A 72,089-nucleotide genomic window follows, 5' to 3' on the forward strand; every position below is an offset into this window, starting at 1 on the left:
GTTTGACACTGTGCTGTGGGTGATACTGTTACTATCTGTCATTGTTTTGCATTCTGGTAGTATACATAACTTCAACAGCCTGACCATAACCAATCGTTAGATGATGTCTTGACAACTGACACACAGATGTAGGACACACAGTACCATACCATGCCAGTAACCAGTGGTATTTACCTGTACCCATTACTGAGACCACTCCTGTTTGGCATATAGCTCTCTTAGGTACAAGCAATCACAGTAGGGATATGTCCTTCCACGTCTGGTAATGCATACTGTGGCCTATAATGCATTCTCCAGGTGACAAACACATCCTCCACAAGGATATCATACAGACAGATACATGTTGTCAAACCCATGCTGTAAAGCTATAAGCCAAACTAAGCATAGTCATCCACCTTTACAGAACATAGTATCCCCACAGTACCACAGAGGTAGTAGCCACCAACATGATGAACAGGTACCAATGCATACATGCAACCTAGTGTTACATCATCTCTCCTTTGATAATCACATTTCCTAAGGTATTTTGAAATCCCTCAGTGGATCACATAAGCAATAAGGGGTCTGCATGCATATCCACAAAGGTTGTTGTACACCTATAATGAATAGTCATCATTGACGGACTTTGCTGCGTTTGAACAGGTCTGACATATACCTCGGCCATAAACCCTCACTCACACAATTCAGTAGAAACCGTAATGAGTGTGTGTGACACGGATGACCTAGGCCAGGGACCACTGCAGTGGCTGGCCTTGTCACAAGCATACAGATGTGAACTAAGGTCTGGGAAGCAGCAGCACAGTCTGGCAAAGATGACAGCTGTGTTCTTGGAGAAAGCAGGGTTCCCACACATGCAACAATTGAGGTAACATGTACGTATCTGTATTTGCCACATAGCTACCTCACATTTGCAATGTATACTGATGTCATACAGTAGTAAAAGAAAAACCCACAACACATTGACCAACAGTGTTACACACATAGAGCACACACACACTCACCAAGTGCAGGATTCAATCCCCTACTTAACTACTTCATGATATTAGAGGAATACACATTAACACGACACACTATACGCATTATTGGGAGGTCTTTTTTCCCAATAAAAAGGATGGTGACATCATCAGACTTGACAAAGATAAGTATACCACTTGTAAGGTGTTCTACTACCCTACAAAAAGGGTGCTCCTCTCCAAGGTAATTACACACAAATGCATGCACACAGTTGTCAAGTGCAGGATTCAAACCTCTACCTCAGTACTTCATGACACTAGAGAAGTACACATTAACACAACATGCTATACACATTACTGGGAGTTCTCTTTTCCACAGGTATATTTGTAGGATGGTGACATCATCACACTTGACATAGATATGTATGCCACTTTTAAGGTGTTCTGCTCCTCTCCGAAATGGTTGCTCTTCTCCAAGGTGATCACACACGCACACACACACACACACACACACACACACACACACACCAAGTGCAGGATTCAAACCCCTACCTAGGATACTTCATGACACTACAGGAGTACGCATTAACACGTAGTGCTATACACATTATTGGGAAGTCTTTTTTTCCACAGGTATATTTGTAGGATGGTGACATCATCAGACTTGACAATGGTTAGTATACCACTTTTAAGGTGTTTTACTACTCTCCAAAAAGGTTGCTACTTCCCAAGGAGACCACACACAAGCACTTGTCAAGTGCAGGATTCAAACCCCTACCTAACTACTTTATGATACTATGCATTTACACAACATGCTATACACATTACTGTTAGCTTTTGTTTCCACAGGTATATTTGTAGGATGGTGACATCATCAGACTATACAAAGTGGGTTACATTAGGTGGGCTACATAGAAGGAATGTCTAAACACTTTGGCCATGTGACCATCAAAGGGGAGTTTACTATCTACCTGTGTCCCCAGGGCCATAATGACTTTTTCCGTACATACTGGATTACCACCTATGTGGTAATTTGTGTGCACAATGTTATACCCAAAGGGGATGACTATGCATTCATTGGCATTCAGCTTGAGGGCATTGTTTTGACACCAAGTATCAGTCTCTGTAAGACACTTCTGGAGGATGTCTGTGTCAGACATAGAGTCGATTATGGACCACAGTTAGCAGTCATCTGCAAACCTGTTCAGCCATACAACTCCCGTGCTTGCCTGTACCTCTGAGCAGTATCTACTTAACAGCTGGGCTCCCAGGACCAAGACCTGTGGGATGTCATTTGTGACTGGCTTAGAGTCAGACATAGCACCCACAACTTTGAACATGTGTGTTTGATCTGTGAGCCACTTGGCCACCCATCCTGTGACATAGCTGTTAATGTTCAAGCTGGTACACTTGTCCATGATGACAGAGTGGGGAATGGTGTAGAAAGTCCTTAGTGAGGTCCAGATGGGCTGTGTGGACTACTTTCACCTCCATCTATGTCCTTGGTAACTGTTTGAAATAAGTCAACTAGGTTTAGGAGCCAGGATCTGCCTTTAACAAGGCGAAGTTGTGTAGAGTCCAGTGTCTGGAGGTCTTCAATGTTTCTGTTTATGGGTTCCATGACAATTTGCTCAATAGCTTTGTAGACCAGGCTGAGTAGGCATATAGGGCAATGGTTTCCAGGTTCTGTTGTGGCACCCCCTTTGTGGAGCTGGATGACTGTTAGTGTATGCCATTCTTTGGGTACATAGCCTGTGGTATCCTTGAGTCTGGACAGTGGATGTAGGTAAGGGTGTAGTTCCTTTTGGGCCTAGTGTAAGATGCAGCCTGGGACACCATCCAGTCCCATTGATGCTGTGTTCATAGCTTTGGAGAGGGCTGTCTTTACCTGCATGTCCATGATGTCTGGGGCTCTGCATCTTTCTGTGATGGACTCAGGGCCATTTGGGGGTGATGGGGGGAGTTTACACTGAACTTGTCCCCCTGGATGTGGGCAATGAAAGTTGGTTCAGTGTATTTCTTTCCATTTTTCAGTAGCTGACAGCATATTTGGAAATTGACACCTACATGTCTGGTATAGCTACTGAAGGCTTTGTGGTTGTTATTCTTACATTCCTTGGCTATTTGTCTTTAGAAACTGTCCTTGGATTATTTTATGAGCGATCATTGTTTCTTCCTAATAATGATCAGTGATGCCTTTCCTTTAGTGAAGTTGGCTCTATCATGTGTTCGTTTCCTCCTTCTGTTGTCTAGTTTATTTATGGGCAACAACCACCTGATTGTTGTCTTATTTTTGGAGGAGTGCATCTTGGATTTATTTGTGATATCTCGTTCCATGCATCCCTGTAGATGCTCATAGGATGCACTTGTAAATGATTCGGCAGATTGTATACCATTATCCTATAGCAAGAGGTCTTTGGAGCGTTCCACTTTGGTCTTGGGAAGTGTGCAGTTTGCTTTTGAATATGTCTTCACAGTGGTTTCATTGACTGGGGGGGTGGTATGTGGATGTCCAGTGTGATTACTTTATGATCTGATAATATCAGCAAGGGGTTTATCTCTGTTGTGGAACACTGGTACCCCGTGTTGGTGATGATCATGTCCAGTATGTTGTCACCTCTAGTGGGCATGGTGACCAGCTGTTCCAGGGTGTTAGTTTTTAAACTCTAGGAAACATTAGGAAAAGGACGTTGTACACGAGCAATTCTCCCACTCAATGTCTGGGTAGTTGTAATCTCCTCATATACTGGTGTTTGATAGGACCTTTGTATTTCCCACTGTTCTCAGGAATACTGAGTGAGGTTCCTGAGACAAGGTACATGATCTGTAGCAGGCTACAATCTGATGAGCAGCTTTGGCCAATGTTAGTTGCACTTGCACGGTCTCCAAGGCCTCATGCAGTGCCACTAACCTGAAGGTGTGAGTATCCATAAGGTAAATGGGTACACCCCTTCCTTTTGTATTTCACTCGTGGTTTTGGGTCCGAAGGTCAGAGGGATTGTGAGTGTTTTACGTGGAGCATATCCAACAGCTCTGTGTCTGACATAGCTTTGTATGTTAGGCAGTGAATACCTCTGAGTATGCGATATGCAAGGGAGTATGGATGGAGCATTTTGTGATGGTCTGTGTATGGCATGTATTTCAGGCCGCTAATGCTCTTTGTGAGGTATTGCTGCAGGCTTTCCAGTTGTTGTGGTTGTCTTGTGAGGTACATAGCAAAAGTGGCGTTGTACACTATTATAGTTCTAGTGAGTGATGAGTAGAGGGGAACAATGTCCTCTTCTATTCTGCATGATACACATTTTGTGATGAGGTGTGCTGCATAGGAGGGTTTCCTGACTACTGTGGGAATGTGGTTATCACAGTTGTGTCCACTGTCCACCTGTGACCCAAGGTCTCTTGTCACACTTTCAGTGTGAAGTATACTACCACCTATGTTGTAGTTCTTGGCTACAGAGTTTTTAACAAAGGGGATGACAATGCACCTTTTGGCATTGAGCTAGAGCCCATGGCTTTGACAACAGCCATCTGTCTCAGTGAGGCCGTTTTGTAGGATGTCCACATCTTTAGTGTTTACAATTATGGCTCCTAGTTTGCAGTCCTCTGGAAACTTCAGTAGCCACAGACCTTCCATGTTAAAGTTTACTTCAGGGAAGTAGATACTACACAGCCTGGGAAGTTATCTGGTCCCATGGCTGCTGTGATACTGGCTTTGGATAGTGTTATTTACCTGTGCAGCCACGATGACAGCAACTTTGCAGTCTTCCATTATAGAGATGTGCTCTTTCATGGGTGAGAGGGGGGTAAAGTTAACACTGATCCTATCTGCCAGGATGTTGGCAATATCAGTTGGGTCTGTATATTTAGTGCCATTGAGCTGTAACTCAGAACAGATCTGAGTGTAGCCATGGCATGGACCTGCTGTTGGGCAGAGATCTCCTGAGTAGACAGTATGCAGCAGAGTACAGATTGGGTTACATTCAGTCTTGTTGCATGCAGCAACTATTTGAGGCCAGTAATCCTCTTGTTAAGGTACTTCAGTGGTCTTTCTGGCTGCTGAACGTGCCTAGTCAGATTCATCGCAAGTGTGTTGTGGTATTCTCTGATGGGTCTGATGACTGCTGAGTAGTGGGGACCTCCTTTGACCTACATGCTCAGACCTTGGCAGTTTGTGTGAACACATAGCATGATTTTCTGAACACTTTGTGAATGTGTTTCTGGAAGTAGAGATGACTATCCACATTTGTCCATAGATCCCTTATTATCACATCCGTATTTAGTCTAAGTGTGTGAGCATGCCCAGTATGACCTTTCAGTATGTTGTTGCCTGACATTTGCTTCATTTATTAGTGTGTGGGCATGCCCAGTATGACCTTTCAGTGTGATGCTGAATGAAATCCACTACATTTGTTGGAGTGTGTGAGCACACCCAGTATAGGCATTTATACTATATGTGTATGGCAAATCAAGTTGTATTTTTACAGCAGGGCTCACTATTGTGTCATAGATTAACAGGGATCATGCTGTGCCTGCAGGGCTTCCATGAGACACTTTGCATAGACTTATCTACATATCTACATATGGGGGGACAGCTATTCTTTGTACATTTCTACCCTGGGGCACACCTGATTGTTACTGTGGGTGTACATAGGATGAGGGTTTCACCTGACACTTATACACATTTGCTTTGCCTGCACTGCTATGTACGGTACACCATTTCAGTCTGTACTGTTGCTTATCATACTGGCTTGAGGCATACTACTGTGCTACAGATCCTAGCATCCAATGTCACGTATATTAGATTGCGACTTCATAGCCTACACAACCCACATCACACTGCCTGGCCTGATGTTCTCTGTCTGCATAGGCCTGTGGGGGAGGTTACCCATATGCCTCTTTAGGGGCATGATACAACATTTCTTTGTGTTTACATTAGTGTAGAATTGTCCTGCTGTGTCTGTGCCACTGAAATGCTATCATGGCTTAGTGGTTCAGTACTGTGACTATAGTGCTCAGTATCCTGGGTTTGAGCCCTGTCACTGCTTTTTATTTTCATGCTGGGCAGACCAGACTGCTTAAGGAACAGTAAAGCAAATATGAGCATGTTTACCTGACTTTGCTCAACTTTGCCCAACCTTGCCCAACATTGCTCAACGTTGCACAACATTGCGCTAGTTAGCACAGGCAATTTTGTTTACATATACTAAATATTGGTAAATGCTGCTTAGCACTGCTTTATATTGCTTAAAACATGGAAATCATGCCTCAGGTGGTGCTGCAGGGCTGCCTATGTTGGATGCACATACTACACTCCCTGTACATGTTTGGAAACAGGTAGTGTCAAGTTAGGCATCCGTTTTATTTTATGTCCGAGTTAGAGAGAGATATAATTTCCAGGGTTCCTACTGAGCCAGTGTATGTGCTATGCATTGCCTCTTTGCCAAGGCCAAGGCATACTGGGCACGCCTCCTTCTGCCTACTGGGGCAGGCTCAGGTTGTTCTTCCTCCGAGTCATGCTGTGCTTCTGCAGGCCTTGGCAATGGTGGGGGGCTATTTGGCCCTGGCCCATGCTATTCCTGCTGCAGCTGTTTTTGCAGGATCATAGTGTGTAGCATGGCACATACCATGACAATTTGGGTACATGTAGTTGGTGAGTACTGCAAGGTTCCACCAGATGTGTCCAGGCACTAGAACCGTGACTTGAGCATTCCAAACACATCTCGATTGCATTTTGTGTTTGTGCATGTGCCTCATTATGGAGTTCTTGTTCAGGTGTGTGCGCATTTCTGATGGATGTCATCAGCCACGGCTCCAGTGCATATATAGCATCCCCCACTAGGTGACCGTCAGGGATGTCCCCATTGTCAAATGTCTGGTACAGCTGCATCAGATGCCAGATATGGGAATCATGGTAGCTTCCAGGGCAACCAGCACACACATTCAGTATTATGCCCTGGGCATCGCACATGACCTAGCAGTTGATGGAGTGGAAGCCCTTGCGGTTGATGTAGACCCTACCCCCGCTCACCGGCTGGTGCTTTGATGTGTATGTGCGTGCAGTCAATTGCACCCACTACCTCAGGGTATTCTGATATTTGCTGGAAAAGATGCATATTGCTGGCCAATACCTCACGGGAATTGGGGAAATATACATGATCACCAACATGTGCTGACATGGCATTCAGGAACTGGTGCAGTACCCTGTATGCTGATGCCTGTGAAATCCCCATCATATCACCAGTTGGTCTCTGGAAGGTACCTGTTGCTAGTATTCTTAGGCCAACACATACCTTGGTTTCCACTGGGATGGGTTCCCCTCTATTGGTTCTGTGTGTGAGACATGGCCTGCACAGCTCAACCATTTGCTGCAGGAGCTCTCTGTACACTCTATAGCACTCCACTATCTCCAGCTCATGTAGCCCCTGGTAGGTTACCCTGGGTCTGTACACTCTTCTCCGTCTCCTCACTGTGGGTTGCTCAGCAGCATTTGCAATGGCACCACCCTCAGCATCTTGCACATGTTGCCTTATAATAGCAATGGCAGCCCCTAACATTTATTTGTCTCAGCTAAGCTTTTTAAGTTTTCACTTCTCTTTGTATACTGCAGTGTTGCAGTGTTTCTGAGTAAAACATGGGGGAATGTTGTTTGCAGAGTTTTAAGGGCTGGGCTGGGCTAGTGTACTGCCTGTGTAATTGGCTTATTCTGATTGATTTCACCTGGCAGCTCTGCTAGTTCTCTTTGGTTAACTTCATAATACTACTTTTTCTTCCTTTTCCCTTTCTGTTTCCACAGGGGGCAGCGCAGCGCAAACCAGAGCAAACATGTGCACAAGAGCGCACACGCACGCACACAGCCTTACACAGGCTTACACAGGCTCAGGTGGGTGCACATGCGTGCACACAGGCTTAGACAGCCTTGCACAGGCTTACACGGGCGCACACACACGCACACAGGCTTAGGCAGGTTTACAGGCGCGCACACTCGCTGACACAGTGTAAGCATCTTTGCAAGAAACTTTAGTGATAGCCACGGCGTACACCTTTGGTTTCTGGGTTTCAGTTCAGACAACTGTAGACACGCCTCTCCCAGTCCTGAGTAACTCACAGCAAACATATGCCACTCTGCTCCAATAAGCTTACAGTCTTTGATACATACCCCCTCATGATGTCAACTATCTTCTACTCTGTTACTCCCCTAATCCTACTCTTACACTCTAGGGACATGGTTCACATGGCAGGGAAAATTGGGATTCACAATCCTTATACTCATTTGCATAGGATTGCCTACTAATGCTTCGTTTACATCTGTCAGACTGAGCTTCCCCCCTTAGCAAACACTACTCAGTAGCCATGTTGTCCTCAACCTGCATTCACCTGCATGGCAGATGAATATATTTAATAAAATGCCTATTTTTGGATTTTATTTTTTTTTTCTGATTTTTAGAGCGCTGCACGTTTGCGCGGTGCTGCGCTATGCTTAAACATTGGCGATCGGGGGAAAAATATTTTTTTATTATTTTGCAACACATAAAAATGCCGATGGCCTTATATTTGGCCATTAGCATGCTTCCTCAACTGGATGCATCCTTTATTTGGAGCTGCCATAGCTCCGTTTTGCTATTTGCAGAACGGTACTCAGTTACCAACGGAGTACATTTCTACAAATAACACTACTCTTACTCGGACAGGTTAGTGTTTCCTGGATCGCAAATTTACCTCATTTGCATAGCTTTCAGCAGCAAATGAGGTAATTTGCATAACCTAACACTGTCCGTGCAAGAGTCGTTTTAGGAACTCTCATGCACGCCCCTGCCGGTTGTTCCTGGAATGTTCGGCAGACATATTGGCTGTCTGGAGTCTTACTCTACTCTTAGACTCCGTGCAAGCCTTCGTGGATCTGGCCCATTGACTGAACACATTTTTACAGTTTTAGGTTGAGGCATTACATAATGGTAAACATTGTTAGTAGGGGTTGCATTTTTTGCTTTATACAGTTGACTTGTGAGCAAGTTAGCCACAGTAGGCAGTATAGCAACAAACAGAGCAAAGATTAGACATAGTATGGAGTATAGTAGCAGGAGAAGAGACAAAGATGGGAAACTGGATAACAGGTTAAAAAAGAAAAGCAGGAGTAAGAAGTAGCTTAAGTATAGAGTAAGAGTAGAGGTGTAAAGAGAAAAGTAAAGTTTAGTGGATAGATAACAGTGTCCTAGCAGTGACATGTGGGCATTGAATAAGGGGTATGAATTAGAGGTGGAACTGGAAGGAATCTAGAGAAGTTGCATTCTTTTGATGATGAAGCTGAATTTAGAGTGCAAGAGTAAGGGAGGTCAGCCAGGTGGGGAACATGTGCATATCCATGTGTTCTTTAGGTGCTCTTTCAGGAGTATTTTAATTGCAATCTTTGAGCCTGCTGAGGTAATAGCAGTAAGTAGGTTGTTCCAAATGTTGCCTGTGTAGTTAGGGAAGAAGGAGTCCCCTGCTGTGTTGTTGGTCTTTGTGACCTTGATTAATCTTTTGTCAATATAGCAAAGTTGTCCAGTTTTAGCTTGTAGTTCTAGTAGATTGGCCAGAACTGGAGTTTTGTCTGGGAGTAGTAGGAGATTATGAGCAAAGGAAAGTTGATGATTTAGGAGCTTAGGGAATTCAAGCCAGCCAAGTTATTTTAGGGAATGGCAGTGGTGGGCTCAGTAGGGGGCACCGGTAGCAAATTTTGCAGTTTGATTGTAACAGGTATTGAGTTTGACAATTTTGGTTTTGGGTACATTGGTAAGAATGGATGAGGTATAAAATAGTGTGGAAAGGAGGTGAGTTTGAGCAATTGTTATCCTAGCAGTAGTATTAGAAGTGTTTTTTTATATAGATTGCCCAATTTTTGGTGGATGTTTTTAATGATTTGATCTATATGCTGATCAAATCTGAAGTTATTATCAATGGTCACTCCTAACAATTTAGTATGAGTGTCAGGGGAGATGACAGTCCTATCCCTGGATGCAATATTAAATGGGCTGAGTATTGTGGTAGATTTGTTAGGTGTAAATAGCAACAGTTTGGTTTTTGGGGGCTTTAGTATTAGGTTTTTAATAAGAAACCAGTTTTCAGTGGTATGGAAGGCTTTTTGGGTTATAGAGATGAGTTTCCAAGGATCATTGGCTGAACAGACATGTGTTGAGTCGTCAGCATATTGTATAAATGTTGCATCTTGACAGATGCTGTGGAGGTTATTGGTGAAAATGGAGAATAGGAGGGGACCTAAAATGGAACCTTGTGGGAATCCTGTGGTGATGAGTAGCAGTGTGGATACGTTGTTGTCCACCAAACTGCTTATTGTCTTCCTTGTAAATAGTTCTGAAACCAAGCTAATGCTTGGTTACTAAGGCCAAGGTCAGTAAGGGCTTGTACTAGTTTAAGATGGTTGACCATATCAAAGGCCTTTGATAGGTCCAAGAATATGGCAGAAGTTAGATTGCCTGTGTATTTGCTTTGGTTGATGAGGTTTGTAAATGAGAGTAAGGCACTGGTTGTGTTATGAGAAGGCTGAAATCCACGTTGAGTAGGAGAGAGAAGTTTGTTGTTGAGCAGGTATGACATAAGCTGGTGGTGTATATGTTTCTCAAGTATTTTAGCTAGTGGAGGCAAGATGGCTATGGGGTGATAGTTTGTGAGGTTGGTGGAGGTACCACCTTTATGGAGGGGGATAATATAGGAGGTCTTCCAGATGGGTAGTATTGAGGTTTCTGAGATAGATATGTTTAGAAGGATAGATATAGGGAAGGCAAGTTCATTGGCAGCCAACTGAAGGTATTCAGCAGGTATCGCATCAGCTGTTTGTATAGTAGGGTAAAATTTGGATAGCAACCTTTTGACATAGTTGGTAGAGATGGGTTGAAATTTGAAGGTTGTTTTGGGTCTATCTACAGGTTATGGGTAATTAGTGGTGGTGGATGTGGGCTGTGTTTGAACAAGATTAGAAATAGTTTCTATGAAGTATTTGTTAAATGTGTCTGGTATATTTGTGATTTCACTAGTGGAGGTTGGAGATGGGGTGGATGGTCTGCCAGGGTGGAATAGCTTATTTATTCCTGACCATAATTTCTTGGGGTTGTTGTGATGCTTGTTTTGTAGCTGTAGGAAATCATTGTTTTTATCTAGAGCTGCTTTTTTATCTGGGGTTTTTCTGGCTCTCCAGTGATACCAGGCTTTGTTCCTTTCTGATATTCTATTTTTAGTCTCTCTGGTAAGCCAGGGGACTATTTTCATTTTGAGTTTAGTGGTCCGGGCTGGACCGTGGGCATTTATGATTTCTAGGAAAGTGTTATTGAAGTGAATTATGGCTTCTTCTGGAGGTAGTGCTTTTAGTATGTTCCAGTTATGGTGCTTTAGTTCGAGTTTGAATTTGTTGGGGGTCAAATTATTTTGTGTTATGGGTTGTGTGTAATATGGGGGTAGGGTCAGCCTGGGATTTGAATTTTAATAGGAAGGTGGGTGGATGGTTGCTAAGGGAGTCTAGGAGGACACCTGCTTGGTAAGAGGTGTTGGTCTTATTTATTAAGATCCAGTCTAGGAGGCTCTTTGATTTTTGCATTTCCTAGTCTAGTGCTTGATTGGATGACTTGTGAGAAACTGTAGAGGTTGATATGGTTTGTGGAGTTAATAGCTGAACATGTGTTCCAATCTATATTAAAGTCACCAAAGATGATAGTTTCCTGGGGAAAGTTTTGACTTGTCCATTGTAGGAAGGCTTCTAGGGTAGGGGTGTTATTACCTGGTGGTATATAGTATGTGATAATGTTGACTGACTTTTTGTCGCTAAGTTTGAGTTTAGCTAGGAGGAGTTCAGAGTTAATGAAGGAAGTGATTTGTGGGTTAATAGTGGTAATATCTAGGGTGTTTTTATAAAGTAATGGTACCCTCCCCCTTTTTTAGACAGTCTATCCTGGCATAGTACATTGTATCCAGTAGGAAGGAACTCACTATCTGCTGTGGTGGGCTTTAGCCAGGATTCAGTCAGACATAATTTATCAGGGGAATAGGTGGATAGTAGTGCATGCAATGAGGGAACCTTATTGTTAATATGTCAAATATTTAAGCTCAGAATTAGTAGGCTGGTTTTTGGTCTAATAGTGGGTAGATGGCTAGAGGAAAAGGTTGAATTAGCTATATTAGTTTGCATAAGGTTAGGCCCTGAATTTCGGTGTATGTCTCCTGCTAGGATCAGTTGGTAGTTTATATGGTGTAAGAGTTTGGAAAGTTTAGTTAGGATGGCTATATACTTGTTTGTTGGTGAGCTAGGAGTGATTGGTAGTAAAATGAATGAGTTAGGTGCTATCATAGTGTGATGGTATAGGCTTGGGGATATATGTTGGCTGTAGTGAGGATTATGAGGAATAAAAGTGGAGATATCTTTTGTTGGGGTAGCATAGGTAGCATTTAGTGTGGTTTGGTAAGAGGTGAGGTAGAGGGTTAATGTTAGGATAAATAGGATAGTAAGATTGCCTGAAAGGATAGTGGTTATTCTATGATTATGTGATGGTTTCATTATTGTAGGTGGGGATATGGAAGGGGATGTCATTTGGTATAGGATAATGGAGGGTAGTGAGAGGGAGTGTCTAATCTGTGATTGGTTGGAGTTTTGGTGGGTGGCGATGGCTATCTATAAGACTAGGGGTAGTGGAGGTGTGTGGGAAATGGGGGCAGGGTAGGGGAGCTGATTGATCCCGAGTGTTAGCGAGGCAAATGGAGCGAGGCAGCACTGAGGTCTGCAGGTAAGGATCTTCAAATAAGACTATCAGTAAGATTAATGAGAGTATGGTACACCAATACAATCTTTATTTATTGAAATCTGACTACTGAGAAGCCAGTTGTAAGATATAAAGTTAGTTAAATGTGGGGACCAGCAAGGAGCAGAGGTAAGCTTTCAAATAAGGGATGGGCTAAGACACAGTTGGGTACTAAACTTAATGTTAAAGCAGTACCAGGACACTGGCTCCTGTAGCTTAAGAAAGCTAGGTTAGGCTGTAATAGGTCTTGTGGGAAAGGACACAATAGACCAGATAAAGTGGTGGATAGCCAATAGTATGATGAAAAGGACTGGCCCTAATTAGGTCGTAATTGTTCTTGTGGGGGAGGAGGAAGATCTGAATAGACCAGAATAGTGGTGGATAGCCAATAGTATGATGAAAAGTGCTGCCCCAGATTTCACAGATAGCAAGTCTACAGAAGCAATAAGAAAAGGCAGTAGGTACTCTAACTTGCTTGTTTTGCATACCATTCTTACTGAAATAAAATAAACCAATTTTACCAAGGAGTTATGTGGAAATTAGAAAGACAAGAATTTTAGTAGAAGTAGGAAAACAGCAGGGCATACAAATAGTTAAAACAGAATATAAAGACAGACTGCAGTTAGAAGTACAGAATTGGGGGGCAGCTAATGTCCTGAAACAATCAGGAAAAACAGTAAGTACTTTGGGCTTACTTGTTTTGCATACCTTTCTTTTGAAATAAAATAAAAAACAATTGTACCAGGAGGATGTGGGATTTCGAAAGACCACAATTTATAGGAGAAAGAGTTTAGTAATGCTAGAAGAACAGCAGAGTTTTCAAATAGTTAAAACAGCAGGCAAAGGGGAGACTGTGGTTAGGAGGTACATGACTGGGGGGGGGGGACAAGCTAATGTCCGTGGTGGAGTGCTTTAGTTAAAAATAGAAATTAAACAAGGACTGGCAATGAATTGTGCCCAAAGGATAAAACTTACTTTCTGTATATTCTGAAAACAACACTGATCCTGAGGTTGCCCGGTTCTGTTAAAGAGCACTGCAGGTCAGTAGATTGAACTTAGCTTGGCTGGAATCCAGGGAAAAGTAGATTAAAAGGAGAAGCTTAGGTATGAACACTCCATCTGACAAGACAAGCAACTACACCAAGGGGATTTAAAAAATGGCTCCTGTAGCTTAAGAAAAAGTAATAATTCATTATTATTATTATTATTATTATTATTATTATTATTACTAATAATAATAATAATAATAATAATAATACTAAGTAATAATTCCAGCAACCACAGAATGGAGTATTACAAAGATACTTTGATTCCCAGTTAGCCATAACAAGATTAATGAAGCTGGGGGCACAGCCTGCCCACATCACTACCCCACTAACTTGCTTTGATAACTGTCCTTCAAAAAACAAAAGGTTGTTGGAAAGAACCATGTCCATAACACTAACCGCCAAGTTGATGCCATCTTCATCAAGTATGCTGATTTCAAATAGGATTTGTTCCAAGCAACTCAGCCCTTCAGAGTGTGGTCTGACAAGAGTATAAGTTGCACACACCAACTGTAACCAACACTGCTCACTAAACTCAATATCAGAAACTCTGGTTAAAAAAATCCCACGAGTCATGACATATCTGTGGAAGCTTGGCAACAGACTCCTTCAATAAGCTATCCAAAAAGTTAGAAATATAGTGAGTTTTACTTCTATTAGCATTTACAATAAACTTAAGGGGTGGGTCAGTCAAGCATTTGTGTAGTTTAGGTATTCAAACAATGCCTGCCACTGCTGACCATTGATTTTCCATAAAATCAAATTTGTCTTTACTAATCTGACCTTGCATTAACATATCATACATCCCCATGTCAATATTTGTACAGACTATATGAAGTAATTCCTGGATATTTACACACAAGTTTCTCCAAATAAAAGACTGTTCACCTCATTACTATAATCACTACCATCCATAATGATCAGTCCACCCAATTTATCAGGCTTCATCAATCTAATACTCTTATTTTGGGATACCTCCCAAAGCAGTTAACGCTCCTGAGGGGTCAGGTTGTAGGCTTTATTACATGGATGTTTATTCAACAGTTTCCTTATGTCACTTTCACATAGTTTTTCAATTAAAATAACAGTATGGTATTGGGTGGATTAAAAGTACTAGTTTTTCAACAAACACTTATCCCTTCCTGGTACTGACCAACATTGGGGGAGAATGAATTAAACCATAAGGACAAATTCAAATTTCTAGTGAATAATTTCAAGTCCAAAATTGCCCCCACTACATCCACCCTATTCATAGGGACAAAATTCATTCCCTTTAAAAACAAGTCAGCATAGGCCTGTGTAAAATGTTTAGTAGAATAATTATACAATGTAAAGTCATTACTGGTATTAATAACTGTCAGGAAGTTCTGCTTTTTCAAGCAGTTCAGTTCTTTCAGGCATACCTCTCAACCTTTAAGAGCACGAAATTTGGACAAAGCCAGAAATAATGGTGGGACAAAGGTCCAAAAATAGGGCACTTTTTAAATATTGCTCTTACAAGCTTAGAAAGTAGACAGAACAACAGGTTTTGTATTAGTGTGAATTTTCTGAAGTGTATGGAGTCTGAAACTCAAATGGCTGTCATTATTTTCTGACTTCAACCCTTTATGCTTAGCTAATGATTTACCAGAAAACCACATTTTTATGAGAAACAGACCAAAAATACTAGGCAAAAATCTGGACATTCTGTGAAAATTTATGCAGTTGAGAGGTATCCTCTCAGGTTCAATAGTACCCACATCATAGTTGGAAACACTTACCATTTTTTGGAATGGTTCTTCTTCATTCCCATAAAAGTTTTTGGCTTGGCCCCTTGCTGTAAATAAAAATCCTGTTTTGCATGCTGATTAGCTCCATCCTGACTATTTTTCACTAAGATCCTTTCCGATCTCCTTAACTCGGACTGCTCACCTGATCGTGGTTCATTAGGGGGTTGATTCTCTGCTTCCTCATTCCTCACTTCATCTTACCAATGGATTGGTTCCTGCCTTCCCTGATCTGCTGTGATTGATCAGGATATGTTTTAATCTCCAAAAACTGGTCACAACGTTTATCTACTTTATGAAGAATGTTGGCATAATTCATTTCAAAATTATCAAATATCACATCTTTAGTAATGTTCGAATTCAATACATCTAATTTACCAGACAATTTTTCTAATTACATGTTGTTCTCTTTTATAAGGTATATCATTTCACACCCAGTCCATTTAAAGATATCAATCAATGCATTATAAAATTCAGTGTCCTTCTGGACTCCATTAGGAAACTTCTAAAAACAGAGCCCTTTCAGCAATTGCTTAGCAATTAAGGAATGTGTGCATGCTTTGTTAATGAATATCTGACTCAAGCAGGAGACAGAGAGTAGAATAATCATAATTTTGGTGTTGCAAAACATTGATTTGTAATCATGTAGCTTATTTAATTAAAAAGGGCTGGTATTAGTTCTGCACAGATTTTGAACAGGGCAGATTGGGTTGAGGTCTGAAGGCTGAACTTTAGATCATAGAGTGGGATAAAACAAAAAAGCTGTTAGGCTCAAGAGGTGTGGAAGGCCTGAGGCCTGCAGTAGCATATTATATTACTTGTTTAACCTTTATCTGGAGTGCTTTGAAATGTGCATCTGAACTCCTAATGCAACAAGATTGTGCCTGATTTTACTGGATTTCACTATTTTTTCAGTCCTCTTAAATACCAGGGAAGTATGTTTTAATTGTCATTTAACATCTGAGGCACTCCCTTGTCTCTGTTACTGATTTCAATGCATGTTGCTAACTGGGCACAGCTTAGTTTGGCAGTGTTTGGGGGCCACAGTGTAACACTGCTAGTGATTATTTTATGAAACAGGGTAATTTACTGCTGGAATTCAAATTATTGGTGCCTAATAGAATGTTGGATGCTTATGATCATACTTTCACATAGCTCTGAAAACTGCAAAAAAAAAATCAAAGGCATTCTTATGTTCTTAGCAACCAGTTTCTAATTTGGTTTTGTCTATAAAAAAATCCTAAATACTATTGCTACTGTTTAGTCATATTCTGGAATTTTGACAAATACAAACCTTTATATAGGGGTTTGCTTTGGAGAGTTCTGTCTCAGCAAGCACATGGAGTGGGTTCAAGATATACCTAAAGACAGAGCAAAAATAAAGCTTCATAATATTTCTTCTTATATGAAAAATTATTGGATATAACTTCAAACAAGATGCTCTGAGACTTTGATCAAATGGATTTACAAATAACCTATACTAAACTATCGGCTATCTTAACAATAGAAAAGGAATCATCCAGGGTGAGATCCAGATTGGCAAATAAGAAAACCACATCGGTTATAAAAAGCTCTGCTAGTCATTTGTGCCTGAATAGCTCAAAGTGTCTCTGCAACTAGTGCAACAAACTGTGCAACAAACATCTGAACAACTAATTAATATTGATGCATTCCTGATTGATGATCTGAAAAAATGGATACATCAGAAAATTGTATTTCTGCTTGTAAGTTATATTTTTTATGGATGAAATTTTATCAAAAAAAAGCACATTAAGGAGATCACAGATATAAATGAAAAACCTTTGGACCTAGGAGCTCATAGCAGATGCAACAGTATTTTTGTCTGTGAGATGTGAATATTATGCATTGATACAAACAGTAAATCCATTTTCTTTGCCTACATTGACAATGGCAAGTAGCAAAACATATACCCATAGAAAGATCACATAAAGTTCTAAGTTCCTCACAATTAAAAGATAAACCCAGGCTGATTTACATAAAAGTCCCAAACTACACAGATATAACCAAAATACTGGCAGCAGTAAAGGTCAAAAAGGAACTGGCTTAGCATGACAAGAAGCTGAAATTTATTCAAGACCTTCCCATGCGTATTAAAGCAGTGTGACAAAAACTTTCACATTTTTGTTCTTAACAGAGAAGAGGCGAAGAGGTAGGCATATCAAACGAAGCAACTTGTTAAACTCATAATTAGCCATAATCAATATAAGATAAGCTCACTGATAGAGGCTATGAATGCATACAAGAATCTCTTTGACTTTAAACCAGATTATTTTCAAATTCTTTCAGAATGAATTCAACGCTTACAAGATCAGACATGAAGGTGGAAAGGTTAGATATTTCCTATTGGTAGGTGAGAGAAACTTTTTTTCTTTGAAATTAATTCCTCATTTATATAGGAGAGGAGCTAAGACAAATTTGACTCCAAGAAGTAATATTTAACAAACTTGCTCCCCATAGATGATCATTTTATCATTTGATGGAAGGTTGTGTTGCTGCATTGGACTTTATGAACCTTGCATGACTTCTGGAATGCTACAAAAATGTGTATTGACACAATGTGAATCAAACACATCTGTAATTTTGTGAAACCTATTTTCTTAATTATTTTGGAATTGGCATTCCTTGTCTTTCTACTCTTTGTACTATTAAGAATAGCCTCTTAAAAAGAAAAAATAGAATATACAATGATAAACTGGACATACCACGATGACAAATGAAGCATGCAAAACTATCATAAGGTGAAATAAAGGTATGTTTAACCAAAATCACTAATAACCCAGGATTCATGAAGCTTGCGCCAGGCGCAGGCGTAGCGTAGGTGGAATAACACCAAATATGACCATCGAGCGATTCAGGTACGATCCAATACCACATGCACTACCGGCGCACGCCAGAACTGCGCAGCCCTCAGCATAGGTATGCTAATCACCCCATGCGCAGTATCGCACCATGCAAATGAAGGCAGATAGTGATTCATGAAGTGGTGCAGGTGTAGCGTAAGCCCATGGAAATGTAAACCAAAAAACACGGTTTACATTTTCCCAAACAGAACAACGGAGCTATGGAAGCGGACCAGACTCATGTATTACAAAGTTAACATATGCCAATGGCTAAATACACAGCCAATGGCATAAGAAAAGATGCACAACACCTAAAAAACAACATTTAATGTCATGTCCACAGTAACGCACAGTACAACTGCAGGGCATGTGTGCGCAAACTGGAACATAAAGAAAATATATAAAAATGTCATAAAATCGCAATGTCATACAAAGCAGGTTTACACCATAATATACAATGGTAGGCATGGAACACCACAACCAAGGTGCAAGGGTTGCTAAGGGCCTGCAACAGTGTTCGGCATGGTAACTATGAATTAGTAGTCAATGCCATGCAAATGAGGCAGATAATACTGAATCGCAAATGTCCCACCGGATGAAGAATGAACCATACAGCGCAGCACTATAATACCGAGGAGTGGCTCAGGGGAGATACATGACATCAGCAGAGGGGTGTGCCACCATAGCAGCAAGCACATTGGAGCAATGCAAACTGGCCTGGCCGTTGCTAAGCAAAGCTGCAGGACAGGGGTGGGGAGGAAGGTATAGAATCGTTTAGTTGAGAGCACACATGTGTACGGGGATGAAAACGTGCCCGAAACCCAGTAAGAGGATGCACGTGGCACGAACAATAGCACAAACAGGAAGGTCGGGGGAAGAAAAGAAGGAAATGCCGAAGTAGGGTAATTGGTGCACTAATGAGCAATCAACACCAATCAACTCACGGTGGCCAATCGACGGCAGCTGTCAAGTCTGCTCGCAGAAACCTGCAAAACAGGATAGGGGAGGCATCGGAATGCAAAGAAAGGAGGGGAGGCATTGGATTGCAAAGATAGGAGATCTGTCATAGCAGAGCAAAGCAAACCAACAGTAGACCGGCAATAGCACACATTACACAAGATACTCCAGGTCTAGGAAAGTACAAATGAAAGCAGGCTGCTGGATGCATGCCAGAAAATGGTAGTTGGAACATGCAGAAATGTAAAGGGAAGGTCAAGAGGTAATCCACGGCAGCCAAATGTAATTCAACACCAAAGGCACCACAATAGTAGTTCCAGTAGTAAAACACATAAGATACCCTGTAGCTATGATCGTACATACACACCCTATGACATCATCGGTGTTCACAGCACAATAGTATAAAGTGTGAAAGCACCCTACACACACCTGTGAATTCCCAAACACTACACCATAGGTGTAAACACACGGGGAACTTTTAAAATGTACATGTTGGGAGCTGCCATAGCTGTGATTCATCAGCATGTGTTAGAGACTGACGGTGTTGTGGAGGATGATGCCGACAACCACCGCAGGCCCCGGAGGAGGAGAAGAGTGTTCAGACCAAGGGTAACCTACCAGGGGCTACATGATCTGGAGATAGTAGAGCATTACAGGGTGGACAGGGACATCTTACAGCAAATAGTGGAGCTGTGCCGACCACGCCTGAGAACCAGAAATAACAGAGGGGAACCCATCCCAGTGGACACGAAGGTATGTGTAAGCATGCGAATACTAGCCACAGGTACCTTTCAAAGGCCAACTGGAGATATAATGGGGATCTCACAGGCATCAGCATCCAGGGTACTACACCAGTTCCTGGATGCCATGTTACCACATGCCAGTGAGCATATATACTTTCCCCGAACTCAGGAGGAGTTGGCCAGCAATATGCGTGACTTCCACCGTGTAGCACACTACACGGATGTACTGGGTGCGATAGACTGCACGCACATACAAATCAAGTCACCACCCGGTGAGCATGGTAGGTGCTACATAAACCGCAAGGGATTCCACTCCATCAACTGACAGGTCATGTGCAATGCCCAGACATTATCATGGATGTGTGTGCTGGCAGCCCTGGAAGCTACCATGACTCCCATATCTGGCATGCCTCACAGCTGTATCAGGTATTTGTCAGGGGGGACATCCCACATGGCCACCTTGTGGGGGATGCTGACTATGCACTGGAGCCGTGGATGATGACTCCCATCAGAAATGCACACACACCCATGCAAGAATGCCATAAAGAGGCACACGCACAAACCAGAATCATCATAGAGCGTGTGTTCAGGATGCTGAAATCACGGTTCCGGTGCTTGGACACATCTGGTGGAGCCTTGCAGTACTCTCCAGGCACGTGTGCCCACATTGTCATAGTATGTGCCATGCTACATAATATGATCCTGCGGAAACAGCTGCAGCAGGGACAAAAAGGTGAAGGCCCTCATAGCCCACCGCAATTGCCAAGGCCATCACAGGCACAGAGGGATTCAGACCATGAACACACTGTGCCAGCCCCACTAGGCAGATGAAGGTGTGCCCAATATGCCTACGCCTTGGCAAAGAGGAAACGTATAGCACATACTCTGACAGTGTAGGCCCCTATGGACTGACACACCTCTCCACCTGCACACACAGTAAAATGGATGGCAAACAAGCACGACCACCTGTAAATTGTAATGTATAGGTGGCCCACTGTGTGAATCCCACATAGGCAGCCCTCAAACATTGTACACACAACAGCTATTGGAACAAAGAATGTCAACACCTGAACAGTACATGTGCCTATCAGCATATGGTGGTGCTGTGTGTATAGGTTCCCAGGTACAATGGTAGGTTCACAGCCGACTGTCAGAGGCCATACACCAAATGGGGCAAACAGTGTCCGCTGTTGCCACAACATCAAGTAACCAACTGTCGCGTAGAGGAGCAGAGGCAATTGTGGGAGCACATGTGTGTAAGCACTGTTCTGCACACACTCAGCACAGAGTCCCTGCTGCGTTAATGAGGGGCTCCACATAATATAATCATGGATGTTGTGTCAAGGCATGGGGTGTACACATGACAGGTATTCGTCACCCCAGCATGCTCCACCCATGGTCATTTGAAGGTGTAGCACAGTATCGTGTGTGGCTCACGGAGATATACATACCCAATGCCGGAGCACATCCAGTAAACATCACATGGACATACCATTAACTGGACTCATCAATATGTAAACTAACTGAGTTACCTATGTGAGTGCAGTATGGAGTAACAGCCGTAGTATACTCCACGTACAAAATGACATAACACGTGTACAAATCCCAGATGGCCATATGTTAAATGCAGTGACCATCGTGCATGTTCCCGGTCCTACGTCCTGCAAGGGATGTAACGTAATCCCGAAAGCACGAGTAATGCATGTCGGATGCAGGTCAGCAGATCATGTTTAGCACACGTTACCGGGAATATGCATTGCCCACTGCTGGTAAGCAACGTTTAAATATGACTATATGGATATGCGCGAAACAGGGATAAGCTACACCGAATATCGTGCAGATCACGGTCAATGATGTCCAGAACAGGTGAAACCAGCATTATTCAACCCTGTACTAATAGCGCCTGCTCTGAAGGGTAAAACAACCACTGCCAGGTGTAGAACACGCAATCATGTATAGAATCACCTAACATTATTGCTAGGCAAGATGTACCTATGGTAGGGTTGCCACCTCTTCAAATGACCAATGTGGGACATACGTCAGATGTCTGCAGGCCGACACATACACCCGGCCAGTACGAAATTCAGAACTTCACTGTTTTGCGTAGATAAAAGCTCATTCTTGTAATGTTTACTTACTTATTCTGTTTCTAGAACATATAGGTGGTTCAGATACAGAATAACTGTTTTATGCAACTATTACATAAACTATAGGAAATAAGTATGTTCTAAAATCCCAGGACAATTGCCATGTTCACAAATATTTTGCAGGACACAACTGCCCAAAGAAGGACCGTCCCTCGCAGAGTGGGACAGCTGGTAACCCTAACCTATGGCAGGTGTGTAATGTGACAGGTACAGACACAAACGTGCGGAGTCCAGGAAACAGTATACACCAACAAGTACACAATGAAAGGTGTAGCTTGCCTGTCACTTTCCCCGTCAGATATATATATATATATATATATATATATATATATATATATATATATATATATATATATATATAATACAGATAGAAAGGGCGATAGAGTGATATATGTTGATATAGACAGATTCAGCAATATCTGCAAATATATATAGATAGGTCAATGACATTCATAACACCTTGGAGGTACAAATAAATAGGGTACCGCCAACTATGGAATGTGTAACATACCGACATGCGTAACCACGAGGCTGAAAGACCGAAAGAACACAGTACCGGAACAGTACAACTGCGAGTAATAGTATGATGATATGAAGGGACATTTAGTTACCTCTGCCGGTGTTGTGGTCCACGTAGGTACTGTGTTCAACTGTGTTTGTGAGCACTGTAGTCTGTGTATGTGTGTGTTGAGGGTGCCGTGTGTGTCTCCGTGTGACTGTAATGTGTGTTTGTGTGTCCGCATCATGTGTCTGTTAGTGCCAACTCGGAGGTAGATCATTATGGTAGGTGTGGGTATAGCTAGCCGTAGGCATACGGTTACCACCTATACCACATTAAGAGGGACAGCCCCTCCCTGGGTATGTGTGTCCTGACATAAAACATTACAAAGGACAAATGTCTGGGATTGTAGGACATTAATATGTCCCATATATAATGTAATAGTTGCATTAAATAGTTATGCCTGTATGTAAGAAATGTAAATGTTACATGCAATATGATAAGTAGCCAAAGTCCCACAATAGGTATGTATTGAGGATAAAAGTATGTGCTAACCTGTGTACTGACCGTGGCTATGTGTTGGCCTGTAAACACTGCTGTGTGTCCCGCAAGTGTCCAACAATGGACATATGAAAAGGTGGCAACCTATGGCAAAGAGGTTCTGTTACCAACACTACCACAATGACTGCAAATATCTGGGACAGAAATACATGGGATAGCTGTCAGTTAGACATATCCCTTTACATATCGCTGCAATTCCGGAGGTATGGAAGTATCAACCTCACCTGCATACTATATAGAAACCAATTAACAACGGCCCAATGTACAACCCCGTAACATAAGTCTACTAACTGATAGCTCTTTAATTAGGGACTTAGCCCACACACATATATCTGGAATATGTAGAGATGCAAGCCCCACAAACCTGTATATGCTACGTACACCCACCGACATCCCCCACACTAGAAACTATAGCAATACAGACTGCAATAACAGCACAAACATCCAGTTAGTCAATTACATCTGCAGAACCGTCAACATACCTTGTGAGAGATACAATTAAAGGCGCCATGCAAAATTGCAGCCGTTATATTATGGAACAAACTGCGATGTTGCAGGTTTTGTTTGCAATAGTCCATTATCAGATGTTGGGATGACAGGAACACCCACATGTTGAACCACATACTCTAGCTGTCACACACAATCCACGGGGGACATGAATCCAAAGTATAATTGTCTCTATGCATAGCAGTTGCAATTGCACATAACAAAACACAATACAGTCCATCTCCCCGAAGGTAGGGCAAATGGGCAACGCCCAAGTGGAGAATTCAATTATACCCCACTGTTGCCACTTAATTGGTGAATGGAGTAGCTGCACAGCTGATATGCAAGTAATTAGTCACTCAGGAACACCAATTGGCAGGAGGAAACCACATCTTACAGGTATCAACGTATATAAGGATGACTTGCCAGACATTCAAACCGTATGCTCATACAAAATATCTGTTTAAGCAGTGTGAGAGAGATAGAGACGAAAGTCCGTAATGATAACAAGGTATGTAGAATACTCAGTATGTAAGTTTATGTATAGCATGTTTTTTATTAATTATTTACTGTATGTATAGCCTGGTTTGCATCAATTAAAAGTGTCCGCAATGTATAAAGTGGGAAAAGGTATTTATGTAGTGATGTCTTGCTGAGCATACTAACGCATGTAGAAACTGTGCGTCCAGCAGTGGGCCACAAGGTACACATCACAGACACCACAAGGGATGCTACATGAGGGCTTTAAACAGAACAATTCCATACAACCTGCCATCAGTGGTAGGGTATGTCCAACAAGTACGTGCCATAGCAGGGGATAGTATATGTTGATATACTGTCACAGTAGGCATGTGTATGGGCACATAACGACAATGACATGTCTAAGGTGGTCCCACTGTGCAAGTATGCTTTGCATTATGGGATACTATGTGAAATATGTGTAATGTATAGTATTGTAGGTAGATATGTCAGATAATCTACACAGCATAACAGGCATATCATGCATACCAAAGGTATCCTCTATTGGCATGTACAATAACAAGATACATATGGCTTGTAGGCATGGGACATATCAATAGCATGATAGCTAATCTAAATGGAAGGGCTACCAAATAACCATGCACAAAGGACATGTAATAGCTTCACAGGTTCATAGTGGGGTACTATGCAGTCTGGCAAGTCTATGTGTAAGCACAACTACAGTGTTCACACCAGTGACACCTCTCTAGGGTAGTGTCCTGTGAACAGCAGAGCCATGTGTTACCTGCACCTCTGCACAGTACAGCCACTGCAGTGATCCCTGGCGTACATGTGTCTCCCAACCACCAAGGGAGGTATCACATGAACAGTGCTACTGAGTGTCCCTGCGTGATGTACATAGGACTCATGTTCCAAAGCATGGTGAGTGACTGGTTTGGGAATGTAACCCTCAAGCACATCCCACTCATTGTTGCGTGTGTGCACATATCCATGAGTATGTTGCTCACGTGGCTTTTGCTTATGTCGCGTATGTGGAGTATATCCATTAATATTGTTGTGGACATGGGCCCTGTCTGTTCAGCAGAGGTCACCCCTGAGTAGGTAGTATGCAAATGTGTACAGACGTGGTGTCTGTAGTTCAGCCGCATACTTTAACTGTCGGAGCTCAATAAATGTCATGGCGTGTTAATGGTGTGGTATGTAAAGCTGTAGCTGTTGTGTAAGGTGCACCCTAAATGGGGTGGTGTACCCTTGAAGTATGTAGAAGTCTTGAGTTCAGAGGTACAATGGGTGCCTATGTACCAGCTGCACACCCAGTACAGATAAGTGTGGCCACGTAGAACGATATCCACACCACAGTGGCAATATGGTAACCACAGGAGTGGGTGCAACACAAGTGTGTACTACAAACATGTACAATGTGACATGTATGTAGGGGACTACCACCTATGTGATAGTCAGTGGGTGAATGGTGTAATGCAAAGGTGATGTTCATGCACCTTGTGTCATGCAGCTTGAGGCCATGATATTCATATCAGGTATCTGTCACAGTGACACCCATATGGATGGAGTCAGTATCAGCTGGTGGATCAATCATGGCGCTTTGTATGCAGAGGGTTGTAAAGCTAGGCAGGGAAAGTCCCTCTGTGCTAGCCTGTACCTCAGAGAAGCATGTACTGAACATGAGGGGCCCAATGACTGAGGACTGTGGTATGGCAAATGTAACTGAAATGCAGTAGGTACTATGGTATGCTACCCTCATTGTGTGTGTCCAGTCCATGAGCCACGTTGCATAACATCCTGAGACATAGGGTACGATGCGCAGGTGGATGTGTATGTTGTCAATACCAGAATGGAGAACGGTGCTGAAAGGCAATGAGAGGATAATGTAGGATGTGTGGACTCCCGTACCATCATCAACTACCCTGGTAACTGTATGAAAGGAGTCCACCAGGTGTAGGGGCCATGCTCTGACCCTAACAAGTCCAACCCGGGTGGCATCAAAGGACCGGAGCCCAACAATGTCTCTGTGAATGATGTCCTTGATGATGTGCCCCATAGCCATGCAGAACAGTCCAGTCAGGTGTGTAGGTCTATAGTCCCACTCGTGCATTGTGGTGCCACCTGTGTGGAGTGTGATAAATGTTGCTGTGTGCCATTCAGGGGCCACAATGTCTGATACAAGGCTATTACTGAATATGGTGGCCTAGTGGGGAGACATGTCATTCAGAGGTTTGTGGACATCACAGCCTGGGACTTTGGAAGGTGACATGGGGCCAGTGTCCCAGGACATATAGAGTGCAGGTTAGTACTGTGTAGGTGTGACCGCAGGGACACCGCAATGTTCCTGCATGGATTGTGGCCCTGTAGTGAGTGAGAGGGTGTAATGTTAGCATTGAATCCATCTGCCAGCATGTTGCCAACATCACCTGAGTCTGTAATGTTCCTGAGTGACTGTTGTATGTGAGAGCAGATGTGGGTGTTGCCATCGACTACTGACATACCACCATAATGCCTTGTGGTACACCCCGGAATGTGTCACAGTAATGTTTACGTAGCTAGTCTTGGAGTATGTGATGAGGGATCCCATGGCCCTACCGAGGCTGACCAGTGAGCTACCCCACCCATGGGATTGTACACCACTGTGCAACAGCCTCCACCTGTGGTTGTACATTATGTCCATGGAACTTGACCACCAGAGTGGCGTCTGTTATCTGGTGTGTACCATCATGGCTCTGTGTGGAATAGCATGATCCACGCAGTCGTGTACGTGCTAATGAAGTGCACTGGGGTATGTTTCACCATTTGTATGTGCATTGTCCATCTGCACGGGTGTCATGATGTTAACAACCGCTGTCATAAGACATCTGTAGTAGATGTTGTAGTATTCATGTACTGTGTGTGCCGTGAAGGGTGTGGTGCTGGGATGTGGCTAACAAGGTTGATTAGCATATGTTCAGAATCCACCAATGAGGGGATAACCCCAGGTGTGGAACACCAGTCACATGTTAGTAGTGTTCATGTCAAGGTTAATGTTGGTCTTGGAGGTGGTGTGTATGGGTTGATCCAGCTGAGTGGAGGTTATGACTCATGGATGTGTTGGTACATGAGTGGCTATCCCAGTTAAGTGTGGGGTAGTGTCAGTCACACATCAGTAGTAGCTGTCTGAGCCCTACTGTCCAGTACACCAACAAATGAGGTCTGGTAACCGCGGGGTATGTTGTTGAATCTGTAGCGTGTTACAGTGTGTAAAGTGGTTCCAGACACAGTTAGTTGCATGCGGAGCACCTCTGATGCATTGTGCTAAGTAACTAGCCAGGATGTGTGTACAACATAGTGGGATATGGGAACACCTCAGCTGTGGGTGTGCCGGTCCAGGTATGTGCCTGAAAGGTATGGTCTGTCTATAACCTGTCATTGCAGGTGTGCTCTGCAGAGCCTAGAGGCAGGTCCCAGTCACGGCAGAGATATTGGAGTGGTGCATTATAAGGTGTGCATTGCCTGCGTGCATCACAGAGGAAGATGCAAGCATTGTGTCACATGACCCCATGTCTTGCTTGCCAGTTCCCGTTCTGCTGGTGACTGTTATTGGAAACTGTGCAAGACAGGCAGTATAGAAGCAGCAAAAGCCTTACATGTGATCTGTACTCCCAGGGCTGACAGGTGCAGGTCATCTGTTCCAAAGCATTGTGTTTGACCAGTTCAGTCAAAGCGGACAGATACCAGATGCCTGTGGAATGACAGCAGAAGCATAGGCAACTGTTGAAGTGACACAGTCAGTCATTGTACAGTGGTATCGGGTCCGGATGAATGCATGATGCTCCCCAGGGCTAGGCCCACACCTTCAGGGCTACAAGACTGATGAGCTATTGCATGTCCCTGCACACGTAGTCTGTTAAGTGGCATCTCAGGGCAGTCACACTAACATGGAGAATGACAGTCACAGCATACCTGGTGAGGTGTGGCATGGGTGCATAGGTTATGTTGCAGAACCAGTTACCCGACAGCAAGATGTAAGCGACTATCACCTTGTGTAGCCTGCTGTGTGGAACTGCAGTGTGACCGCCTACAGAGTCACCTATGACTGGTGTGTTATGTATGTTATAAAACCCTATTGGCTATATGTGATGGGCACACATGAGTCTGTGGGCTATACGTTGGTGATGTTGTGTTCCATGATGGGGGCTGCCTCTGGTGCCTACACAGAGTATGGAGAGGTACTGCACAAGTTGTCCTCATATGTGTGGCCTGTGGTGGAGATCATGTGAGACTATGTGATGAGTGGGGTGTGTTGCGAATGTTACACATCCCCACATGACTGTCAGGTGCAGTCAGGGTTGGTGACAGCATTATCCCCAGCAGGGCTGCATAGGTGCATCCCCTACAGGCTGTAGTGTCGTATGTTAGGAGGTGAGCATTGAATGTGTACATGATACAATTGCTCTATTGCCACATGTACGACATATCCATCATATAGACAGGCAATAGCAGTGGTACGTGACAGTTGGACATGCCTAATTATACAACCATGTCTCACAGGGTATGTGCGTTACATGTGTACAACAGCTGTTGTACCATAAGCAAGCTGGAAATTTTAGGACAGCCAGTGTACCTGTTGGAAATGGTGTGGAATGGGTGCTATATTAATCAGTAGCTCATGACATGCTCACAAGTTCTGAACAAGTGCCTAGCATGACCATACAATATAGATAGGGTGATGGATAATATCAACCCACAAGTGGTGATGACAGTCATAATGGGTGGCACCACACTATAACCCTGCTGAGTATGGTGTGCATGAACATGAACTGTATATGTTATCAGTGCAGATGTACAAGACAGTACGGATGTATGATTACAAATACCTTTGTATGTCACAGGAGTGTTCTACCAGTGGCCTGTTGACAGACTCACAACTACAAAAGGTGCCAGAGTAACATGTGCATATCACACCAGTGCCAGCAACAATAGAACAGGGTTAATGTGTTGTACTCCACCCTCATTGTAGCCCATACCACACAGACAAATGTTAGGCATCTGTGTATGTAAGGATGTGAATGGCCATGACCTATGAGGAATAGCTGTGTCAGTGTTGTGAACAACATACAGAATGGGCTGTGTGGGTGAGGTGTGTGACATATGTGCACATTCTGATGGATGATATCAGCACTGTCACCACTAGGTGAACATCCCTGTACCCATTAACTACCACCTAGGCTGTGGTCAACATTATGGACACTGTGTAAGGTATGGTGCTGTGCATTACACCTCCCTGCCTTGGTGACATCTCCAGGCCCATTGGGTAGTCATACAAGGTACTCATGTCATGACAGGGTGCCATCCTTGAGCATAGAGATCATTGGACAGGCATATACAGCACTGGGATGACCAATATTGGATCACATATCACCTTTAAGGGGTAATGGCCATGCGTGGATGGGCGATACCAGCCTTCACAATCCTCACCTCCACTATGCAGCATGCTGTCTACCTTGCATAAAGACATTTTGCTACACCATGATGATGGACATGCTACATGTCCATATCCTGATCTGTAAGACATACGTCCTGGACAGCCACCATCCCAATACTAGGATCGCCACATGCTGGACAGATCCCTGTGCCATACATGTGACATACTCCCGCCAAACCATGCAACCCTGTCCATCAAAGCTGCACATGTCATCCCAGTCATACATGGTGTGATGGCTGCATGGTAGATGTAGTATCAACTGTCCGGATCAGTAATGTGGAAGTGATGCACCTCGCGGTGGCATACTGGCTGTCTGTTACAGCTAGGAAACCTTGCCCGTACATGCTGTGGTTGATAACCATCCCTGTGAATGACGTCCGACTAGCCATTGTCCCATGTCTATCACATGTGCAACACAGGCAATCCGTGGCAGGATGTTGAACAGCTGTACAGTGCTGTGTAGATGTATATGGCAAAACACGTACATGTACAGGTGTCAATGCGTATGTGTGCATTGTCACTGCTCAAGTCCATTAAGGCTGTGTCTGTGTTGATATGTGACATATACACAGCATCAAGGTCAACAGCAGTACCGTGGACACATCCAGGCATGTGCAGATAGGTAAGAACACCAGTGCAGGCAAATAGACATGCCCACATCAAGACAGCATTCACATGGAGTATGAACACTGTAATGAGGTGACACACATATATGGTGATGATATCCAATGCATAATGGGTGTTACATGTGTGTGACACAAACACGTCAGTCGTGTCAGTGTCATGATGATTTGCAAAGATTACTGTGCAGATGTACTAGATGTCATAGAAATGTATGTGCAGCAGTATCTCTGTACATCTCTGAAACTGTGACCTGTCACCATCATTATGTCTTACAGATAATGCCTCGTACACGCCTTCCAGCGTACAGCCGCCAGGAGGATGATGTCCTCATCCCGTACCTCCATGAGAACTACGAGGTGTTGTTCAGCCATGTGCCACAGCATGCCCAGCAGCAGGACGACCTGTGGCAGGATCTACGCAGGAGGGTGAACGATGTGGGTGGCCATAACCGCACTTACTAGCAGGTGTGCAGACACTGCACGGACTTGATATGACATGCAAAACAGCGTGCCACTGCAATCACCAGGGAACAAGGTGAAACAGGTGGTGGGCCACCAACCCAGCCCCCACTCACACACACAAAGGAGCTACTGGCCAGTATGGGGACACCCTCAGAACAGCATCCACACACACTAGCTGCCATCATGGAGGTGGGTGTCTCCCAACCAATGAGCCTGGAGTTGCCTGGTAAGTCAGTACTGCACATATGGCTATTATATCCCATTTAGTTGCATGTGTCACTGTACATTATGTAAAGTAACAACATATGCAATGTATGTGGACACACATGCTGCATACTACAGTATGCTACCCTGTGTATGCACACATGTGCATACTATATGCTATTATACAGGCGAATGTGTTAACATGCACAGTGCACCCTGTGGCTGTCAGACAGTCAGGGATAATGTTCATACTGCTGTGTCACCCCTATACAGGTACCTCTGGCATGCCACACAGACATGAGTCCGTCGCAGGTGAGACTGTCATCAGTATCAGGCATGTTAAAGCATAGATCTATTTGCCATGTGGCCAGTTAACAGTTGCACACTTGATGTTTGTTCCAGTCACGATATACAGGTCACATTACCCATCATTCACACAGGCCACCCATGTGCAATATATACAAATGAAATGATACACCGACTTGAAACCACAGTAGTTGTCATTGCTACATGTGTGGTCATCTGTGCATACAACGGTGGAGGTGTTCTACAATGGAGGCATATGTAGTATGCATTGGAACAACATGTGTGGTATGCACAGTACCACACAGTGAGCTGTGATATGGGCAGCCCACAGGTGTCACCATTGTGTTATATGCCCCTGCATTGGGTGCACACATTGTGATGTGCCATCTGACATGTCCCAGACACATAGTGTTCTGGCTGCAATATTGTCACACTATCCCATGACCCATACCCCACATACCAAACATACAACTCATTGTCTGCATAGCCCTGTGGATGGTGACATATCTGACATCTATGAGTGTATGTCATATGGGACAACACAGACATGTGAGATAGATAGCCATCACACACATTTGGTCAACACATGTGCACACATGGCCATGGGGGATGGCCAGAGACACATAGCCACACAGTAGATGTGATGTGTACAGACCCTGTTGCACATTGTCCACACATGGTCCAATTATAGCCTTAGTTGACTGATTATACAGTTGATGTGGTACACTGGACATCCTAAAAGCCTGTGTACAGCTAGTGGATGTGTCACTGAAGTCTACCATATAAGATCTGTTGAACATCACGACTGTGTCATAGCATGACAGTAGTCACCTGTACACCTTCCACAGACATTGACACCACATCAGGCCACAGATACTGTACATTTCCCTTGCTGCTGTAGGACATCACCGTTAGCTGTGCACCTCATGTGTGTTGTACATCAATGTCATGTGGGAAATGGTGAATTGACATGTCCACTATGTGTGGACATGGTTGCCAGGCAGCTAAGACCCTGTGGTTGTTGTGCAGGGGTGTCATCTGTAGGTCCTCCACTGACCTGTCACTTGACACAGCATGGTTTGGTGTGTATACACCTCAGCATCGTGGGTCACAATCCACAGTTATGTCATGGGTATGCATGCAGTTATGGCTATGCAATGTGTACATATTATGCATTGTACAGCAATATAGATGCCTCATGATGCCATGCAATGGCGCAGTGTCTGTACTTCACACTGTATAGCAATGTAGACGGCTCACACTACCCTTTCATGCTCATGCACATTTGCTAAACATGCATTCTATCTGTAGGGCATACAGACAACACCACAATGTGATGCCCATTACAATGCTGTACATGTGTCAGGACACCATTGTTTCAGACATGTATGCATGTTAATGCACACATCAGCAGATTACATGTCAAGGTCACGTCAGCCATGTGTACTGTTATCCTGTTCTGGTCCACATGGTGTATCACGGGGATGCATGCATACTACCATGATTGTGTGAACTGCATGGCTACTAATATGACACCTGCTTGCTGTAGTGTGCAGCCCAGGGAGGTATGCTTACTAACACTATTAATGTCTGAGCTGCATGCCCTCTGCCGTATCACAGGCATGCAGCATGCCATCTGTCAAATCACATGCATGGTGTGTCTGTGTATGTCTGTGTGTGTCTGTGTGTGTGTGTGTGTGTCTGTGTGTGTGTGTGTGTGTGTGTGTGTGTGTGTGTGTGTGTCTGTGTGTGTGTGTGTGTGTGTGTGTGTGTGTGTGTGTGTGTGTGTGTGTGTGTGTGTGTGTCTGTGTGTCTGTGTGTCTATTGTAATTTAGAGTCTTTCTTTCCATTCACATGTGATGTAGGTGCATTACCCTCCTGCGGTCCATCTGATGTTAGTGTCCCCACAGATACTAGCAGTGATGAACATATGCATGAGGTACAGGCAGGGTTATCAGGGGCTGAATCTGTGCCAATGGTTGCCATCCAAGCTATGTCCCCCTCTTCCCCGCACACAGTTCTGCTGCCAACACATACCGCATCACCAGTTGCCATAGAGGAAGGACAGTCAGCGTCTGTTAGCTTGGAACAGGAACGTGTGGTGGCTACAGAAGGTGTTTCTACACACCATGGTGTCAGTGTAATGATTGCAGATGTACCACACAGGCATGTGGCTGGTGCTGCTCGTCGGAGGACCTCTGGCAGACATGCACCTGCAGGACAGAGCTCAGCAGCTAGTATCACCAGATGCATGTTCCAGACTGTAATGGCGGCACAGGCATGTGCTGAATGGCAGAACAGAGAAGGTCAGAGGCTGCAGAGAGCTGCTATCCGTACCCTAAATGACAACATCCAGGCATTGGCAAATGCTCAACAGCAGATTGCTGATGTTCTGGACAGGCGATTGGGTGACATGGTCGGAATCCTTGACTGTGGCATGGCAATCTGTGAGCTTGAGCTGTCTGTGCTGGAACATCTGGTAGGAGTGAGGCATAGGCCACATGGACGTAGGCCAGCTACACCACCTAGTGCAGGTCAGCGTGAGCGTGCCACCTCACATGCCTACTCCCATAGTGCTGATAGCAGTAGCAGTGCAGCTGGTGCTGCGCTGTCCACACCAAGACACAGCAGGCCACGTGGACGTGGCCCTGGATGCTCCCAGCAGGGATACGGTTCCAGTGGACATGTGTCGTCGGATAGTAGCCAAGCTGTACCTCTGCCTGGTAGTGCCCGTGCAATCCCTGGCAGGCACAGGTCGTGTGGCCGTGACCGGACACAGTGAGCTGTACAACCTGGTCTGTACAATCTGGAGCTGTCAATAATACCCCGTGTAGGCCTCACAAAAGGCAGAACTGTGTGCACACATACACGCACACAGCAAAGACATCTGTAGGGCACCACAACACCCACATGCATACTGAACAGATATGTCCAATCATATCACTGGCCCTTACCCACACACAAGATGTCATCCATTGGTGCAGCCTATGCCCCTGGCAAACATTATCACCCTGTACATATAATGAAGCCTGTGCCGCATCCCTGTCATCCACACCATTGGTGCAGGGACATGCTCAAATGGTCTGATGCACAGGGTGAACAGAATAGTGAGAAGTGTATATTACATTAGTTATGTAAGAATAGTGAGATAAGTGTATATTACATTAGTTGTGTGTGAATAGTGAGAGACGTGTATATTACATTAGTTGTGTACTGTTGACACGCACCAGACATACCATGTAGTACAGGTTTAGCATGCATTGTTATATGTTCACAGTATGTGTCTCGGTAACAACAGTAACAGCATGTTGGTAATGATACCCTGGTTCACTCCTTATGGTCTACTTGCATGTGCCTACAGGTAGCACTGTTTGCAGTCTCTCATGTGTAACTGTGGAGTACTCACAGGCACATATGGCAATATCAGCATGCTATATGTAGCCTCAGCCTGACTGTTAGAAAGTCTAACATAACACAGATGTCCACACATATACTGATCCAGAAGCATGTGGGCAGTTTAATAGGCTACAGTGGCTAGAGACATGACATCCATACCAGGTCACATCACAGGTATGTTGACATGTTGCAGGGGTTGTACACAGTGGTCTGGCCAATGATAATGTTAGAGGCCACTTGATAGCATGAGGCCTCACTGTGTAGCAGTAATACCCTGTCACATTACAGGAACATGCTCACACTCACGGGGTCAACAACACTATAATGCACACCCCATAGTGTTGAGGTGAGGACCCATGCCTATGTGGTCATCACCGTCACAGTACTGTGAACCCGCACGATGAGACACAGAGAAAGAACATGTACAGGTAGCCAGTGCAGCTGAGACCGATGGCATCAACAGGGTTGTGGACTGCATCACCATGAGGGGTTATGGATACTGTGTGTTCTGTATGGTAGCATACACCCTCACTCCATGCACCAGACAGCCATACATACCTACATGCACACACACACTGTGGAGACCACACATGTCATACACATATGGATAGCTTATGTGTGTGATACACACACCACACCTGCCTACGTCATGCTTTCCACATTGCAGTATGTACAGATCTCTACAACAGTGTACAGGGGTGTGTAACAATTGCGATGTATTCCCCACCATATGTGGCAAATATGGTCACACAAGCAAACACACATGGCAGTACTGTGAATGATACACCTGCTATATGATGATACGTCTGACAGACATGCAGCAGTATTGGCCGCATTATGTGTACCAACGCTACCTTCGGCAATTGTGCTGCTATATGCACATGGGAGGATGTAAGTGTTACAGGTGTCAAGTGACGTACTGTTGGTAACACCTGACCGCTGTGTAGGTTCTATGTCTCCACCGGCAAGTAACGGTAACAGCATACTGTTTGCACATGTAATGGTAGGATGGTGTGTGACACACCTGTGAGCCGTCCCCGGCAAACATCCATCTACACAGGTGGATCACCTCTCTATGTACACACATCCATCCATACCTGCTGTACAACCTACCGTACTGTCAGTATGTCACCATATACAGGATGTCAATGATGGGGCTGCATTGCAACTGCATGTTGTAGTTAGGCACAGATGAGTTACTTACATCAGCTACTGCACATGCATGGTAGCTGCATGCACACTACAGACTGTACATGTGTGTTGGTCCTACATGCCTGTCATGTAGCCAAGTTTGTATGCATTGCAATTGGTGGACATGTGTGTTGACATACATAACACATGGACTGTTGTATGATATGATGGGTGTCATGGGTAACTAGTACAGAGGGGATGTGCCCTCGGTCAACATTGCTGCCTCATGTACTGTTAGCATTCAACAGCCATGGACCCACCTTCCATTTGCGTGCATATGATTGCTGTAGCCACTTGTCTGCATGGAGGACAGCAAAAGCTATGATATGTACATATGTGTTATGTGTGTAGTCCATGCACATATCCACTGCAATTACATGTATGACATAGCCAAACATGTGTGTTCATTGGTGTACAGCGACAGTCATCTATCACAGCTGTGTAAGACCCAGGGCCCCTGGTATGTGTAGAGCCGACCTGGTTATGTACAGTGGTATCATTGCAATGCATAACACATGATGGAACCCTGTCGGTACATGTGTAGTCTGCACAGTTGCTGTAGACCTATGTACAGTTCACTGGTCATGAGTCACACGGTGTTGTGTTAATGTATGGCTGTGTATTGCTGGTCCAATGACATGGTGATGTCAGAGGGCTACATTGTAGATTGTGGTGTGTACCTCTGTGATATGCACCTGAGACATCTGTGATAGCTCCTGAGTGTGTACTGGTCAATACATGTGATTGGCCTTCATGTACGTGGGGACAGTAATACCATACTGTGCCTTTCCGTGTTTAGAATCCGTGTGCATACAAGACAGCCCTTTGCAACTAAGTGTGTGAGCATGCCCAGTACGCCGTTGTGTAGATGGACACACAGTACATTCCAAACTGCGTACTTCCGTGTTTAGAATCCATGTGCATGCATGCAAGACGGCCCTTTGCAACTGCTAAGTGTGTGAGCATGCCCAGTACGCCATTGTGTAGATGGGCACACGGTACATTCCAAACTGTGCACTTCCATGTTTAGAATCCATGTGCATGCATGCAAAATGGCCCTTTGCAACTGCTAAGTGTGTGAGCATGCCCAGTATGCCATTGTGTAGATGGACACACAGTACATGCCAAACTGCGCCCTTCCGTGTTTAGAATCCATGTGCATGCAAGTCGGCCCTTTGCAACTGCTAAGTGTGTGGGCATGCCCAGTACGCCATTGTGTAGATGGACACACAGTACATTCCAAACAGACGTGTGATACTAAGCGTGTGGGCATGGCCATTGACATCCTGTATAGCGATGGTGGTCATCCAGGCAACAGATGTCCATTTTCAATGTCACGATGGATGCCTACATTGAACACACTGGTTGCTGTCTTGAAGGGTGTACTGTCTGTGGCGCGTCCCGTATCTATGTAGTGTTGTTGTAGTGCTCTGTAGATATTTGGTTGCCCCAATCACACCACTGCCGTGTGTTTGTCTACGTCTACCTTGGGACAGTAATATGCTTTCAGACTGCTCACTCTCTATACATTCCCTTTCGGCGTCCTTGCCTTTGCGGATGATGTCACCCACCTAGAAGTATGCCTCTGGGTCTGCTGTGCTCAGTAATCTTGGTAACGCGTTCTGTAAATGCGTAATGCTGTAGTGTGATAAGGTAGTTAGGTGTATGTTTGACTCCCAGTCCTGTCAAGTGTGTGTGTGGGTGTGTGTGTGTGTGTTTCCAGCTGCCCGGGGACACAGTAATGCTTTTAGATGCCTCACACCACATACATTCTCTATCGGCGTCTTTGCCTTTGCAGATGATGTCACCCACCTAGAAGTATGCCTCTGGGAGTGCTGTGTTCAGTAATCTCGGTAGCGCATTCTGTAAATGCGTCATGCTGTAGTGTGTTAGGGTAGTTAGGTGTATGTTTGACTCCCAGCCCTGCCAAGTGTGTGTGCGTTTGTGTGTGTGTGTATGCATGCATGCTCCTATCTGCCTGGGGACTCAGTCTTGCTTTTAGACGCCGCACAACACAGCAGTTTGCTACCGATGTCTTTGCCTTTGCGGATGATGACATGCACCTAGATGTCTGTCTCTGGGACTGCTGTGCTTAGTAATGTCGGTAGCGCGTTCTGTAAATGCGTCATGCTGTAGTGTGTTAGGGTAGTTAGGTGTATGTTCGACTCCCAGCCCTGCCAAGTGTGTGTGTATGTATGTGTGTGTGTTTGCGTGCATGCTCCCATCCGCCTGGGGACTCAGTCTTGCTTTTAGACGCTGCACAACACAGCAGTTTGCTACCGATGTCTTTGCCTTTGCGGATGATGATACGCACCTAGATGTCTGCCTCTGGGACTGCTGTGCTTAGTAATGTTGGTAGCATGTTCTGTAAATGCGTCATGCTGTAGTGTGTTAGGGTAGTTAGGTGTATGTTCGACTCCCAGCCCTGCCAAGTGTGTGTGTGTGTGTGTGTGTGTGTGTGTGTGTGTGTGTGTGTGTGTGTTTGCACGCATGCTCCCGTCTGCCAGGGGACTCAGTCTTGCTTTTAGATGTCGCACAACACTGCAGTTTGCTACCGGCGTCTTTGCCTTTGCGGATGATGACACGCACCTAGATGTCTGCCTCTGGGACTGCTGTGCTTAGTAATGTCGGTAGCACGTTCTGTAAATGTGTCATGCTGTAGTGTGTTAGGGTAGTTAGGTGTATGTTCGACTCCCAGCCCTGCCAAGTGTGTGTGTGTGTTTGCACGCATGCTCCCGTCCGCCTGGGGACTCAGTCTTGCTTTTAGACGCAGCACAACACAGCAGTTTGCTACCGACGTCTTTGCCTTTGCGGATGATGACACGCACCTAGATGTCTGCCTCTGGGACTGCTGTGCTTAGTAATGTCGGTAGCACGTTCTGTAAATGCGTCATGCTGTAGTGTGTTAGGGTAGTTAGGTATATGTTCGACTCCCAGCTCTGCCAAGTGTGTGTGTGTGTGTGTGTGTGTGTGTGTGTTTGTGCGCATGCTCCTGTCCACCTGGGGACTCAGTCTTGCTTTTAGATGCCGCACAACACAGCAGTTTGCTACCGACGTCTTTGCCTTTGCGGATGATGACACGCACCTAGATGTCTGCCTCTGGGACTGCTGTGCTTAGTAATGTCGGTAGCACGTTCTGTAAATGCGTCATGCTGTAGTGTGTTAGGGTAGTTAGGTGTATGTTCGACTCCCAGCCCTGCCAAGTGTGTGTGTGTGTTTGCGCGCATGCTCCCGTCCGCCTGGGGACTCAGTCTTGCTTTTAGATGCCGCACAACACAGCAGTTTGCTACCGACGTCTTTGCCTTTGCGGATGATGACACGCACCTAGATGTCTGCCTCTGGGACTGCTGTGCTTAGTAATGTCAGTAGCGCATTCTGTAAATGCGTCATGCTGTAGTGTGTTAGGGTAGTTAGGTGTATGTTTGACTCCCAGCCCTGCCAAGTGTGTGTGTGTGTGTGTGTGTGTGTGTGTGTGTGTGTGTGTGTGTGTGTGTGTTTCCAGCTGCATGACAACAGTACATTGCTTTGACAGTATTCACTCTCCATAACATCCGTGCAGCATCTTTGCCTTTGATGCTGCTGTCTGCAGGCTAGACGTGTACCTGTGTGAATCATGTGATCCACTGATCATGGTAGCGCATTTTGTAACTGCGTAATGCTGTCTTGTGGTACAGTGCTTACGTTTATGTTCTGCTCCCAACCCTGCCACATCTGTGTGTGTGTGTGTGTGTGTGTGTGTGTGTGTGTGTGTGTGTGTGTGTGTGTGTGTGTGTGTGTGTGTATATATATATATATATATATATATATATATATATATATATATGTATATAGCTATATATATATATATATATATATATATATATATATATATATATATATATTATATATTGTATATTGTATATAAATATGTATGTTGGGATTATCGCTCTTGACTGTGCTGCATTGTCTGTATGTGAGCACCCTGGATGTATGTACAGCTGCTCTGGCTCTGTGTTAGTGCACATACTGTGTGCTGTGATCGTGGGTTATACATGTGTAGTGACTGGCTATTGTGTTGCTGGGTATTGCACAGGCATTGGAAACAATGTTAGTGCAGCACCTTTGACTGGTTGTATTCAGATCTCGGCAGCAGTCAGCAGTGGTTATTACATTGGAGTGTGAGTATGGCTCATATCTGTCTGTAGTATAACATTACAGACGCACGTTTATCCACAGGTTGTGGTACAGATCCCAGGACTGTATGTGTAGACATTGACAGGTGCAGGACTGGGTTGTGTTGGATGCATGGAGGGGTGTCCATGGCCAGTAATGGGGATCTCTACAGCCTGGCAGGTACGGTCTGTGACTGTCCCACAACCTCCTGTATATGGCTGACACATGCTGTACCTGTGTATATGCAGACACACACACTTACCACAAACAGCTATGGCTATCACATACACACACCCATTGCACCACCATTGGGCAATGCAATAACCGTTGTCCCTCACACACACACACACCTACGTGTACATTGGATGTCTCTATGACAGCTCTGGACATGTTAACACCACACCCTGTGCATATGATGTCACCTGTGCCACCACCTGTGATGTGTAACATTGATGCAGGATCTGAGTAACCTGGTGCTGCTGCACACAGTGGCTTTATTCCACTGTATTGATGTTAGCATGCTGTTAACACACAGTGTGTTACTTCCAGGTGTACTTCAGCAGGCATGATGCATTGCAGCTATGAGCATCACTGTGGCATAGTTTACAGCACTGTTACCTCTAGTAATGTAGTCTCCATCCGTGTGCCATTTTACTGATGTGTGTAGTATTGGCAGCATGTGTGTCTGTGTGTGCAGTACGTGTGTGATGTGTGCAGTACACATGTATACCTGCTTACAAATGCATACACGACATTACACGGGCTTCACCAGTCGTACACTAGCTTACTCGTTCTTCCACACGCACACACGGGCTAACACACGCGCATATATGCTTACATGGGCTTACTGGCGCGCACGGGCGCAGACACACTGTGGACAGGTTTGCAGGTCACATCGGTGGTATCCATGGCGTACACCGTCAGTCTTCTGACGTTCCCTAGGATATCTCATGACACGCCTCTTCCACTGAGTACTGACAGCAGACATGTGACACTGCTCCGGGGAGGTTACAGTGTTTTATACATACACACTCCTGTTGTCACCTATCTTCTACTCTAATAGTCCCCTTAACCTACACTACACTGTAGAGGCTTGGCCCATATGGCATGACATGTTGTGATTCACTATCCTCAGCCTCACTTGCCTCACATTGCCTACAAATGCTTCGTTACATCTCTGACAGAGAGCTTCCACACATAGGTACCAGTACGCAGTAGACATGTTGTCTCCAGCTTGCCATTCATCTGCATGGCGTACTAACATCTAGCTAAACCTACATTTTGTATGTATATTATCCATATGTCTTGTTTTGAAGCGCAGCGCATTCTCGTGGTGCTGCGCTATGCTTCCACACCAGGGATTAGGGGAGGACAACTACTGGTTCATTGATATCCAATGGACAAAGCCACCACTGGCCTTGGACTTGGACATTGGCATGCTTCTTCGACTGTATTCATACTGTATTTGCAGCTGTCATTGCTCCGTTTAGCACCATGCAAAACATTAGTCGCATAACATCTGGGTACATTTCTGCACATAACTCTGCTCTTGCACGGACAGCTTACTGTTTCATGTATCACGTGATTACGTAGGGTTAACACCTGTCCCACTTTACGAGGGACAGTCCCTCTTTGGGCAGTTATGTCCTGCAAAAAATGTGACCAAATGGCAAATGTCCTGAGATTTTAGGACAAAATAATTTTCTATATTTTATGTATTAGTTGCATTAAACAGTTATTCTGTATCTGAAGCACCTAAATGTTATTAAAAACAGAATAAGGAACTAAAATGCTACAAGAATAAACTTTTATTCAGGCAAAAAACTGAAGTTCTGTCCTTTGTACTGGCCGTGGGTATGTTTTGCCCTGCAAAATCTGAATTTTGTAGCACAAATGTCACACTTTGGGCATTTGGAAAGGTGGCAACCCTATAATTACATAATTTGCATAGCTTACGCATACAAATGGGATATGTTGCAAATCCCAACATTGTCCGTGCATTGTTCGTGTTACGGGCAGTCTTGCATGCCCCTGCAGGTGTTTGTTGAATAGCCTGGCAGTCATCTTTCCTTGCTGTACTCTTACTCAATCCATACATGCCAGATGCTTCATGTATCATGGCCTAGGCTTTGCTGTGTGCTATGTCTATTTGTGGTGTATGCATGGCTGTGGGTATGTCCCACTGTCATCATTGGTAAAGGTGACACCCTATAGGTACTTCCTGTAGACTGCTGTGCCATTTGACATATCAGCACATACCTGCGGATGAACTTCCTACTGCAGTGCTTTTCATACCTTCTGAGTTATCTTGTAGTCGATAATGCTGTTTCCTCAGACATGTATCTGTTTCTGATCATACCTATCAACCTCCTAGTGCAAAACATCTGTACAAAGCCTAACATGATGGGGGGACAGATAGGGGCAGATTCTACATATTGCTCTTACAAACGTAGATAGTTAACAGTATTATAGGTTTTGTATTAGTATGACCTTTCTGAGGGATTTGGGATCTTAAACACATATGTTTATCATTATTTAATGACGTCAGTTCTCAGGTATTTGGCAGACAGGTACAGATTGTGAGAGGAACACACCACACATATGAGGCATACATCTGCACATTCGTACAGTTACACCAATACACACAATACATGGAGCCATCACAGACCAGTTACCATTACATTCCTATTGCAGGACACACCCACCCACTGGGTTATATTCCTCACACAGGCCAACAGGTGCTTATCCACACTACTTATTCCATCATGTACCTTATGTGTACACCGGTATTTGTGCTTTCCATCAGTGGCAGAGCTCATGTACGAGTATGGGGGACTGGACACTGTATCGGTGACACTGCATAACACCCTGAGGGACACATGTCATTTGAGTCTATTAACATTCCACATTGACTTTCACAGGCCATACGTTGTAATTCACATTTGTGGACAAACATGCTTATGACTTGTACATGTTTTGTCATTTGTCCTGACGTCTTTCTTCTCACCTGTCCACCTAGTATCACTAGTTCTGTACATTGCATTAGGACGGGTTACCTTCATACCTCTCACCTGTACACATTATGGGTATACACCGTGGGGTTTGACTTATGATTCTGTTACACTTGTCATGATAATGTGCCTTTCTGATAGATTGCTGGCAAGCCATGATGGACTGTGCAGTTAGGTAATCATGACTGACATTTCTATTTCATGATTACTAACTCTCATAACATTCGTATTCCCGACTATGCAGTTATTCTATCAACGGTCTGACTTTGTCTGAGGTATATTTAATATAGTCCCTATTTGTCTGTCGTGTACTATGCCTTAGTCCAGCTGTCTTATTCTGACATTCTGGCAGGTATGGTTACCATCTTGGTCGTATGCGTGTCCATACTTGGTAATCGCCTACATGACACTGATATAGGTCCCTACATCTTCCCCCAATGGTTTACACAATATCCAGTGGATGGGTTGCACCTTTTTGGTGAATAAAGGTGTGTGCTATACCCACATAGGTATATTGATCACTCCCATGGGGTGTACGTAATAGATCTGTGCCAACCAACACCTTGGCCCAATTCTGCATACCCATGATTCCCATACCTGACACACCTCCACAGTACCCATTCGACATGTTTAATGTGAGCGATAATAACGTGTGAGGACACTTCTGAGCACTCCCCACTCTGCGGATATCAGTTCGTATGTCATACATTCAATTGACCCATGTGTTATTACCCTTGCACCTGCTACTGTTGCATGTACAGCTATATCGTAGTTGCAGCTGTGACGTCTTTAGCATCAATGACAGTTCGCACTTCGTACAGATCAATTATTGGGGTCCTGCAAAGGACACCTATATTCATGTTTAGTGTGTAGAACTTGCAGGCTCTGTCACACTGGTAGTTTCCGGGAAATGGTTTGGAAACCATCGGTGTATTCTCCTTTCATGCATGTCTGTCTTCCTATCCATATTAGCTATACCGTGACCTATTTATGTACATGTGTTATATGTACAGGGACATATGTTTGTTGTGTATATATCTATTAATGTATCGTGTGAGTATAGATATATATATCTGTACATATATACATATGTCTGTACATTCCTCATCTCGTAATTTGCTTTGGATTATGTCTATGGATATATGTGTATATATATCTCCATATCATACCTTTCAACTGTACAGATTTCCGCTGCATGTACAGCTTTTTGCCTCTTATCTTTGCTCCATTTTTCATAACCTTGTGTCTATCTGGCAAGTTAGTGGCATATCATTAAAGACAGACGTTGGTAAATAATGACAAACATTTCAGGTTACGACTTCATACCCTTCAGAGAATCCATGCTAGTGACACACCTGTTATTCTATCCACTTTCTATGTTTGTTAGGCAATATCTGGGGATTGTCCCTATTTGTGGTCTGTTTTTCATAACCTTGTGTCTATCTGGCAAGTTAGTGGCATATCATTAAAGACTGACGTTGGTAAATAATGACAAACATTTCAGGTTATGACTTCATACCCTTCAGAGAATCCATGCTAGTGACACACCTGTTATTCTATCCACTTTCTATGTTTGTTAGGCAATATCTGGGGATTATCCCTATTTGTACCAGTTGTTGTCATGGCTTTGTCCAGTTTCGTACTTTACAGGTTTAACAGGTATGAGCCATGTACATAGAACGTGTGGAAAACACCATTCATTTTCTATTCTGTGAGCGGATTACACACGCGCAGGTGCACTTGCATATCCTTATTGTGGGTTACATATGTTTCATAGATAATTGTGCTTCCGTGAACTTTCATAATTCTGACCGTAACAGTTACATATCTGTATTCCAGTTTACGGACTACTGCGAAACACACATTCACCTTTACATATTTAAATGTGTGTACTGCACGAACGCTTTCATTACACTTTCAAGTTATATGTGCAGTGGTTGTAGGTCAACCGGGACTGCATTCACGTTGGCCGGATACCGGAACCACTATTCTAGTGGTGTTCTCCCTCATTGATTTGCATACCCATAGTACTTAGCTACATCAACATATGCCTCACCGCTTCACCTATGACACAGGCATCCATTCTCCTGCTGGGAAAAAGGCGGTACTACATATTACACATTCCCTATTGCCTACTGCTGTGGACTCCGGCTGCATTGTTAATCACTCCGAGGATATGCAGAACACCAATTCATATAGTCCAGCCACATACAGGTCTTTGATTGTCAGGGTGTTCATGTAGTGATCTAGGTTTAGGCTTGCCCACCTGGTGAACGGAACTTCCTTGGCCGAGGTCAAATGTCATATGAAGCATATGGACAGGGATTATCTCCCTATTTTGAAGTTTTAACTGTGTTTATAGACACAGATGTTTGGGCACCTGTCAGCAGCTTATTCTGTTGGCATTACATATTATGGGTGGGGTTGTTACAGTCCATACTCCACGGTGAGGGGTGTTCCCATTCACATTTGACTATTACCTGTATACAGTCATACGGGGATTATTATTTTTGGACATGAAGTGACTACAGGTATGCAGCTGTACATTACACAAGTGTGAAGGGCTGCTCCTGTAAATATGTACGGACCATACCTCTCAACCTCTTAGAGCACCGAACCTGTGCAAAACCTACATGATGGGGGGACAATTAGGGACACATTTTAACGATTGCTCTTACAAGCTTAGAATGTTGATAGAATGCTAGGTTTTGCATTAGCATGACTTTTCTGTGGTTGTGGAGTCTTATACTCGGGATATTTCTCATTATTTAGTGATGTCAATCCTCAGCTATTTACCACACTGGTGCAGATTGTCAGAGGCACACACCAACACTATGGGTGAACCTATGGTCATTCTTAGGGTTGCCACCTTTTCGACTGCCCAAAGTGGGACATGTTCTGTAGAGATGTCAGATTTTTCAGGGCAAAACATACCTACAGCCATGCATAGTACTGAACTTTAACCTTTTTTGTACATATAATAGCTTATTCTAGTAACATTTGAATTGCATATGCTACTTCACATAACATATTGAGGAGTCATATATAAAATAACCGTTTTATGCGACTATTGAAGTAAATTAGGGAATAAACTCTCAGGACATTTGCTATGTCTTGATTTTTTTCATAGGACACAACTGACTACAGAGGGATTGTTACTCGCAAAGTGGGACAGGTGGTGACCCTAGTCATTCTGTGAATATCTGGACAGTTGAGTGGTATGGCACGGACCTCCGTAATACGCTGTTGTGTTCTGGCACAGCAGTAGCTCAGCATTAAAGACTGCAGTCGGAACGTGCTGACAGACAGTTGGGTTTCAGACTTCATACTCCAGACATTAATGCCACTGTGCAAACTGTTATTCTATCAAATTCTATGTTTCTAAGAGATATGTTTACAGATTGTCCCTGATTTTGGACCTTTGTCTCACTTATATTCATGGCTCTGTCCACATATCTTGCTCACACAGGTTGACAGGTATGGTCAGTCATGACTGCACACAGTCAGTGTCCCTCACACTTGATCAGGGTTGACCTGTTTATGTAGTGTCTTCCTTGCCCTCATGCCGTTTTCCACTTTGCAAATGTGTGCATTATATTCTCCCTCGTATTCGTGTCTGGACACATGTGTCACGGGAAGGTATTTTATCCTGGGTGGTAGGTTATGCATGTCCACTTAGGGCTGGACAGTGTCATGGACCTCCACTGCACATTCTGACTTGTGTCCAGATATCTACTGGATTGGACATCATGTCGTCATACCCATTCTACTATTTACACAAGTTGGTCATCCCGTGAGGGATATCCCAAAAATTGGTCAAGACCAAAACAAGTTAGATATCGAAGATTTTTGTGGCTTCATGAAAACATGCTGGGGGTTTTACCTGCAGGGGATACATGGTTTGCAATCCTGACACTGCCTAGGGTGACAATACCTACTACATATGCATAGGGGTCACTGTGTGTAGCTGTTTCTGCAACAAACCAGTGGACCAAGTACGGCTGGATTTAGTGGATGTTCTGGTATGGTGGCAGGTTGTGTGTTGTGGAGGGTATGCTGGGTAGGCTATTATGCATCCAGGTGTGTTGCATTTGTTATGGCCAGTTCCATCAGGACCCATCTGTGGGTATGTGACGGTGCCGTATCTATACATTTGTCTCACATATTTCCATATTCATATGTTTGTGGGATTGTGTTCTACACTATAGCCTGTCTGCTTGTCTTGCAGCTGTTTCTACATGAGGTTGTGTTTCTTTCCACTTCACCCACTGCCCCCTCATACACCTCCGGTTCACCTTTTCTGCATATGACACAAGTATCGCCTTTGAGGAATTTACCATTAAACACACACCCCTCACACACGAATTACTCACACCCCATAGAGCACTACTTTGGTTGTTGGCCCATGACACGGCCACAGTTACACATTGACTACCCTACATGTGTCGGGTACCTTTATGGTTGTGTGGACTATCCTGCCATGTTTGCTTTCCACATGCTATACCTCACACACATGGGTACATGCCCTTACTTCACTTTCATTACTTGGTTGGTGTATCCGAGTACTACCCATTCAACTGTGTCACATGCACGTTCGGATTATACAGCTGCCTTCTGGATTTTGCCAGCCTGTTCTACTCATTAGTAGGATTTCACCTTTTCCTATGTCCAAGCTATTCCTTACACATGTCCGACTGTTATGGACATTGCCTCCCCACAGTCACCGATTGTGTTTCCACCTTTTCAATTGGCCACAGTGTGACATAGGGTTACCACCTGTCCCACTTTGCGAGGGACAGTCCCTCTTTTGGCAGTTGTGTCCTGACATGTAATTGTCAACATGGCAAATGTCCTGAGATTTTAGGACAAACATATTTCTTATATTTTATGTGATAGTTGCTTTAAACAGTTAATTCTGTATCTGAAATACCTGACTGTTATGAGAAACAGAATAAGCAACTAAAATGCTACAGGAATACGCTTTTCTGTAGGCAAAACAGTTATGTTCTGTCCTTTGTACTGGCCATGGGTATGTATCAGCCTGTACAGTCTGATGTCTGTACCAAACATGTCCCACTCTGGCCATTTGTAAGGGTGGCAACCCTACTGTGACAGTTGCGGTGAACACAGCATATTTTACAGGCCGACACATGCCCATGGTCAGTTCGGCAGATAGAACTTACAATTCTTGCCTATATCTAAGCTTATTCTTGTAGCATTTCGGTATCTTATTCTGTTTGTTATGACATTTATGTATTATACGTCCAGTGAAATATGTTTAATGCAACTATTACATGACGTCTACAGAGGAATTATGTCCTATATTCTCTGGACATTTGCCAGTTTTACATGTTTGTGTCAGGACACATCTGCCTACAGAGAGACTGTCGCTCGCAAAGTGGGACAGGTGGTAATCTTGGTCGACGGTACGGATCATACTGTTCCTTTTGGCCTACATGTGTCCATGTTGTTATGGCTCATTTATATGCTCCTTCTGTTTCGTTTACATGCGTATGCTATTTCCTATCACATTTGGTATGTGAAATACGGACATACCTTTTGTATGTGACTATTACATGGCTTGTGGAATATGATTCAGACATACGGTCACTACCTATATCTACATTTCTCCTCGTGTATTTTGTTATGGACACATCTGCACAGCTATGTTCCCTCCCTCAAATTATGGGTCAGCTGGTGACCCACTCCGTTGGACTGGACATACCTACTGGCAGCGCCCTAACATCTGATATTTCACTTCCACATGGTATAGCTATCAACACTACGTTGGACTACAGGCACACGGTTTTCCTGTCATTTGTTCATGGGTAGGGACCCGTTATTCCCTACCGTGCATTTGTGTTTGACTCTTCATTTTCTGTTCGCAGGGACTCTGCATTGCATACATTTCAGTCTCCACGGACACTGATAGGTACGATTACTATTGCTGGCGGAATATAATATTCAGCAGTTTAGGTTGCTCCTCGAAAGCCGACATTGACATGCCTCCCTGCACAACTTCGATACGCCCCTTGCACTCACGCACATTTCCTATGCACGTGGCTGTGCCGGCTGTGCGCCTTCATTAATATGCATATGGCACATCTACTCCACATCTACGCAGCACGGCCAGCGCAAGCCTTACGCCGGACTTCCGCCGAGCTTCATGAATCCGGGGGTATGTCTTTATTGCCTTATGACTGAAGCTAAATTCAGGAATGTAAAGATTTAAATATCCAGACAAAAACATATTAACATTCTTGTCTATAATGAGTTCAGAACAATTTTGGTATTAATGGAGGTGGTATTAAAAAATAATTATATTTTTTTTGAAGGTGAATACTTCAAACAATGTAAGGGGGTTGCTATGTGGGCACATTGTGCTCCTACTTATGCCAATATTATTATGTCATACTGGGAAAACACCTTTATATTAACTTCGGTTTTTAGTAGATTTTGGACATTCTATGGTAGGTTTTTAGATGACTTATGTTTTTTATGGAAAGGCAATAATGATGATTTTAATTTGTTTTAGAATTGTAAATAACACTACTGATTTTTAAAATTCACATACAAATATGATACCCAAATGTTGAATTATTTAGATGTTAATATTACTAAGACTAAGGATGGTTTCAGTTCAAGGATTTTTAGAAAGGAGACTTTTTCAAACTCATACTTACATTTTACTAGTTCACATCCACCCCACCAGAAGAGAAGTGCAGTTAAAGGTCAATTAGTTCGTCTTAGTAGAATGACCTCTGAAGACACTACTTATTTTAATGAATGTGGATTTTTGAAAAGGTTATTTTTAAATAGGGGTTACCCGAGTGAACCTTTTGATCAAATATGCAGTGAAGTTACTAGGGAAAGAGGAGGAAACTTTGCACCTATTTTAGGTATAAGAGGAGTATTTGATAGACAAGATTCAAACAACCTAAATAATGGCGTGGATTTTGAATCTGGTATCACAACAACCTATGATGGTCAGTCAGGACTGGTAAAAAGAATTGTTAATAGGGAATGGAACAACTTTGCTAGACTATCTGACTTACACTGTATTTTTGATAAGGAACTGAAATTCACCTATAGGAGGGGTACTAACATTAAGAATATTTTGGAGAGAGGTACAACTGAAAAATTGTTTGGGAAAGCTACTAGGAAAAAAAGTAGGTTTATTTAAATGTGGAAGTTGCAGTTATTGCAAACATCTTAATGTTGGACAAACATTAGACTTACCTATTAGACAAAGGACATTAACTCTAGGAACATATGTTAACTGTAACACCAAGGGTATAATATATTTAGCTACCTGTACAAAGTGTGATTCATTTTACATAGGGAAGAGTGAGAGAATGTTAAAGCAAAGAATCTATGAACATTTATATGACATCAGGACCAAAAAAGAAAACAATGCATTATACAAGCATACCATTACATGTAAACTAGCTACATTTAGATTTTTGTGTTAGAATGTGTGCCGGTTGACCCTAGAGGGGAATTGGGAAACACTGGTGGAATACAGAGAACTATTTTGGCAAATTGTTTTAGAAGCAAATAGAAAACCAGGTCTCAAAGACATGATTTCACTCAAGCCAGTTTTAAAATTGAGATCTGCTAAATTATAGGATTTTTATATTATTTTAACAAATATTGTCATTACAAAAAATTTTTTTAGAACATAATGTCATAGTTTTATTTAAGGTTCATTTTATATATTTAAATTTATATTCACAAGCATTCAAGTTTTGTATATGTGGTTTATTATAGGGTATGAATTTTATGGTGGTTTTAGGAAGTATAATCTGTGTGTGTATATATATGTGTATGTGCTTTTAACTAACTCTAATTAATCAATTTGTTTGTCATTGGCTATCATTAATTAGTTAATGTATTTAAGATGAGTGCACCAAGAGTGTTGGTATCTGATGAAGTCAAGGACGAAAACGTGTTGTGAAGTTTCAGCGTTAGTGAATTAAACTGTTCGTGTCACTTTTCCTGGATTCTGGTGCTTTTTTTGTGATTACTAGTGAACGTTGGGGCACCTGCCTTCTTCTGTGGTTATTTGTTGCTTTTTTCGAAGGATTTCCAGGCTTTGTGGCTATGGACAGCAAAAACAAGAACAGCGAGATTGGAGAGCTTCGTAAGCTCATTGGCCAACTGACACAGTTGGTAGGACTGCTTACACCAGTAAGCCAATCCATGGTTACGCTTTTGTCGACGCTTTCTGTGCCTGGGAACCAGGAAGCAGCAGGGCGCTCTGCTTCGCATGAAGGAGCGCAAACTAGTAATGGCGATGAGGTTTGTGATAGAGAAACAGTAGATGGTGGTATGAGAGACAGTCTCGATGGATTCCCACACATTACGGTTGGGGCTGACAGTGCAAATCGAGTTTCAGAGGGTTCGCATAATCAGCGAAATGAGAATATTTTCCCGGACTGTGGAACTAATGCTAGAGAGCATACAGGTACTTTTCACCAGTTGAGAAACATTCTCAATGCTAAATATGACTTTGGCAAGAAAGCTTTTATACGGACTGCCAGTAAAACTTACTCTCAAATGTTAGATGAATTGGATTTTTCTTTACATAAATACAAAATGCTAGAAATGGACAACGCATACTTAAAACATTGTTTAGAACTTAAAATTGTACCAAAGGGTCTTAGAGTTTGTAAATACCCGAATAATGTATTTTATGGTACTGCTTTTCACCAGCAATTGATTACAGCATTTGACAACTGTGGTTTTGAGATTATGAGGGCTATAATATCTAATAATGAATGTGAGAAAGAGAAAAGATTTAGCCATGTTGAGCGTCTTAACAAAGATATTACGCATGATTTACTTTTTACTGTGGAAGAACATAAGAATAAATATTACAAATTGCTTAAGGATATAGAAAGTAAATGTTTGGATGTGCAAAATAGAAAACTAGGGAAAATAGAAAGGGATGTGAATGAGTATAAAAACAAAACACATTACCCTAAGCCCAGACAGTTTGGAAAGAGGGTGTTTACCTATAGTGTTGGTGAAAATGATACAGCTGTATTTGATGACAATGAAGGAGAGCCTTTAGATTTTCCTCCGCTCAGAAGGTCCGAGACTGATGTACAAAGAACCTATTGATTATAGCTCAAAAACTACCAAGTGAGGGAATGGGGCCGGCGAGGAATCACATGGGGTGGAAGAATTAAATATTTGCAATGATGGGCATAAATGGACATTCAATGATTTTAACATTTTTAACTATTCCAGCACCACTGTGAATAAAACCTTTTTTGACTTGTTTTCTAAAGGCTTTGGTTTCATACCCAAACAGAGAACCAATATTTTTAAGCTTCTAATTGACATTAAGTTATTTATTAGAAAGAAAAACCTAGAAATACTTTTTAATGGTAACAAAAAAACACTTAGTGAGGGTAAACTAGTTCATAAAAGTATGTTTAACCCGCCATTGCACCCACAACTAAAGAATTTTGAAGTAGTATTAGAAAACGAACTAAGGAAGTCACTCAAGACATATAATATGCAATCTAACTTAACTCAGGTTGAGCACGAAACCCTTAAATTAATTAGCAACAACAAAAATTTAAGGGTTATGAAACCTGACAAAGGTGGGGGGGTGGTACTTATGGACCACATTATATATGAAGGTAAAATGCAGGAGATTTTAAGTGACTGTACTAAATACACTAGGGTATCTATCAATGAAATAAATGTGGCATACAATAAAATACATATGATGGTGAATGATTTACTAACAGAAGGACTAATAGATTTAGAGACACACAAATTTTTATATGTTGAAAAACCGAAGGTTCCTTCTATTTTTGGTATACCGAAAGTACACAAAGATATAGATGACCCACCTTTGAGACCAATAGTTTCTGCAGAAGGTTCTATCACAGCCCCTCTAGCAAAATACATGGATTGTAAGGTAAAGAAAGTACTTAAGAACAACACCCACATACTTCAGGATTTCTGGGATCTTCTAAGAAAATTGGACAAATCTTTATTTTCTGAAGGTTTGATTTTTGTTACTCTGGATGCGGTTGATTTGTTCACTAGTATTCCCCACCATATAGGCCTAGAATGGTTCGAAGAAATGTTAATAGGATTTTCAGGAATTACTCATAATGAGTTCAAAACAATTTTGGTATTAGTGGAGGTGGTATTAAAAAATAATTATATTTTTTTGAAGGTGAATACTTCAAACAATGTAAGGGGGTTGCTATGGGGGCACATTGTGCTCCTACTTATGCCAATATTATTATGTCATACTGGGAAAACACCTTTATATTAACTTCGGTTTTTAGTAGATTTTGGACATTCTATGGTAGGTTTTTAGATGACTTATGTTTTTTATGGAAAGGCAATAATGATGATTTTAATTTGTTTTTAGAATTCGTAAATAACACTACTGATTTTTTAAAATTCACATACAAATATGATACCCAAATGTTGAATTATTTAGATGTTAATATTACTAAGACTAAGGATGGTTTCAGTTCAAGGATTTTTAGAAAGGAGACTTTTTCAAACTCATACTTACATTTTACTAGTTCACATCCACCCCACCAGAAGAGAAGTGCAGTTAAAGGTCAATTAGTTCGTCTTAGTAGAATGACCTCTGAAGACACTACTTATTTTAGTGAATGTGGATTTTTGAAAAGGTTATTTTTAAATAGGGGTTATCCGAGTGTACTTTTTGATCAAATATGCAGTGAAGTTATTAGGGAAAGAGGAGGAAAATTTGCACCTATTTTAGGTATAAGAGGAGTATTTGATAGACAAGATTCAAACAACCTAAATAATGGCGTGGATTTTGAATCTGGTATCACAACAACCTATGATGGTCAGTCAGGACTGGTAAAAAGAATTGTTAATAGGGAATGGAACAACTTTGCTAGACTATCTGACTTACACTGTATTTTTGATAAGGAACTGAAATTCACCTATAGGAGGGGTACTAACATTAAGAATATTTTGGAGAGAGGTACAACTGAAAAATTGTTTGGGGAAGCTACTAGGAAAAAAAGTAGGTTTATTTAAATGTGGAAGTTGCAGTTATTGCAAACATCTTAATGTTGGACAAACATTAGACTTACCTATTAGACAAAGGACATTAACTCTAGGAACATATGTTAACTGTAACACCAAGGGTATAATATATTTAGCTACCTGTACAAAGTGTGATTCATTTTACATAGGGAAGAGTGAGAGAATGTTAAAGCAAAGAATCTATGAACATTTATATGACATCAGGACCAAAAAAGAAAACAATGCATTATACAAGCATACCATTACATGTAAACTAGCTACATTTAGATTTTTTTGTTAGAATGTGTGCGGTTGACTCTAGAGGGGAATTGGGAAACACTGGTGGAATACAGAGAACTATTTTGGCAAATTGTTTTAGAAGCAAATAGAAAACCAGGTCTCAATGACATGATTTCACTCAAGCCAGTTTTAAAATTGAGATCTGCTAAATTATAGGATTTTTATATTATTTTAACAAATATTGTCATTACAAAAATTTTTTTAGAACATAATGTCATAGTTTTATTTAAGGTTCATTTTTATATTTAAATTTATATTCACAAGCATTCAAGTTTTGTATATGTGGTTTATTATAGGGTATGAATTTTATGGTGGTTTTAGGAAGTATAATCTGTGTGTGTATATATATGTGTATGTGCTTTTAACTAACTCTAATTAATCAATTTGTTTGTCATTGGCTATCATTAATTAGTTAATGTATTTAAGATGAGTGCACCAAGAGTGTTGGTATCTGATGAAGTCAAGGACGAAAACGTGTTGTGAAGTTTCAGCGTTAGTGAATTAAACTGTTTGTGTCACTTATCCTGGATTCTGGTGCTTTTTTTGTGATTACTAGTGAACGTTGGGGCACCTGCCTTCTTCTGTGGTTAACATTCTTGTCTGTATTATTTTGGAAAAAGAGTATTCTTATATTAGGTTACTTGTTTAAATTCCTTCTCTGAACTCAGTTGTGTAAATGGATTAGTAACTTACATCAGATCATTAACTTGTTAGATATAATACTTCAATTGCTAACATTATGTTTACATTATATTATATATTATTTTTCCCTAAATCTCACCTTATTTGAGCTTATAAAATTTCCAGTTATGACTATATTTAGCTATGTTACTCTAGTCAAATTTTATATGCAAGCAGTAGGGGTTTTGATCTCCATAAACAAAATGTTTAAGTATTTGATTAGAATCAAAGATAAAAGGTGGGAACTGCACAGTTTATATTCTAACACTCATCCCAACAATTTGGTGGTTCTTAAAAATTAATATTTTTTTCTTTTATAACTTTAAAACTGGGGTAAGCTGGGGAAAGTCCCAGGGGGTTACAGAGAAGAGTTTAGTGTTGCATGCTTAATAGTAGTGATATACACAAAACTGTATTACATTTTATTTTGACTTCAAATTCTAAAGTATTAAAACCCAGTCCCATGGAAATGATTCATTTAAAAATACGGGGACTTCAAATGTGTGTAAGTTCCTTATTTACATTTCCACTAATACATAATACCTAATTCCCAATTCTTATTTGTTATTTATTACTTATTGTATATTTCCTACAGTTGAGGGGGCTTCTCATAAATAGAGCATCATTTTATAAGAAATTAAACAAGCAAAAAGTAATTAACTTAAAACAAAACTTACAAATCAGAGAGCATATGCAGAATAACCACAATATAGATGAACAATGAACAGCTTGCAAAATGAACAAAATCATATTCAACTAACTCAATATTCCACAGTTGAAATGAGATGCCTAGAAAAATATACAAAATGGACACAAGTCCCCAGGATAGTACCGAGAAGGTAAATAAAAATCAGAAATCCTCCTGTTATAATAAAATAAATACATTTCAAAGGCAAAACTCTACATAGTACAGATGATATACCACTTTTTCACTAATATTTTCTAACTCTGTGGGTAAAATATGGAATCTTTTACCACATGACCTAACTGCTCAGACCTCTCTTCAACTATTTAAAACTAACCTAAGACTTTTCTTCACTAATCACTGGTTATGTTCTTGTACCAATCCTGATTAACTCTCTGACCTCACAGTATCGAATACTATCTGACATTTTTACTAAATACTAACCTTTATTACTAATTGACTTATCATGCTAGTCATGACTACTATTAGCCATGACTAACTTTAAAAACTGTTTTTTTTTTTTTTTTTTTTTAATTTGTTACCTAAAGGATGTAACATTCTGCTAATGTCAGTTTTCTTTATTTGTATCTCGGATTTGATCTGTTTTTTTTTTATTATTTTATATGCTTTTATGCATGTATGTATTTGTATCTATGTATGTATTCTCGTATGTTTCTTAATATGTTTCTTCATATATCTTATAAGTTTTGTGGAGCTTTTCTCCCCGGGCCTCTACTGAAAATGGATATGTATCCAGTTAGACTAGCCCAGTCAACAAATGTAAAATAAATAAAAATAAATAAATAAATATATTCACAATTGTAAGGTGAAATATGAAAAAGACATGACAAAATACTTAAATTAGTTAAAATTTCGAAACATTAGTATTCTTTTTTGTTCTGGGGTAAAGTCACCATTTACAATCCAGGAGATTTTAAAAATAAAACATTTACAAAGAGGCAAAGCTCCTAGCCCAACTAAGTTTGATATTGAATTTTAAAACGGTTTCCTTCCTGATATTTCTAGAAGTTTTCAATAAAACTAGCACAGAAGGTATATTAGATGTATATCTAAATGGCTCTAGGACTTTGCTAAAACAAAAAACAATTTCTAACCCTAAAGCTGTATTAAATTATAGTTCAATAATTCTAATTGATATTAACATTAAATGTACACTTCCCTACTAGCTAATAGATTGAAAACTATATATAATCAGAAACCATATTAATGAAGGCACGCTGCCGCCACAGCCACGTGCATAGGAAATGAGCGTGAGTGCATAGGGCATGTCGAAGTGCCGCATGGAGGCGGGGAAATGTCAACTGTCGACGTGCAACCTAAAATGCTTGAATATAACAATTTGCCTGCAATAGTAATCACACCTGTCAGTGTCCGTGGATACTGAAACGTATGCAAAGCATGCAAGACAGTTCTTGCGAACACAAAATTAAGAAGCCAACACAAATGCAAGGTAGCAAATATCGAGTCTCCGTCCCTCGAACAAATGAAATTTAAAACCATGTGCCCGTAGTCTAACGCAGTGTAGATAGTTATACCAAGTGGAAGTGAAACGCATCATGTTAGCGCGCCACCAATAGCTACGTCTAGCCCAATGGTCAGGGTTACCACCTGTCCCACATTGTGAGGGATAGTACACAGCTGGGCAGTTGTGTTCATACCAAAACCATTATAAATGTAAAATATCCAGCGACCGTATGACATAATTATATCCCACATCGCATGTAATAATCACATACAATAGGTATGTCTGTATGTAACATACCACATGTGACAAGAAATAGAATAAGCAAGAAAACGAAACAGAAGGACCATATAAACTGCTACAACAATAAGCTAACATGTAGGCAGAAAACAAAAGTATTATCCGTAGTACTGACCGTGGGTATGTGTTGTCCCGTAAAATCTGATTTGTGTCCGGAATATATCCCATCCTGGACATATGAAAAGGTGGCAACCCTACCAATGGTCAGATCATTCGTCCAAAATCCGCCCATATGCGGTCCAAGCAGTTTTTGTCAGGATGTGTCACAGTTGAACGGGTATTACCCAGGTGTACCAACCATGTCATGAAAGTTAAGTATGTGCGTGTACCTATGTGTGTGATGTACAGCATGTGGAAGGTGAAAAATGCCAGGGTCGTCCACACAACCATACAGGTACCTGACATATGTAGTGTATGCAATGTGTTCCCTTGACCAAGTCATGGGCCATCAACCAAAGAAGGGATGGATGGAGTGTCTGGAATATGTGTGTGTGGGGGATGGGTAAGGGTATAATCCACAAAGGCGAGACTGTGTTGGATGCACAATAGGTGAACTGGAGGTGTATGAGGGAGCAGCGGGTGAATCAGAAAGAAACACAAAGAACAAGTATACACATCTGCAATACAACCTGACAGGCCATACTGTAGAACACAATCACACAAACATATGAATATTAAAATGTGTGATACACATGTACAGAAACGTCACCGGCACATACCCACAGAATGGTCTGGGTGAAACTGACCCATCCAAATGCAACACACCTGGATGCATAATTGAATACCCATCATCCCCTCCACAGCACACAACCCACCCCCATACCTGAACGTCCACCAAATCCAGCCATACTCGGGGTACTAGCTTGGCGCAGCCATATCTAAACATAGTGACCACTACTCATATGTAGTAGGCAGTGTCACCCTAGGCAGAGTCAGGATTGCAAACTATGTATCCCTTGAATGTAAAACCCTAACACATTTTCATAAATCCAAAAGAATGGACGATATTGGTCTTGTTCAATTTTTGGATATCCCTCATGGGATAAGTAACCTGTGTAAACATCAGACTTGGTATCACTACATGATGTCCAGTCCTGTAGACATCTGGACACAAGTTGAATGTGCAGTAGTGGTGCATGAGACTGTTCAGCCCTAGACGGTCATGCAGAACCTACTACCCAGGATCAAACACTTGCCCGTGATGCACGTCTCCCCACATGAATAATCGAGAGAATATATTGTACACATTCACATAGTGGCACTTGGAAATAGGGTGATTAAGGCACTGACGTAAACAGGGTACCTTCTGACCCACTGTGTGAGGGACAGTCATTGTTTGGGTAGGTGTGTCCTGACCAAGAATGATACAATGGCAAATGTCCTGTGATTGTAGGAAATAACTATGTACCATACTTCATGTAACAGTTGCTTAAAGCAGTCATTTCTGGATATAAAATACATAACTCGTACAAGAAACAGAATAAGTAACTAAAGTGCTAAAGGAATAGGCTCTCAGCTAGGAAAATATTGAATGTTCTAAACCCTGCACTGACCGTGGGTATGTGTTGGTCTAAACAATCTGGTGTCTCCAGAATATATCCCATCCTGTACATATGAAAATGTGGCAACCCTACCAATGGTCAGAGCATTCGCACAATAACTGGCCAGCCTCTTAATCACTCATAAAGCCAGTGACCTTTGGAGGAAAGGTGTTGAATGAGAATGTCTAATGACAATAATTAAGAGTAATAGACGCTTTTAACTGCAGAAAATAAGTAGTAATACATATGTCTCCGAATCTGTCAACATGTTCCATGTTAATAGTACTATATTGTAGAAGTGTCTGTGATTGTCCCTGATTTGTCATTGCCTTGTCCCTGTCACTGTTGAAATTAGTCCCTGAGTATCACATTTGTTGACAGTACTATTGTATACCTGTAGTGAATTCATAAGTGATGTCCAGAATAATATTCATCGTATATATGAATGAATGAAATAGTCAAATGTGAAGGAAAACACCAGTGGAACCACCCCCCACCCTATATTATGTAGTGCTGACCTAATAATCGGATAATAATAAAAAGAATAATATTCATCGTATATATGAATGAATGAAATAGTCAAATGTGAAGGAAAACACCAGTGGAACCACCCCCCCACCCTATATTATGTAGTGCCGACCTAATAATGTGGTCATAGGTGCCCAAACCCCTGCGTCTTTAAACACAGGTAGAATTTTAAAATCGGGACCAACTCTGTCCATGTGCTATATCTGACATTTGAACAGGTACAGGGTGGTGCTGGTCACCAGTCGGACAAGACTAAACCCGGACCAGCACATGAACACCCTGACAATCAAACACACGTATGTGCCAGGACTATAAGCGTTGGAGTTCTGAATATCCTTGGAGTGAGTAAACATGCAGCACATGTCCAGAGCAGTAGGGAATAGGGAATGTCGCATGTGTAGTACTGCAGTTTTCGCAGCAGGAGAATGGATGCCTACTGTGTAAGTGAAGCATTGAGGCATATGTTAGGGTAGCTATGAACCATGGTTATACATATAAATGAGGCAGAACACCAATAGTGTAGTAGATAGAGCATCCACTTAACGTAAAGGCATTCCCAGTTCAAGTATGACTATAGCACATATCTTTTTTGTGTAATGAATGCCTCTGTGCTGTAAAGCCAACATTTAAACATGTAAAGGTGAATGCATGTTTTGCATGGGGCCATTAACCGGATTCCATCAGTCAAAGTGGTATTGTCATAAGGAATAAGGCACATGTAAGCACAAAGAAGTGGCAGTAAACATATGTAACTCACAATAAGGAGATGCAAGTGCGCCTGCATGGGTGTAAGCAGCTCCCAGCATAGCAAATGTATGTTATTTTGTTCAGATGTAACTTATATATATATATATATATATATATATATATATATATATATATACACATACATAGATAGATATGTGTGTATAGATAAATATCCACAGACATAAAAGAAATATGCCATTATATATATCTATATATATATATATATATATCTATATATATATATATATATATATATATATATATATATATATATATATATATAAAATGAACGCCGAAAGACGAAAACATACACAAGGGTTGTGAAGGGAATCTAGAGCAACTAAGGTATTATAAAGTGCTTGCAGCATATGTCAGATAAAACTGCACAAGAGTGAGTAGAGCACCACTATTCACACCAGAGGCAGGGTTATACCGATGGCCATATCATCGTTGAAGTGCTACGTCAACATTACACACAGACGGAATGTAGTTCATGTTGTGACCACCTACACTTGTAACCCGCAAAATGTTCATAATCCATAACACCAGGAAAGGCACGTATGTGCAAATATAAATGGAGGGAGACCCTGTAAATACACGAGGCAGTACAAAATGTGTGTAGAGCCCCTAACGCTCTGGAGAGGGCAATGTGTAAAGGTGTGTCATTGCTGCGATATCAGGTGGATAATGGCTGTTACACGTGCAAACTCAACACGGGTGGGCTGGAGAATCTATGGCTATGCGATTATGGACACAGGAGTGCCAGGGTTGGTTGCGTCAGTTGCAATGGAGCGGCCCATGTAGGTCAGCTAGTACATAGGTGTGATTCCCAGCTAGAGCGTCTTCTGGGTGGAGACATGCGTGAATGGGCCCACCTTCGTTGAAGGTTGCGCGTCTGGGCTGGCATCTCGGCATGTAAAACCTATCTGCCAACCATTAGCGGACCGGAGTTCTGCTGTGGTGACCCCTAACTGGGAAAAGCCGAAAGACACAACAACATGCAGACATCAATATGTTGACGTACATTCTCTGTAACAGATGCACTGCATTTAATAACATAAATAATATGAATGTGCACAGAAACAAATACAGTAGCAGGAATAATAGGCTTTGCAGACGAGAAATAGGTCAAATGACACTGTATCACATCACACTTATCAGCGGTACTCCAGACATGAAAAAAGTGCGACATCTGTCCGCTGTATAACGTGCTGTATACTGTTTACAAGTTAACCGGAGTGAAGTGTCGGTGTCATAATGACTAAGGCAATAGTATGCTGTTGAAGCAGAGATAAAACCCAATATGCATGTGTAAGTGTGTATGTCCGGGAAATGTATTGGTTAACGGACACACAGATGTATGTATAGATATATATATATATATATATATATATATATATATATATATATATATATATATATATATATACACACACACACACAAACATACACAAATATATATATATATATATATATATATATATATATATATACACACATACAACAGTTATTGGTATATACACATATACACACAAAACAAATATATATGTCATTGTAGATATACACATGTACATAACTAGGTTACTTTACAGCAATTACGGGTAACATATGTTCAGACCAGGCATATGTTACTGGGAGGTCCAATAAACAAACGTTTACCTCCCACACTGCCCAGCTAGGCCGGTCAGACATACAGACAGGCAATAAAGATAAATATACTGCTGCTTTCCAAACCACCGGCAGGAAAGTACCAGTGGGAGAGATCTGCAAGGTCTACACTTTAAACATGGATAACGGGGTCCCTTGCGGGACACCAAAAATTCACTTTACGTGTGAACCCGTGGTTATCGATGCAAGCAGGATGTAGGTGTACATGGAACAATAGGTTGTGCAAGTGTAATAACACATGGGTTGACAAAACGTATGACATGTGTCCTGAGACGGGGAGAGTGGGCAATGTGTAGGGGTGTGCTCATACCCCAGCTGCGCTCACAGTAAGTGTTTGTCATGAGTGCTGCAGAGGGGTGCCAGGTAGGTGAATCATGGGTATGCAATAATGGGCCTAAGTGTGCAGGTGCTGGTTAGCAGAGATGTAGTAGGCCCGCCCAGTGGAAGTAATTAATATTCCTATGTGGGCATAGCAGATGCCTATACTGAAGAGCACATCTACTGGATAGTCTGTAAACCATTGAGGGAACACATAGGGACTATATCAGTGCCATGTACCCGATTAGCATGGACGTCCATATTTATGAATCAGAATGTAGCAAAGTCCAACTAAACACTTCCAGAACTAGTGATATTAGGTGGACAGGTGGTGGAATACAGGTAATGACTGATGACAACATGTATGAGTCATAAACAGCATGTACCTCGACAAACGTGAATGAGTACATATGCCCTATGACTGTCAATGTGTCTGGTTAATAGAAGCAATCATCTAAATGTGTCCCTCAGGGTGTTATGCAGTGTCCCTGATACAGTGTTCATTCTCCCCCATTGGTATGTGAGGTCTGCTAGTGACGGAAAGCGCATATTCCGCTGACCACCTTAGGTAGATGATAGCGTAATAGATTTGGATTACCACCTGTTCGCCTTTGTGAGGGACACACCACTCTGGGCAGTTGTGTCCTGCAAAATTAATGTTATGGCACATGGCCTGTGATTTCGGGAAAGGAGGTCATATATTGTGTGTAGTGGTGTCATAAAATGATTTTGTTATATCAGAAACAGCTACATGTTATAGGAAACAGTATTAGCAACTATAATGCTACAAGAATAACCTTAACGTATGCAAACCGGTGAAGTAGTCAGTTTACTACTGGCTGTGGGTATGTGTTGCCTTGCCAAATGTGATAGCTCTACATATAGGTCCTATAGGGCTGCCACCATTCCGAATGGCCAAAGTGGGACCTGCTCTGTCGAAATGTCAGACGTACTAGGGCAGAACATACCAACAGCCATGCATAATACAGAAATATACATATTAGCACAAATCAAAGCTTAGTCTAGCAGCAGTCAAGTTGCTTATGCTACTTCCCATAACATATCGACGTGTCATGTATACAATAACCTTTACATGTAACTATTACAGACACATAGAATATAAGAATGTCCTCTAATCAGGATAGTTGCAATGGGTAGAGTATTGTCGCATGACACATATGCCTAATGAGGGACTGTCCCATGCAAAGTGGGAAAGGTATTACTCCTAGAGTCTCCTGTCCTCCAATCTAAAAGGTGGAAAACCTACATTAGGTATGCGGTAGCATGACCCGGAAGAGAGCTGCATTTCCCAAATAACATTTACATGTCAGCATTGCAGAGTATTGGTTCCCATGTATCAGCCAGATGGGAGCATATTGTATGAGGAACACACATATAATATGATTATGTCACTGGACAGGCTGCCGAGTCCATACAGTCGAACGCCTGCCGTCACCTAATGGTTAGACGTACCCAATACTATAATCATGTAGTCTGATGTAATAGGCATCACAAGAGATCGTGCCCACCCAGCGTGAGTGACAAATGTAAGCACAAATGTCGGTGAGCGAGCGGGTGTAAGCGTGTTTGTCTACCAGTATGCCAATAGTGCACTGTTAAAGAAATGTGGAGTCTAAATGAGTATAAGGAGCTGTAACCAGAAGTCAGCAGTGCTTAACACTGTGCAAACCCACGCACAACCGCTCCCACCTGCTGGAATGTGCCTTACCCACTCAGTATCCAAAGGCATCGTTCTGGCCGCAAACAAAGAACCGTCCTTTGCACGTGTTGGTAGCAATACCCTGCGCACACAGCTGATGTGAATTACCAATACACCATGGCTTATGTACAGACAATAGACAGTACCACACACATACCATACAGCACAGTCATCTAACAGTATAGCAATGTACTGGCAGATATGTCCGGACCACTGGTGTTTGCAGACCTGGCCGTCCTGTGTTTCAGTGTGGGAGCATGCCCAGTATGACTATTATGCATGTTGTTGACTGACATTACCATCATACCTTCATGTGTTTGAGCATGCCAAGTATGGTTAACTGGATCGCATGTGTCACATGTCCAGATAGTCAGTACTGTGGTGCCGACCCCTGTGTTGTACACCAACAGGTGGCATGCTGTGTCTGCAGGCTAGCTAATGGTCATGTGGCATTGACAGTTGCTACATTTCTGCACAGCGTGGGGGGACATCCAACTGTATCCACAGTCCTGCACAGCACCGGGGGTGGCACACATGACTCTCACATATGTACGTTGGAAGGGGGGCACAGCTGACAGTTGTACACATTTGCCACTACTGTACTGGTATGCCAGGTACTCCATTTCAGTGTGTGGACCTACCTAAATTGCTGGTTGGAGGCATACCAGTGTACATCAGATCCTAGCTTTAACTACCAGCATAGTGGTGTCGGACGTCCTTGCCTTCACAACCTACATCCAACTGCCTGGCCTGCTGTAGTCTGTGTGTGTGTCTGTGGGAGTTGGGGTCATTCATTGGGCATATCCAGAGGCCATTGTATAGCATTTGTCTGTATTGGTCTACACCTGTCCAGCTGTATGAGACTTGTGTGGGCTGTATGGACACACATGATGTTCAGCCCATAACCTGCAGTGGGTTAGGGCACCCTTTGTACTATTGGCTACTATTGTGACCCCGGTATGTGCTACAGATGTCATGGTGCCACTATGGATGTGCACTGTCTGCTGCCCTAACAGTCAGCCACCAAATTCCCTTGTATGCTCACATCCATACCATGGCAACGGGTAAATACACATTCTAATACAACTGCCAATTGTTAGGTCGATTGATTTACCTTGGGGGTGTTCCGGACCTGAGGACAGTGCTGGAGGGCTGCCTATGTCGGATGCACACAGTGCACTTCCTATACATGGCTGAGCACAGATAGTGTCATGTTTGGCATCCATTGTACTGTCTGTGCGAGTCAGAAAGGGTGAAATCCCTGGGTACCTACAGTGTCAGTGCATATGCCATGTGTTGCCTTTTTGCCAAGGGCAGGTCATACTGTGCACAGCCCTTTCACCTACTGGGCCTAGCTCAGGTAGTTCCTCCTCCAAGTCACACTGTGCCTGTACAGGCCTTGGCATTGGTGGCAGGCTGTGTGGCCCTGCCCCATGCTGTTCCTGCTGCAACTGTTACCGCAGGATCAGATTGTGTAGCATAGCACATTCCATAACAATTTGGGTGCATGTAGCTGGAGAATACTGCTGGGCTCAACCGGATGTGTCCAGACACCAGAACCGTGACCTGAGCATCCCAAACACATGCTCAATTATATGTCTTGCCTGTGCATCTGCCTCATTATGGTGTGGTTGTTCAGGTGTGTGTGCATTTCTGATGGGTGTTATCAGCCACGACTCCAGTGATTACCCAGCATCCCCCACTAGGAGACTGTAGGGGATGTCCATATTGGCAAAGGTGTGGTACAGCTGCATCAGATGCCATATATTGGAATCGTGATAGCTTCCAGGGCAGACAGCATACACATTCAGTTTAATGCCCTGGCCATCGCATATGGCCTAGCTGTTGGAGGGTATGCCCCTGCAGTTAATGTAGGCCCTACCCCGCTCACTGGGTGGTGCTTTGATGCATACGTGCGTGAAGGTTATAGCACCCAGTACCCCAGGGTAGTCAGCCATGTGGTGGAAGAGACGCATATTGCTGGTCTACAAGTCACGTGTGTTGAGGACATGTACGTGCTCACTAGTATGTGGTGACATGGCGTCTGTGAACTGGTGCAATACTCTGGATGCAGATGCCTGTGAGATCCCCATGATATCCCCAGTTGTGCTTTGGGAGGTACCTGTGGCTAGTATACCTAGGCCAACACATACCGCGGTATCCACTGTGATGGGTTTCCCTCGGCCTGTTCGATGTGCCAGGTGTGGCCGGCACAGCTCAACAAGCTGTAGGAGTTCTCTGTCCACCCCATAGTGCTCCACTATCCCCAGCTCATGTAGCCTCTGGTAAGTTACCCTGGGTCTGTAAAGTCTTATGTCACCTCACTAAGGGTTGTTCGGCAGCATACACATCCGCACCACCCTCAGCCTCCTGCACATGTTGGTCTATGTTACCTGCTGCAGCCCTTCTCATTTGGTTGGACTGTGTTGTGAAATGTCCCCGCATTTATACACTGGTGGTATAGAGTGTGGAAGAAACCTGTGTGTATGGTGCTTGCTCACATTACTGTAGTGTTCTGGGGTGGGCTGGCCATGTAATCTGCTGATTGTGCTGATCAGCACCTGTTTATGCAGCCTGTTCACCTTGACTACTCCACTACTGCTGTTGTCCATCCCAATTTCCCCAGGCAGGTATAGACACACTCCTAGCTTAGGTGTGCTAAGGCAGGAGCAATCCCGAGGCACAGGTCCCCAATGTACGTACAGTAGGCCTGACCCCCCCTCCCATGCTTTCACCCATATTCGAGCCCTGCACCCAGCTGTCTACACACATACACTCCTGGGATCTCTATCACACCCTGGGGATAAACGGGATTCACTATTGTCAACCTCATCTGCATAGTATAGTCTTCTAATGCATAGTTATATGACCCATACTGACCCTCCAAATTAATAAACACTGCTTACTGTCGCTCAGATCCGTACACAACTGGTTAAAGGTGCTATCACCATATCCAATGTCCCTTGGTCTTCCCAGCAACAAAATAACTGGTGTTGACACGACTAGAACCCAGGACCCTGCACACCACAGACGATGTGCTTTACCACTATGCCATGGCAGATATACATGCATCTGAGGTGATCATGTACAGATCATCCAGCACAAACATTCAATAGTGCTAATGTCCACATACATATATGTATATATCTATGTCTATCTATCTATATCTATATATATTATATACATACATACATATACACACACACATATACATATACGCACACATACGTAGATATTGCATTTATATCACAACAGCGGACCACATGACACCAAAACATTAGACAAGAATGAAAAGGAAACCACATGTGCCACCTGCATTATGTAGTGGCATTACTATCAAGGCAAGTGTGTTTCGTTGTGTCACATGGGTCAGACTGTATTAAGGGTAAGAGTAGGGCTGCTGACATTTACTCCCCAGACCTATTGGCGAATGTATGTGTTGACAACCCAGTGTCTTGGGCAATTATGAGATCTGTGGACACTATATAGGAAAGCAACAAAACACACTCAACACAGCTTGAAACTAGCCACCCACAGATACCAACACATAGGGTATGACTGCCAAGCACACACACACCTGTCATGCTTTGGAATCGAGCACCTACCTGTCTATTCTATCACACTACAGCATTACGCAGTAACAGAATGCACTACCGAGATTACTGGATCACAGCACTCCCAGAGGCATACGTCTAGGTGGGTGACATCGTCAGCAAAGGCAAAGACGCCGATAGGGATTGTATGGAGAGTGAGCTGTCTAAAAGCATTACTCTGTCCACAAGCAGCTGGAAACACACACGTGGCAGGGCTGGGATTAAAACATAGACCTGACTACCTTATCCCACTACAGCATTACGCAGTTATAGAATGCTCTACCGAAATTACTGGGTCACAGCACTCCTAGAGGCATACTTCTAGGTGGGTGACATCATCAGCAAAGGCAAAGATGCCGATAGGGATTGTATGGAGAGTGAGCTGTCTAAAAGCATTATTCTGTCCCCACGCAGCTGGAAACACACACGGCAGGGCTGGGATTAGAACATAGACTTGACTACCTTATCACACTACAGCATTACGCAGTTACAGAATGCACTACCGAGATTACTGGATCACAGCACTCCCAGAGGCATACTTCTAGGTGGGTGACATTATCAGCAAAGGGCTGGGATTAGAACATAGACTTGACTACCTTATCACACTACAGCATTACGCAGTTACAGAATGCACTACCGAGATTACTGGATCACAGCACTCCCAGAGGCATACTTCTAGGTGGGTGACATTATCAGCAAAGGCAAAAACGCCGATAGGGATCATATGGAGTTTGATCAGTCTAACAACATATTAGTGTCCCAAGGCAAACGGAGATGAACACATGGCAGTGGTGTGAGCAGGACAACTGGCTATCTAAGGAGCACTATTACAACACTACATAGATACGAGACGCGCCACAGACAGTACACCTTTCAAGACAGTCAATATGACCTTCTAGGAATGCAGACATCAACATGGATGCTGGCAGTTATGGTGTACATACCTGTGAACCAGTGTGTTAAATGTAGGAATCCATCCTGAAGTGGGGTATGGCCATCTGTTGCTTGGATGACCACTATCACTATACAGGATAACAATGGTCATGCCCATACACAGAGGCACACAACCGACACAAGGTGTCACTGGGCATGCTCACACACTTAGTAGCACACGTCAGTCTGGAATGCACTATGTGTCCATCTACACAAAGGCGTACTGGGCATGCTCACACACTTAGTAGTGAAGGGCTGTCTTGTATGCACACAGATTCTAAACAGGGAAGGGCACAGTGTGTCAATAGTCATCACTGTTAACATGAATGCTGTACGACATATATCTGACATCGGTCTTCTACACAACGTCTGCTGCTCTCCATCACCTTAGCTGTACCAATCACCTTAGCTGTACCAATCTAAACCTGGCACACTAATACCACCCGTGGTGTTGTCCTGGCAGGAGTGTGTACTTTGCACATGTAGTACCATACATAGATGAAGAACATGAGACCAGGTAAACACCCTGACACCTACAGGACAACTGCATTGTATGTGTATGCTAAATACTGCTAGATGTGTAGAGTTCGTAATCATAGCTGCCAATCTAGATCCAACAATGGGGAATACTGACATCTGTGCAGTGAGGAACACCTGGCATAAGGCTCAGTTGTGCACAATAGCACTACCACTGTATACCTCAGATACAGATATGTGGGCTATAAGACCATTACTGACCAATCCAGGTGTTAGTGTCCCCACGTATATGAAGGCCACTCACATGTACTGACCAGTACACTCTCAAAAGCCATCACAGATGTGTCAGGTGCAGATCACAGTGGTAAATGCCGCATTGTAGTATGTAGTCCTCACACATCACTGTGTCCTTGGACCAGCAACACACATCCATACATTAGTATAACACCATGTTACTCATGACCAGTGGACTACCCATGTACTGACAGGGTTCCATCATGTGTTATGCAATGCACTGATACCACTATTCATAACCAGGTCGGCTGTGCACATAACAAGGGCCCTGGGTCTTACACAGCTGTAACAGATATCTGTTGCTGTACACCAGGCAACACACCCATGTTTGGATGTGACATACATGTAACCGCCATGGATATGTACATGCCTCACACACACACAACACATATGTACATAGCATAGCTAATGCTGTCCTTCGTGCAGACGCATGGCTACAGCGATTACACGCATGCACATGGAAGGTAGGTCCATGGCTGTTGAATGCTAACAGTACATAAGGTGGCAATGTTGACTGAGTTAACATTCCCTCTGTACTGGTTACCCATGACAACTATCATATCATACAACAGTCCATGTGTCATGTATGTCACACATGTTCACCAATTGCAATGCATACAAACATGGCTACATGACAGGAATGTAGGACCTATACACATGTACATGTAGTGCTGTGCATTCAGCTACCATGCATGAGCAGTAGCTGATGTTTGCAGTTCATCTGTGTCCTACTACAACATGCAGTTGCAATGCAGTCCCATCACTGACACATGTATATGGTGAAATACTGACAGTATGGTAAGATGTACATCAGGTATGGATGGATGTGGGTACACAAATTGGTGGGCCACCTTTGCAGATGGATGTTTGCTGAAGACAGCTCACAGGTGTGTCACAAGCCGTCCTACCACAACATGTGCAAACAGTAAGCTATGTTTCTGGTAATTGAAGTTGAAGATATACAATGTACACAGTGATCAGGGTGTCACTGACTGTAAATCAGTTGACACCTGTAACACTTAAGTCCTCCCGTGTGCATATAGCAGCACAATTGCCGAAGGTAGCATCGGTACACATTATAATGCGGGCAATACTGCTGCATGTCTGTCAGACGTATCAGAAGATAGCAGGTATTTGATTCACAGTACTGTCATGTGTGTTTGCTTGTGTGACCATATATGCCACGTATGGTGGGGAATACATCCCAACTGTTACACACCCCTGTACACTGTTGTAGAGATCTGTACATACTGCAGTGTAGAAAGCAAGACATAGGTAGGGGTGGTGTGTGTATCACACACATGTTAGCTATCTGTATGTGCATGACATGTGTGGACTCCATTGTGTATATGTGTATGTATGTATGGCTGTCTGGTGCATGGAGTGAGGATGCATGCTACCATTAAGAACAGATAGGGCCCCTAACCCCTCAAGGTGATGCGATCTACTACCCTGTTGATGCCGTCAGTCTTAGGCATTACTGACTACCTGTACATGTTCATTTTCTGTGTCGCGTCATGTGGGTGCACAGTACTGTAATGGTGATTACCACATAGGCAGGGGTCCTCACCTCAACACTATCAAGTGTGTGTTACAGTGTCGTTGACCCCGTGAGTGTGGCCGTGTTACTGTGTGTGTGTCTGTGTATGTCTGTGTGTGTTCACATCCTGTAATGTGACAGTGTTTTACTGCTACACAGTGAGTCCTCATGCTATCAACTGGCCCCTCCCCTTGACATCAGCTAGACCACTGTGTAAACCCCCTGCACAGTGTAGCTGTACCTGTGATGTCACCTGGTATGGATGTCATGTCTCTAGCCACTGTAGCCTAGTACATAGCTCACATGCTCCTGGATCAGTAGGTGTAAAGAGATCTATGGAATGTCAACCTTTCTAACAGTGAGGTTGAGGCTACGTATAAGCATGCTGGTATTGCCATCCATGCCTGTGAGTACTCCACATTTACACATGTGAAACTGCAAACACTGGTACTTAATGGCACATGCAATTAGACCTTAAGGAGGGAAGCAGGGCATCATTACCAACATGCTGTTACTGTTGTTACCAAGACACATACTGTGAAAATAAAACAATGCATTCTAACTGCAAACACTGTTACATAGTGGCACATTCAATCAGACCTTAAGGAGGGACGCAGGGCATCATTACCAACATGCTGTTACTGTTGTTACCAAGACACATACTGTGAACATAGAACAATGCATTCTAATCATGTACTACATGGTATGTCTGCTGCGTGCCAACAGTACACAATAATTGTAATATACACCTGTCTGACTATTCTGTTCACCCTGTGCATCAGACCATATGAGCATGTCCCTGCACCGATGGTGTGGATGACACGGATGCGGCACAGGCATCATCATATGCACAGGGTGATAATGTTTGCCAGGGGCCTAGGCTGCACCAATGGATGACATCATGTGTGTGGGTTAGGGCCTGTGATCTATTTGGACATGTGTGGTTATTATGCATGTGGGTGTTGGTGCCCTACAGATGTTACTGGTGTGTGTGTGTGTATGTGTGCACACAGTTCTGCCATGTATCTGGCCTACACAGGGGTATTATTGACAGCTCCAGATTGTACAGACCAGGATGTACAGCTCACTGTGTCCGGCCACATCCACATAACCTGTGCCTGCCAGGGGTTGCATGGGCACTAAA

This window comes from Protopterus annectens, chromosome 6.part1, assembly GCF_019279795.1.
Source record: "Protopterus annectens isolate FY-2018-M chromosome 6.part1, PAN1.0, whole genome shotgun sequence".
Lineage (NCBI taxonomy): Eukaryota > Metazoa > Chordata > Ceratodontiformes > Protopteridae > Protopterus > Protopterus annectens.